This window comes from Crotalus tigris, unplaced genomic scaffold (assembly GCF_016545835.1).
Source record: "Crotalus tigris isolate CLP2741 ecotype Arizona unplaced genomic scaffold, ASM1654583v1 scf7180000017601.7605149639:7615979, whole genome shotgun sequence".
Lineage (NCBI taxonomy): Eukaryota > Metazoa > Chordata > Lepidosauria > Squamata > Viperidae > Crotalus > Crotalus tigris.
In genome coordinates this window covers 2,270,492-2,342,580 of record NW_024096505.1, presented here as the reverse complement: position 1 = coordinate 2,342,580, position 72,089 = coordinate 2,270,492, and the positions used below count along the sequence as shown (strand labels likewise).

Below are 72,089 nucleotides of genomic sequence, written 5' to 3'. Positions count from 1 at the left end.
AGGGAATGTAATGTTTTGCAGTAATAAGTAGAATAACAATAAACTGATACAGTACAAATTATTACAATGAGGCTTAATAAATATTGTATAATTTTTTAACTAGAACAATGGAAATTATTGGGTGACTAACATTATCTTGCATGGTTTTCATGTACTATAACTTTCATATTCTCTTTCTTACTTGCTATTTCTTCTGAAACAGTATCTTGGTGATACCATTGTTTTGCCAGAGTATAACTTGACCTGTCTTTGGATGTGTAGATAACTTTTCAATAGCTCTGCTACCAAATATCATTTGTCCTAATGCAGTCATCCAGGAATGCAGGTAACATTAACCCCTATAGACTGCTGCAGAAAGACTTCAGAAATTTTTGACTAAGTTCTGCTGATTCATGACCTGATGTAGATCAGAAGCCAAAAAATGATATACTGTAGGCAAAATATGATGAAACACTTCAAAAAAGAAACCCAACAATGAGACAGGGGAATATGAATATACTTAATGTAAAGAAATAGACATAGAAAAGCTTCAAGGGTTATCTGATGGGTCTAGGTCGGACAACTTGCCACGACCAGCTCATGAAAATGGGAAATCCCCTGCTCCCACTTCCCACCCCCACCCCCACCCCCATGCACTCTGCGCTCTACCCACCTGCTCACTCGCCTGCCTGGCTCTCCCTCCGGCTGGCTGCGGTGAGTTGACCATGTGGAGTTGTCCTGTGGCAACTTGGTGGCAGCAAGTTGTAGTGGTCTGCTAGTGGTGGTGAGTTGGCCTCAGTGAGCTGGCCATGGCGAGTTGTCCCATTCAGTTATCTGATAGTTTCCTCTGCTCTATCACTCTGAACTTCAGCTGTTAATGAATTGGTGATAGTGGTGATGAGCAACCATAGGATACAATTTGTAATGAGTACTTGCCAATTACCTGCCATTTCCCACAATACTCCCAATCTAGTATTCCTTGGAGGATTATGGGAAAATAATATGCAGCTAAACTTGTTAGTGGAAAGGTAAGAGCCAAAATGCTCACATTGATACCTGGACCCTGTGCAGGTATTTGCTTTCTAGAAGCTGCTCAAAGTTGTTGAACATTGTTGATCCTGGTCTCCTATAAAACTTGTCTCTCTAGTGTTCATCATATACATTGTTGTCCTTTAAGAAGGAAGTGAAGAAGAACAGAAAAGAATTGGAGTTTTGCATTCATTTAGAATAAAAAGCTTTCTTTTAAAGTTTCACCAACTGACAGATACGAAAGAGCTCAACAATTTTCCCTTGAAACATCCATTGCTGTTAGTGAGATTTTTTTTAGGCTATCCAGTCTGCTATACAACCAAGTGCAAGTGATGTGCTTTCCTTTGGAATAACATAAAGGTCTCCAGTAACATCTGCATATTTGTTCCAGGTCCTATTGGGAAATATTGCCCTTTGAAAAAGCTGCCAATTAGTGGAAATGCAGTTATTAAAAAGGTGTATGTATAAGAGGCTCAGTGTCTCAACACTCCACCCAACCTAGCATCTGATAGCTTCTTAAGAATGCATCGTGGCATGGTGAATATTAATTTAATATAACATAGAGCATTACAAAACCACAATTACATCACTGCTGGCTCATTCAGACTTCATTATATCAAACACATGAGCTTACTTGTTCAAAGGTCTGCACGGGAGCAAAGATAAAAACCGACTGCCATCTCCGTATCTATTCTGAGCTGGAGCAATATAATAAAAGTGTTGGATGAGTCACTGGGACTGAAAACCTGCAAAAGCTGTGATCTAATTAACTATAAATCACGTTTGGCTAAAACTGTTGTGTACTTCGTTCATGTGCGAATGATGAAGACACATGGCGATGCTGAACAAACACTTTATTCTCCTTCTACAACAACCAAGCAAAAGCAAAAGGCACGCAGGCCTTTTTATATGGTCAGAAACCCGGACAATGTCAACCAATAGGAACAGAGCATTTTCGTGCCTTGCGCATGCGCACAAGGCTGGCGCCACTCTGTCTGGTCCCAGGCAGCTTTTGGAATGCCCAGGACCAATGCAACGTCCCGAGCCTGCTTTTTCAGGCTCAGGACACAACACCCCTCCCCCCTAGATGGAACATATTTCGCGTACACTCATGTACGTCATGCATTGGGAAGAGTGGCATACAGTTGCATTATTCAAATGCAAGGAGTGTGGACTACTTGATTCTGCCCTCAGGCAAACCCTCTTTAATATTGATTAATACAATAAATTTATCCGAAATAAAAAAAATACAAAATAATCTACCCACAAGTTGTTCCCGTTATTCAGGGACCTCATGAACAGGACCCTCATGATCTGACAGCAACTTCACAAAGTCTCTCAGATGTTTGGGTGGGCACTTGGCCCACTGCGACCTTCTAAGGCCCGGAGAGATTGCCTGGCCCACCTGCTCGCCTACCAGGCTAAGCAGGCCAGGGCATTGCTGCCCTAAATCCCCAGGTGACCCTGGTAAGGGTGCCTGGCCTACCTGCTCGCCTACCAGGCTAGGCAGGCCAGGACTTTGCTGCCCCAAATACCCAGTTGACCCACCCAGCTGCTGGCTGGCTGGACCCTCTAAGTCCAAGCCAGCATACCTTGGAGGGGTGGAAGTCCCCGAGTGCACAATGGACCCCTCTTGGGAATACTGTCCCTCGAGCCCAAGGCCAGCAGATGGAGAGGGCTGGGTAGCGGAAGTGCCCCAGTACTCTGTGGCCCCCAAGCACGTGCCTGAGGTGCCAGAATCAGGAGTCACTTTCATGGCAACCCCCTTTGCTGGAGACCTCCTTTTGGGAGCAATTGTGGAATTTGGCAAGCGCCCCTGATGGAATTCCTTTTCTCTTGCTGCTTGTGATTTGTGTTGATATCCCTGGTCAGTCTTCCTGTCTGGAGCACTATCTGACATATGTGAATACTGTGGATACCCCTAGTGTGACACCCTGTCTGGAGTAATTATGGATCTGTGGGATGATCCCCTATCCAGTGAATTCCTGTTAGGAGCACTTGTGGAACCTGGGGATGAATCCCAAACAGCCTCAGTAGCAGCTAGTGAGGGCCTGTTAGTCCTGAGAAACTCTGACCCAGAATGCATATTATGGTCCTCCTCCCCCCCCCAGAGCAGAGCCAGGAGTGGAAGGGTGCGAGTCCAGTCTCCAATGCAGTTAGTCTATGTATCTGCGAAGAACGCGGCCGTCACCCAGGCAACTTCGTATGACAACGGCCCCGAGACCTTGCAGCCCACAGCTGTGACCCAGAGATGCCCAGGCCCATAGTTTCTTGCCCAAGCAGGATCACCCAGCTGGAGTCTCCTAGATGCCCACGGTTGTGACACCTGTGAAGCCACCCGGTCAGGGTGCAGCCTGTCAGGGTGCAGCCTGTCCAGTTTAGTGATGAGGTGGTGACCCCAGCAGAGTTCAGCAGGGCTCTTCCCTGTGGCTGTACATGGTGTGGTGCAGTGTGCAAGAAGGAAATCCACCTGTGATGCCAGTTACTGTAAGTCAGTTTCTTGAGGGCATCTTTGGTGGTGCGCACCATTCTCTCTGCCAGTCCGTTGGAGGATGGATGGAATGGAGCCGATGGTGCATGCCGGATCAGGTTGACCTGAAGGAAAGCCTGGAACTCAGAAGACATAAATTGAGGGCCATTATCTGAAACCAGCACATCTGAAAGATTGTGTGATGCAAAAATTCCTCTCAATACCTGGATGGTCCTGGCAGTAGTAGTGGAGGATATAGGAACAACCTCTAGCCACTTGGAATGGCTATCAACAACAACCAGGAAGAATTGCCCCTGAAAGGGTCCAGCATAATCTATATGCACCCTAGACCATGAGGTTTGAGTTTCCTCCCACCTATCTACTGGGGCCTGAGGCATTTCAGGCCGCGACTGTTGGCACACTTGGCACCTATGCACCTGGGCCTCGATGGCTTTATCAAGCCCAGGCCACCAAAGTTGGCTGCATGCAAGCGCTTTCATCCTGACTATACCAGGATGTCCCTCATGCAGAAAGATAAAGATTCTAGACCTCAATGAGGCTGGAATCACTACCCTGCTACCCCATAACAGGCAACCCTTGAAAGTGGAAAACTCATGCTTCTTGTGCCAGAAGCTATGGAACTCAGTATCTGGGCACTTGTCAGGCCATCCTGACAACACCCATGTCAGCACATGTGTAAGCGTGTGATCAGTGGCAGTTTCTTCAGCCACATCCCTAGCATTGAGGGGAGACTCAGGCAACTCCTGAATGGAAAGAATATTAATGGCTGGAGCAGGATCTGGCTCTACTTGGTTCAGGGATAATCTGCTCAGGCCATCTGCACAACCCATTTCTTTTCCTGGTTTGTGAACTAATGTATAGTCATATGCCGACAGGAAAATGGACCATCTCAGCATACGAGGAGAAATGATATGTGGGATCTGTTTGTTGTTGTTGTTGTTAATTGCAAAGTCATGTCCGACCCATCGCGACCCCATGGACAATGTTCCTCCAGGTCTTCCTGTCCTCTACCATCTTCTGGAGTCCATTTAAGTTCACACCTACTGCTTCAGTGACTCCATCCAGCCATCTCATTCTCTGTCGTCCCCTTCTTCTATTGCCCGCAATCTTTCCCAGCATTAGGCCCTTTTCCAGTGAGTCCTTCCTTCTCATTAGGTGGCCAAAGTATTTGAGTTTCAACTTCAGGATCTGGCCTTCTAAAGAGCAGTCGGGGTTGATCTCTTCTAGGACTGAGTGGTTTGAACGCCTTGCAGTCCAAGGGACTCGCAGGAGTCTTCTCCAGCACCATAGTTTAAAGGCCTCAATTCTTTGGTGCTCAGCCTTTCTTATGATCCAACTTTCACAGCCATCTGTTTGTTAGTGGTAAACAAACCCAGCAGAGGCTTATGGTCAGTATAGACCATGAAATGGCAACCATATAAGAAATCATGAAATTTCTTAATGCCAGCACTATGGCCAACGTTTCTCTGTCAATTTGAGCATAATTTCGCTCTGCAGAGGACAGAGTCCTTGAATAATAGGCCACAGGGACTTGTGTCCCATCAGCCTTCAGATGGCTCAGTACAGCTCCCGCCCCATAAGGAGATGCATCGCATGCAATGCACACAGGCAGTTGCTCATTGAAATGCGCTAAAACAGCATTAGAAGTGAGCAAGGCCTTAACCTCATTGAAACTCTTGTCATGGACTTTAGTCCACTGCCAAGGAGCCTGCTTGTCTAAGAGCCTATGTAACGGCTCTGCCACTGCAGCTTTATGTAGGAGAAATGCATGGTAAAAATTTAATAGCCCCAAGAAGGCTTGCAGCTCTCTCTTAGACTTAGGGCTTGGGGCCTGCTGGATAGCTTGCAATTTAGTTTCAGCAGGTGAATGCCTTGAGCATCTATCCTGAATCCTAAGAAGTCAGTAGAAGTGACCCCTATCCTACATTTATCCTTCTTTAGTTTAAGGCCTGCTTTTCAAAAACGAAGCAACACAGCCCTTAATCTCTCTTCTAAATTTTGAGATGACTGCCCAGCAATGAGGACATCATCAAAGTAGGGACAGACCCCAGGAATACCTTGAAGTGTGCTCTCCATGACACTTTGGAATATGCCAGGGGCTACATTTACCCCAAATTGCAATCTCTTGACCTTGAAGGCCCCCCTGTGAGTTACAATAGTCTGGGCCTCTGCAGCTGCCTCATCAACAGGTAACTGTTGATAGGCCTGTGCCAGGTCAAGCTTCGCAAAAATGCACCCCCCCCTTGAGGGAGGCCAGAATGTGACTTACCATAGGCACTGGATAAGTGTGCTATTGCAGCACCTTATTCAGTGTGCACTTGTAGTCTGCACAAATACATATATCCCTATTAGCATTTAGAGGCGTTACTATGGGGGTTTCCCATGGACTTGAATCCACAGGTTCTAGAATGCCCTGCTGGAGCCATTTGTCCAGATCAGCATCAATCTTACCTTTGAGGGCAAAAGGTACCCTCCTAGGCTTAACCCTGATGGGCGTGATGGTTGGGTCTAACCGTAGCGAAATGGGAGGGCCCTTGTAGGATCCTAGCTCTGAACTAAACACATCTGCAAACTCCTTGCAAACCTCTGCAAGGCCCAGCGTTTGCAAGCTGTGCAGCCCAGTTACCTGGATTCCCAGAGCCTCAAACCAATCGAGTCCAATAAGACTTGTACGTTCACCTCCAACAACCACCACATCAAGGGAACCTTCAAATCCTTAAACTGTACCCTAAGGGTGGCCTCCCCCTTAACACAGATCGTAGAATTTTGAAAATCAGTGAGTATTAGATTCGATGGCCTGAGTTTAACTCGAAGGCCACTACTGCTGCAAATCCTTTTAAAGGTATTAATTGAAATAATGAAAAGAGTGGACCCAGTGTCCAACTCCATCAGTAAGGGAACCCCTTGCAACCTTACGTTAATGGAAAGTTTCTTCTTAAGGGGCTTGTGTGTCCCTGTTCTTAGAATGCTCCTGCATGATGCACAGAAACCCACCTTGTTTTGGCTGGGGACCCTGGTACCTTTTCTGAAGCAATTATTCCCGAGGTTGAACCTTCTGGTGACCCAAACAGATGGATGCAATGTGGCCCTGCCTGTCACACGCCCTGCAAATGGCGGAGCAAAACCTGCAGGCAGCTCTCTTGTGGCGTCCTCTGCACCCGAAGCATTGAAGCGATGCTGGGGCCTTGACCGGACGTCTCTTCTGCCTCCTCTCAGCTGGCTAGTGAAGTCTGTCAACCTCCTCTTCAGGATCCACTTCTGATCCTTCTCGAGCAACCTCTTGATGGATGGTAGCTATGTCTGGAGGATTCCTGGTGAGGTGCAAGGCCTTCACAGCCCCACCTGCTGCTTCCTCAGCTGCCACCTCTCGCAACACATCTTGGAAGGAGACATCTTCTTTTGCAAAAAATCTTTTGTTGTAAGTCTCTGCTCCTTAAGCCACAGACAAAACGATCTCGCAGCCTCTCTTCCAGATCCTTGAACTCACAAGGTCTGGCTGCTTGCCTTAAGGCCACAATAAAGTCCACAGCAGATTCACCTGGCCTCTGGTCTCTCTGCTCGAATGCGTGCCTCCAAGCAATGATGGATAACTTTGGCTGGAAATGTTCCTTCAACATTTTCTTCAAGTCAGCATAGGTTACTGACTCCAGAGGTGCAGGGGCCACCAGATTTTTTGCGATGTCAAAAGCTTCTTGTCCACAGGCACACAAAAGAGTTGCTGCCTTCAGGCTGTCTTCTCTAATCTGATTTATTCAGAAGTAATTCTCCACCCGTGCTATGTAAGAATTCCATCTCTCTGGGTGGGAGACAGTCAATTGGCCAATCTTCGACATCGTAAGCTTTACGACCTTCACCACTCACTGCCTCTACAAGCTGCTGTTGGGGAAAGGGTCCTTTAGCCGAGCTCAACCTCCAGCGATGCTGTACTGGCAGGCTGAGACAGTGATTCAGACGCCGTCTTCCCCTCTTCAGGACTTCCTGGGTAAGTCCTCAACTCTTTTGTTCCAGCTTGCAAAGGATCCCATCTTCGTCGCCAGTGTTGTGTACTTCGTTCACGTGCAAATGATGAAGACACATGCGATGCTGAACAAACACTTTATTCTCCTTCTACAGCAACCAAGCAAAAGCAAAAGACACGCAGGCCTTTTTATATGGCCAGAAATCCAGACAATGTCAACCAATAGGAACAGAGCATTTTCGCACCTTGCGCATGCGCACAAGGCTGGCACCACTTTTTCTGGTCCTAGGCAGCTTTTGGAATGCCCGGGACCAATGCAACATCCTGAGCCTGCTTTTGCTCAGGACACAACAAAAACATAGTTCATTAGAGCTACAAGGCAAGTAATGCTTATAGATATTTTTGAAATCTTTAAAAAGCAGAATCTGACCTGATGCACATTGAACATTTTTTATTACTGCCATTTGCACCCAATCCTGCCTTCTCTATCCATGGCAGCATGTTTCCAAATGTATAGAGGGACATTAGATGTTCTACTTCAATCATTTTGTATTCTAATTCTAATTCGCCTAAACCATCTGAATTCAATGCAATTTTATTTTTTTTAGTAAAATTTTAAGCTTTTTGTAACGGGGTCTAATAGTTAAACAGCAGCCACCTATAGTTAATTTAAACAAAAGTATGTTTTGTTCTGATTTACAAATACATGAATATAGTGCATTTGGGTCATACAAACACAATGCCTTTCACTCAATTTATATTGCAGCTAATCTGGATTGTTCAATTAAGCATTTTACAGGATGAAGTTGTAAACAAATTCTTTTCACTCTACTCACATTTGTTTGTATATTGCAAGAAAATTTCAAATATCAAATTAACAAAAAGTTGACACTATCACAGTACTAAAATAAAAAGAAAAGGAAAACATAAGTAGAACAAAATTCTAGTAAGGCAATAAAAACATGTATTAGATACCTGCTACTTTAATTACTGTAGTGTTTTGCTATAAATCCCCATGAAATTAGTTCATTAAAATGACAAAATGTTTTTATTTGCTTTATTAAAGATCCTACTTTTCTGAAATACAGGAGAATTCACTGCCAGAATTTCCTGGGAAGAATAAATGATTATTAAACTGGTTTAACTTTGCAACTAAGATTTTCTGTTAGTTTGCAAGTTTTATATTAATTAAGACACAAACTGTAGTAAGGTCCTTAATTCTTATGACATAGTCCAATAAATGTATGATATGTAACTTGTTTAGAAGGATGAGCTGTACCTGGTCTCAGAGTGGTATACTGTTCTCCAAAGCATGGGCAAGTTGAAGACACAAATGAAACCACATTTAGGAACAATTAAAATTAATTTAAGTCAATTATAATAAGTAAAACATTATTTGGAATAATATTGATAATATTGATATCAAAGGTTTTCAGTCATCAAAAGAGATTATTCTATAATGGCCTGAGAGAACATCCTGGAGAAACGAGCAGCAGCAGAGTAGGGAACAGTGAGGTCAGACATAGCTTAACCTGCAGAAGGAATGGTGGCACAGCCAATATCTCAGAAGGGATGCTCCCTACTTTCTTGAACGGTAAAGATTTCCACATGGAGTTGTAGATTGTCATGCATGATTTGATTTGATCCTGCAATTTGAGACTCTAGTTCATACAGATTCATTCTGAGATGGCTGAGATTTGAGTTTTGACCTCAGAAAAATTCTCCATAAGCTACCGTACAATATGGAGTTGTCAACAATCCTATAAAGCAGGGGTCCCCAACCCCCCCCCCAGGCTGCAGCCCGCTACTGAGCCATGGTCTATTTGCAACCGGACCGTGTGAGTAGCAGGCAGGTGCTCACACACAAGTGTGCAACTCGACTTGCACGAGTAGTGAACCAGTGATGTACACACGGGTGTGCAGCTCAAATTGTGCAAGTCGAGCTGCGCTTGGCGCTGGCCCACCATACAGCCCAGTTTCCCTCCCCCCTCTCTGCCTGGCTGCCTAGCCACAAAGGTTAGGGGGCCACTGCTGTTAAGTTTTTATTATGTATGTGTCTATTCTTTTTTTCCTTCTACATATTTTCTTTTCCCCCTTCCATTTTTCTTCTCTCTGCACTTTTTTCTTTTTCTTTTTTGAAATTATTTTAGTTTGCATTATTTTTTTTATTTTTGTATTCTTAAACTTCAGTAAAAATTATTAATTGGCTGGAAAGCTTGAGCACTCCTGGAGGAATGCCAGGTTGGGCAGGGCACGCTGGCAAAACTTGGTTTGTTTCTGGACAAGCTTCGTTCTGTCAGTGTTGTGGCTTATTGGCAGAATTTTACATTAGTTGTCTAATTAGCAGAGGAAGCAGAAACAGGTTCTGAGATACAATACCACAAAGATAGGCAAGCCACCAAGAAAATGGCATGCATTGCCTTGCCACCGTTTATTTTTAAAAACATGTTTGGGCCAGACAGCACTTGTATGTGCTGCAGCCAAACTTTCATTGTTGAGAGACTTAAACATGCACAATCATGCAGAATTAAAAGGTAAGATTTGATCCTAATGTTTGTATAGTATTGGCTGTAACATTGCAATTGCATCGGGGAGAGCAAAGTTTGCATCCGGCCACACTTAAGAAGTTGAACATTGAGAAAATGAATGAAGCCCAAAGCAAAGCCAGCCCCAAAGAGCTCTGATATAAAGACAACTTAATGAGATCATAAAAGTAATTAGCAAGCTGTTCATGTCATCTCCATATATGGAAATACAATTGCAAACATGTAAATTATCTTCAGCAAGCTGAGATTTTATAATATTTATCATATCTACAAAGAGCTTTAGAAGTACATAATTCAATTCATGGCATCAAAGTGCGCTTCTGTTTTGATACATGAATCTATTTTGATGGAGTACATTGATCAATGTTTCACTAATTGAAACAATCCTTTGAAAATTCACACATTGATCTTGGCACAAATCTACCTTATACGTACTCTTCACTTTAAAATATATAAATTTTGTTGATTGAAGATTTGCTTAGAATACAAGATTTTAAAAACCTGTTGCCATACAGTATTTCAAAAAAGATACTTTTGTATTTGATAGCCTCAGAAAATGTGAGCTATGGGTGCATGACTAACTGAGATTTATACTTACTTGCTGTATATTTATGCCTTTATCTTAATGTCCAATAAAGTTAGCTTGGGCTTTTTAACATAATGATGTGAAGACTATAATTAAAGATCAGACTGTACAAACTTTCCCAACCTCGTAGTTTCCAAATGGAGTTGTAAATTGCAGACCCAGCAGATCTGGATGTTGCCAAATGGAGGAAACCCTGATTTTTATCATCAAGCCACCAAAATATTTTTTTGAGCTAGAGAAGAAAGATTAAACAATGTATTTAATAAAGCTCTGGGCGTTATAATAATATTTTGCTACAAAATTAGACCTAGAAGCATGGGGAAATATGTTGGAGACTGGAAAAGAAGGTCCTTGCTCCCTTTGCTAGTTCCCACCAGTCTTTTCTGTTGGCAGGTGGATGTTTATGTCATCTTTAGTGAAGCGTGCAAACCAGGGTCTGCATTTCCTGCGGCAGTTGAGGAGAGTACATCTTTTTCTTCTGTCCTGGCATGATTGAGAGCATTTTAACACACCACATCACTTTGGTGGTAGCAATGCCTCAGATAGAAGGTCCATACAGAGAATGGTAAGAACAGCTGAGAAGATTATAGGAAGCTCGCTTCCCATTATTCAGGATACTGCTTATAAGCACTATGTGCTTAGAGCTCGAAGCATTGTTAGAGATCCCACACATCCACTTCATGGTCTGTTTCTGTTGCTCCCCTCTGGGAGGAGGTTTTGCAATATTTCTAGCAGGACTGCTAGATTCTGTAACAGCTTTGTTCCTTGTGCCATCCACCTTATAAATTTGCAGAATTCTTTTTTTCTCACCCGTATATATCTGAACTAGACTGTGCTGTTTCTCTGTGTCATATATTTCTGTATATGTGGGTATATACATAATTTTCTGTCATGTTTATGTGATGTATATTTGAGGTGATTACCCTCTGAGAGCTGAATGCAACAAAGTTTCATTTTAACTTATACTGATTAGTGTACATTTAAAGTGACTATAAAGTTGTTCTATTCTATTCTATTCTTCATCCATAGAGTTCTATGCTCTTTGTATTGTTTTTACATTCATATTAAGTATACTAGAGCATACTTGCTTAAAGCAGCCATTGTTAAGCTTTAGTTTTAATAACACAGAGAAGCAAATATTATTCCATTATTTTATATGTATGCGTGTATTTTTCTGTGTTATGTGTGTGTGTGTGCATAATGTACTGTATCTCCAGGAATAGAATTGTGCACCCATACTCCACTTCCAAGTCCTGAGAAGTTTCAGGGTGTTTCTGAAAGAAGAACACTGCAAATATGAAGATTAAATGCACAAAACATAAGAAAGATAATTAGTTATGTAAAGATTTTACATATATCTACACCGAAACATGAGTTGAGGATTCACAGGTTTAGCATGTCCACAGACTGCTTTTCTATGTTCAGTTTCCAGGGAACTGGAAGATTATTTGAACAGGAAAATCAACTATCTACCTTTTTGGGGGAGCTAGCAGACTTGCGTAGCCTGCTTTCCTGTTAAACAATAAGGATACAAGGATGAATCCATTTTGCTGTTGTTTTGAACCACTAAAGAATTATCACAGCTATCAGTTGCTCTTTGGGTGGCATTTCAGAGCACCTGTTTTAACAGTTTGACTTAAAGAAATCTAAGATTCAGTCATTATTAAGGTGACCAACCGTCCTCCTTTAGGGAGGACGGTCCTCCTTTTGTAAGTTCTGTCCTCTCTCGAAAAGTGTCCTACATGTCCTCCTTTTCGATATTTGAAGACTAATCTGTAAATCTCCGTATTTGATCGATGCCGATCCGATCCGTTGTGTGTGATGTGACATATTTGTATTTGACATGACAATTCGTCAAGGCTCGGTATAGTGCGGTGAGATGCAATTATGAGACTCATGTGCTTTGCACAGGAGAATTGTTTTGAGAGAGTGCGTCGCACGCAAGAGTGTGCCGCATGCAAGTGGCTTTGTTTACTTCTTACCGAAACACGACACGGCACACACGCATGCATTAGACTCACTTTTTTTTCTTCAATTTATTTGTGTCCTCCTTATTGTAAAAAAGTTGGTCACCTTAGTCATTATAGAGTTTGAAGGGTTCATGAAGGATTTTCTAGAATGGATCACTTTTTAAACCATTTTTTTCAGCAGTCATATGATATCACCAGGGGAGTTTCCCTGGAATTTTATGTTCCTGGGGGTGGGGATGGTATTGTAAAGCAATTTTGGAGGTTTGGGGGTTTAAGGTATGTTAAGTGCATTGAGGTTACAAGGTATTTAAACATTTAGTTTACTCAGGGAGCTTGGAAGAAATTACTCATGAAAACTACTGTTGTTAACCAGTAATCTGTCATCAAAATTTGCAGATGTAAAATTGAAGATCCCCAGGACTGCAAAACAGGGGTTATCAGGTTTGTTTGTTTGCTTCTATCCCATCTGTATTATTTTTTATAAATAACTCAAAGTGACAAACATACCTAACACTCCTTCTTCCTCCTATTTTCTCCCCACAGCAACAAGAGCCCTGTGAGGTGGGTTGGGCTGAGAGAGAGTGACTGGCCCAAAGTCACTCAGCTGGCTTTCATTTCACAGTCTCCTGGATTCAAGCCTGGTTCCTTCACGACTACACCCCCTATCTCTATTTAATTTCAGTAATAATATTAAATCAAAAGCTTCAGTCCAGTTAAAAGTACAACAGTATGCACACTTTCTTAGTAATATTTGTTAAGCACAATTGGATTTACTCATGAGTAAAATAAGGTTGCATGACCAACAGACAACTTCGTAACAAGCTGGGTTTAATTTATGTATGCTCCATTATTATCAGTTATTATAATCCATTATTATAAGAGTTGAATCTTAGTTCTTTCTATATTAATCCCAATTAATTCAGTACAACTTATTTCTGAGTAAAGAGGCTGAGGCCAGCATGCAATTGCTAATACAATAATCAACATGGCAGCTGTGACTGCCCAATTGAAGCTTGCCCCTTATTACAATGCACTTTCCTCTAGACAGCATAGCACTTAATGGAGGAAAAATGTTAATTGCTTAGAATGTGCCTGAAATGGTTATTTTGTTTTGTGCTACACCACTTAACAAAGGGGGGGGGAATCAAAATCCATTGGTCTGTAAAAGACAATTCTCGTTCTCACCAGGATGGGAATTTCCATAAGTAGTTTTTGTCACTTATTCTTCAATCTGCAGATGGACAAGCAAAATTACCTTGTAAAATGAGTCTCTTGGCCAGGCATACCACAGTGGGGTCCTTGGGTGACCCTATGTTTTTGTACAATTCAATATGTTGATCATACTAAGTATATTTAACCCAAAACCATGTTTCTTGCATCCAGTCACTATATGCAAGACGTGATTATCAGTCTAAGACGTGCAGGTTATGTTCATTATTTGCGCTTGACTATTAATAACCGCTTGCAATCACCCTAGAATTAGCCATTTCTCCTTCCCGGTGATGGGATTTAGCTTGGCTTCCAAGTGAATCTTTAATCCTAAATGGGACAACCAACATAATTTATATGTGACATTTTCTGAAGAATTCCCTCACCCTACATATCCAAGTCACATTTCATATATTATGCTTCAGAAATTATCATGCATTGAGTTGTTTTTTCATAGTTATCCATTTCAAAATAAGAATATCAATAAATAAGAACCACAATGACTTGGTATTCATTTTGTTCTTGTGGTTATGTTGTTAAAATATGCAGACTGCTGCTTTAGTTTATGAATGACTATCAACAAAAACATTTGGGTTAAAAATTCAAATGATCCTTTATACACAACAATATATGAAATCTTCCTGTTCAAAGCCATGTTTCTCAACTCTATGGAACGTTATTTTGCTCTATGAACAGGTTGAATGATTTAATACCAGCTTTTAGTGAATGTAATCAGTGTTGAGAGAGAGAGAGAGAGAGAGAGAGAGAGAGAGAGAGAGAGAGAGAGAGAGAGAGAGAGAGAGAGAGAGAGAGAGAGAGAGAGAGAGAAGTAAAGTAAAAAGAGTAAAATCTTTCCATACAAATATATGTAGATAGTTTGGGGGGGGAGGTTGTACACTGGATATTTACTATGAACTGTGCAGAGCTGCTGGTAGTGGGATGGCATATAAATTTAATATATTTATTATATACACAACAAAGTGAAATCACAGCTGCCAGTAATTTAGCTGGGGCTGACCTTCATATGCATGATGTTCTTCTTATAAAGTTATTATTATCACAGCTTCTATTCTGGCCTCAAGGAAACTAATATCTGAGCTTCAACTGTCACCAAAAATTGGTCCCCCTTCTGATCCATGGCATAAGTAAATATATACTGAACAGCTTACTCGCTTCAAAAGCAAGCACTCCTCTACCTCCCTTTTCCAGTGAAGACACAATTACAACCATGTGCACTCAACCAACAGGCACATTGTATCATTACAGTATAATCATACACTGTATTTATTGTATTTACTGTATTTATACTTTATTTTATTTTCTCTCACTTTTTCATAACCAGGTAACCAGATTTTAAAACCAAATTGGTTTCTTATTAGAGAAAGAAGGAAGAAGCCAGGTAGAATGCATATTCATGAGGGATTAGTAGTTCCTTCAGAATGACTTAATCTATTCCTGATTTTTATTACTAGGGTCGATATGACCAAATCAAAAAAAGAGATACAGCCACAAATCACAATCATACATAGAGAATATAAGTACCATCGTGTATCAAAGAACCAGCATTACTTCAGAGCAAAGCTAATTCCCAGTTTGTTTTGTCTTTCCTCTTGGAGCTTTTCTGACAGGAAAGGTTTGCAGGGATGAGAAGTACTTCGTGTCTTAGATCTATAATTCCCCTGGGGATCATGTCTGTTTGTTGCATGGTTTTTCTCATACTACAAGGGCAAAGAAACTAGTGGGATCAAAATCAAGGAACCTAAGAATGGCCTTCAGCTGGGTTTTATAAAACCTTTTTGCTTTAGGCCTCTGCCACTGTGTGCAAAAAAACCCAACGGTTCAATCAATAAATCAATTTCAAGTTCTCGCAGGGAAAAAAAGAACTTGCAAAGTTGAAATTGATTGATTGAACTTTTTAGTCCCACCCAGTCTGCCGTTACCACCGCAGCCACACCCACCCAATGGGCCACGCCCACCCAATGGGCCGCACGCAGCCAATGGGCCATGCCCACCCAGCACCCGACGATACATAAGTGGGTTTTGGGTTGCAGTTTGGGCACTCGGTCTCTAAAAGTTTCGCCATCACTGTCCTAGTCTTTACAAACTACCATATTTTCCGGTGTATAAGACGACTTTCTAAAGCACAGAAATCGGCGCCGAAGTCAGGGGTCATCTTATATGCCGAGTCGTTTTATATGCTGGAAATTACGGTAGTTTCCGGCAGATAAGACAACTTTCTAGGCATGGAAATCGGCGCTGAAGTCGGGGGTCATCTTATATGCCGGGTCACCTTATGTGCCGGAAAATACAGTATATGCATATAAGTCTCCTTGTTTTTAAAGAGAGTAATTTCATCTCAAACCCTCACTTACCCAAAGGGAGGAGCTGCACATGACTAGAAGTATTAGGGTGTATACTGCATGGATATATGTCCTCTCAACAATTATCTGCAATTTGTAATTATTTTTCTAGTTACCTACTATACTTTTAGCCTTGCTTTCAAGGAGCTCACGGTAACATACACATTTGTCCTCTTTTTCATTTTATTACCCACTATCTCAGTCTTCTCCAAATCAGACATATAGATTTTAACTACTAGAATTCCAAAATAGTGGGATTCTGGATTGGGAATTCTGGGATTTGAACTCTGTACTTCTGAAGAGCATGTAGTTTGGGGAGAGTTGTATTAAATGTATGAGTAGGTGTTTATACTACTATTGTGAGAGGAATCCAGATCTTATCCAAATTCATATATTTTTAGCAAAACTACATGCTTATTAGACATGGAACTGGATTCACATCAATCAGTTCAAAATTACATTATATATAAATGTTCAAAAATTGGGGGAAAAGGTATTTGAGATTCTTCTATCAAAAATGTGTCTTTAGAAAGCAAATATCAGGGTTACCTCATTATTACACAGATTGCTTGTGGCAACACTTGCATTGTGGTTAATAATGTTCTCTATTGTGGGAAAGAAAAAAACATAAATTTCTCTTTAAGGTGTATACAAAAAAGCAGGGTGTTATGGAGAGGCAGAAATACATCAGCTTTGTTGAACAGAATGCAGGATATGTCTTGACACGCTTTACAAAACAAGCTGAATAACTTGGCATCCTATCTATTTATACCCCAAAGAGAGCAGGATGCTCAGGGATAGATAATTAGAAAGCTGAATTTTATGCACAAAAATTGAGATATGATTTGAACTTCCCTATGCCATTTCTGTTGTGGTTTGTCTTCTGCCTGCATTATGTGGGATAGTTGCATTCAAGGGTTAATGCCCAGGAACTATTAGAGGAAACCATTGCTCCTTGGCATATAATCAGGCACAAGCAACGGCTTGCTAGACTGGGAGTGGAGACAACTTGTCAATGCCTCTCCCTGGATCTAGGCTTGCCTCAAACATCCAACACGTGGCATCAACAAAAAGCTGCACCCGACACTGCCTGTGGCTGGCCTTCGGGACTTGCTGGTGATCTTTTCCCGTGGATGGAGCTAATCTGAACTAGGCAAGCTATGCAGGCATTGGGGGTGAATAAGTATTACAAGACTGGTATGCTCAGCTATTATTACAAGAGCACAGCACATGTGTTCTGAGCATCTTTGATGATGTGCTTTGCCTGCACTTCTGACCCCTCTCCCTATAGCATGCTATTTTTATAGTCTATCACTTCTCCACTTTTCTTCAAAGGCCACATCAGAGACAGTCATAGAAGTAAACAGTCTGCAACAAGCCTCTTGGAAAAACAGAGACTTGCTCAGACTCTGTACAAATGTTGAACCCAAAATACAGTGAGGCAAACTGGGTCACTTTTAATTCATTCAGCCCAAGACAAAAGTATTTAATTCTCTCTCCTCAGTTCAAAATCCTGCACAATCTCCAATAAGTTGGGAACGATGTGCTGGACAGGAAAGCCACATTAATGTGGCTCCATATCAAGTTCTATATTTGACACATGTTAGTGTACTAAATGGGAAAAAGAGGAAGAGGGAGGGAAGGACTGCATTGGTTTCAGGAATTAACAAATCTGTGCACAAAACAAAATCACCCTGGCAATTATTGGCAACTCTAATCACATCATCTTGAAATTATTGAAGGGAGAACTTAGGAAATAAAGCATTGGATCTCCTCAACCCTCCTAATTTCCCATCTTGAGAAGTTACAGGAGAACATTTTGCAGTATTTTATTTACACGGGAGACTTAAGGACGATATTTTATATGGATGAAATGAATTATTCCTTTTCACACCTTCTACTGACAGTTTTAATCTACCTATGAGCATCTTTATTTTTTGCATCTCTGTTCCCACTTGTGTTTGCACAAAAGTATCTCCACCCATCTGATTTACCAAAAATATTCCTTGCTAGGATCCATGTTCACTACAAATGCCATTATGCTAGGATCCATGTTCACTACAAATGCCATTACGTTCATTCTCAAAACAATAAAGTTATGGGCAGGGCAATACAAACTTAACAGAATAACAGAGTTGGAAGGGACCTTTGAGACCTTCCAGTCCAACCCCCTGCTCAAGTAGGAGACCCCATACCATTTCTGGCTGTCCAATCTCTTCTTAATAACCTCCAGAGATGGAGCAACCACAGCTTTTGAAGGCAAGCCGTTCCACTGGTTAATTGTTTTCAGTGTCAGGAAATTTCTTCTTAATTCTAGGTTGCTTCTCTCCTTGATTATTTTTCATCCATTGCTTCAGATGCTTTGGAGAATAGGTTGATACCCTCTTCTTTGTGGCAACCCCTCAAATATTAGAAAACTGCTATCATGTTACCCCAGTGCTTCTATTCATTAAACTAGAATACTCAATTCCTGCAACCATTCATCATAAGTTTTAGCCTCCAATCTGCTGATCAACTTTGTTGCTCTTCTCTGCACTTTTTCTAGAGTCTCAACATCTTTTTTTATATTATGGCAACCAAAACTGGATGTAAGTATGGTCTTACCAAGGCATTATAAAGTGCTACTAACATTTCATGTGATCTTGATTCTGTCCCTCTGATAATGCAGCCTAGGATTGTGTTGGCTTTTTGGGCAGCTGCAGCACACTGCTGGCTCATATTTAAGTAGTTTTCCACTTGGACTCCTAGATTCCCTCTCACAGTTACTGTATTGAGCCAGGTACCACCTAGCCACCTGCAGTTATCCTGTGGTAGAATGGGTGGCCAATACATTGGATAAATAAATAAATAATAAAGAAATACATTCTATACCTGTGCATTTGGGTTTTTTTGTTGTTTGTTTTACAAAATCAGAATTTAAAGAAGTATACTCTCTAAATCTCAGTAGCTATTTCTATATAATTATGTTAGCATACCTGTAATTTTTTTTCTTTGTTTGCTTGTTTGTTAAATTTCTATGCTGCCCAATTCCCCTAGAAAATGACTCTAGGTGGCTTACAAATTATTGAAACAGGTGAAAATAATTAAAAGATTAAAACAAACCAACATTAAAATATTAAATTTTATCCTATTTTGTTTATTTTTTATTTTTTTCCTTTAACTTTTTTTCTCAGTTTTCATTAGTTTTTTAAAAACTCCGTGAACTTTAATAAAGCTATTATAGAAACAAGGATATTTAAACAATCCCTGTTTTCATGTGGTAATTAAACATTTTTTTTACAAAAGTAATACTATTCTGATATTTAAAAACAATAAAAAATGTTATTAATGTTTTCAAATATTAGACAATGAGATCGTACAGTTTCAAGTTTCCTGAATAATTAATAAAATAATTTTTATAAAATTAATAAAAAGATGGTGAACTATGCCTGGGCAGGGCGAAGCCAGAGGAAACTCTTGTGGAGGTCCGTAGTGATCCTGACATGCAAATCGGTCATCTGACCTGGGTGTAGAGGTGAAAGACTAATCGAACCATCTAGTAGCTGGTTCCCTCCAAAGTTTCCCTCAGGATAGCTGGCGCTCGTGGGCACAAGGCTGCCACAGTTTTATCCAGTCAAGCGAAGGATTAGAAGTAGTTTTGGTCACCACGATGTAAAAAAGACATTGAGACTCTAGAAAGAATACAGAGAAGAGCAACAAAGATGATCAGGAGACTGGAGGCTAAAATATACAAGGAACGGTTGCTGATATTGGGAATGTCTAGTCTAATGAAGAGAAGGACAAGGGGGGACATGATAGCAGTGTTCCAATATCTCAGGGGTTGCCATAAAGAAGAGGGAGTCAAGGTATTCTCCAAACCACCTGAACACAGGACAAGAAGCAATGGATGGAAACTAATCAAAGAAACAAGCAACCTAGAACTAAGGAGAACTTTTCTGGCAGTTAGAACAATTAACCAGTGGAACGATCTGCCTCCAGAAGCTGTGAATGCTCCACCACTGGAAGTTTTTAAGAAGAGACTGGACAGCCGTTTGTCTGAAATGGTATAGGGTTTCCTACCTGAGCAGGGGGTTGGACTAGATGACCTCCAAGGTCCCTTCCAACTTTATTATTATTATTATTATAAAATATTTTATAAAAAATGAAATTAGGAGAAATAATCAGTATTCTAAATGTATGCTTATTCATTCAAGAGTTAATTCCTGTCTGTTCAGTGAAGCTTATTTCCAAACAAATTTAAGTATGTATTCTCACTAGGCCAAAGATTCCTACAGTAGTTAAATTATTATAATAGAATTCAAAGACGCCCATATATGCCTGGGGGTTTAAATTAGGTAATTTGATTAAGTAATATACAATAAACGTATTAAAATTATTCTAAAAGCATAATGATGTAAATTCACATATTGTTGATCAATTCTGAACATAATTATTAAAGGAATAATTGGGTTCTTTTCAGAGAATGGAAAAGGAGAACTGGCAAGGAAGTTCTGTAGAGCTGAAGAAGCTTCTTGGATGAGAAATGAAACGTCTTCAAAGAAAAACAAGAATGTCCAGTTGCCCCGTAAAAAAGCACCTTTGGGACAACCATGACCTGGATGACTGAGAATCTCCATAGACATTCTGTAGAGCAAGTGTTTTGTTTTATATGAAGCTCAGAAAAAAGGGATTCCTAGACATTACAGAAGATCTGTCTTAAAGCTTATATTTGTCTGCACTAAATGGTATTGAGGGTAAAGAGGCAATCATTGCAAATAGCTGTAATAGCTGTATATGACCAAAAACTGAAGAGCCATATAAAGAGAAACTGACATCAGAATCCCATGCAATGTTGGATTATCCTAATCCCTGCTATCTCAGAACTAAACCATTATGTATGTGTACCTAAGAACCTGTTCTGCCTTTGCTTATCCACAACATATTCTTCTCTGATAGTTTTCCTGTGTCTATGCTAGATTGCAAGATCCTAGTGATCAGTATAAGATATAGATGTTCTTTGCAAATAACTTTTGCATACATAGATAGTGCTAGATTTTATGTATTTATGTTATTTGTTGGTGTGTTATATGTATTGATCAGAGGAACCCAGCTCTACCTTGAGAGTACTAAAATATAATTTTAAAAACTATGTAATATAATAATAACAGCATTGTAATGACAACAAAAGCAGAGAATATCAATATGTCAGCAGAAATATACATAAATACTGAAATTTTCCAGAAAGCTGCATTTTGTACAATGTGGAAGAAATAAGGTGACCAACCGCCCTCCTTTAGGGAGGACAGTCCTCCTTTTGTAAGTTCTGTCCTCCCTCAAAAAGTGTCCTCCTTCATGTCCTCCTTTTCGATATTTGAAGACTAATCTGCAGGGCTTTTTTTTTCCCTCATAGAATGCTCAGAATGGCGTTCCGGCACCTTTTTTTGATGTTTTTTTTTTTCAACTTTTGCATGAGCTGTGCTACTCCCATTATTGGCTTTCAAAAGCCAATATGAATTGCTGCTGAGCGCGCCAAAACACCCGGCTGGCAAACTTTGCACATGCAAGTTGTCTGTATTATTGTTGCAATGAATAAAATGTTTCTTTTATTTACGATATTTTTTTCTTCAATTTATTTGTGTCCTCCTTTTCATTGTAAAAAAGTTGGTCACCTTAGAAGAAAGCAAACAGTCCCATTATGAGATTGGAAGTTGAGTGCAACACTGAAAAGCTGAACTGTGTTTTTATTCCAAATCCAGTTTACAAATCCAATCCACCTCATCTTTTAGGCAACTCAAGACTTTAGGCTAATCTATGAATGTAGCAGAAAAATCAGGAGGTGGCCTTATTGTGTTCATGTCTTTCCTTCAAAACAGAATGATAATCTTTCTCTCTCTTTGCTTTCCTTATTTGTTGAATACTGGAGATCTAACCAAAGCTCCTACATTAGCAACAGCAAAACATTTTCTAGAATTTGGGAAAGTAGCAGGAGTTTTCACAGACAACAATCCAAATAATCCTATGTCTAAATGGTGGCAATTATTGCTTGTGGGACTGGAAATATCAACCGTGTTTCAGTGAATGACCAAGATTTACTGGCAGCACAATATATCTTTTCTCAAATATTGGAAATTTAAATAATGTTTGTAAGGTCATAAGGTGGTAAAATTAAATATATTACTTAATCTAAGAAATAAAGAGTGTATGAGGATGGTCAATCGGGCTTCATAGTGCAAATAAGCAGGGAATGCAGCAAGACACATAAAAGTCTAAAAACAGAGGGATTTATTTTCCAAGTGAAGCGGGATAGGTTTGTGCTACTACCATAGTAGGAGAAGCATCTCATTCTGATTGTGCTTCTGATGGACTAACAACTGAAATTCATTGTGCACTGCATCCATCTTTCCTGCCAAATTAGATTTTCTCTGGAAGACAAAAGATGGAAGAAGCATAAAAACATAGAACAATGACAAATGTTACTTAGACCTCTTGCAGGATGTAGAATTGCAGCTAAAAGATTTCACAATATAGGCTTGTACGAAAGCAGCCACATTGCATAACGGCAATGCTTAGGGTTACCAAAGCATTGCTCACACCCTAGGTTGCCATTGTGGTGTCCTGCCCCGCACACACCTAACTTATTGTATTATGGATGACAGCATTCAAAGTACACTGAATTCTGAACATGTACAGTAGGTATCTGGTTTGCATGTTGCAGAGGTTTTGTATATATTCATATTGACCAACTTGAAAGATTGCTCTGATAATTGTGGCACTGCAAACAGCTGTTTTTGTTTTACTCTTATTGTAATAGGTGAGATGTACTTTACACCAGTTTCTCTTTGATGTCCCTACTCCTTTCCTGAAAACTTATCTTGCTAAAGTGTCAGATGCCAAAAGACAGTTCACAGAATACAAATCTAGCCCTAAGGTTTTCTGACAAGAGACATGTGATGGTGCAATGGAACACAAGAAGAAAAGCATCTGTGATGTTCCAAGTGGACAAGCTAGAAATGGTTTCCTGGCAATATTTGGAGGGCCACAAGTTCCCTATTCCTCTGAGAATAACTTGAAATGCTGCAAAAATGGAAGAAAACCTAAACTGCTGACTCTGCATTTTGGGAAAAGGAGGACTATGGTTTGGCAGTCAGAATCAAGTCAGTAAGGCCGCATGAAACAGCAGCATCAGTTTATCACCCAGTCAAGGACAAAGAGCTTATAAGAGAAGAAACACTGACTGAGATTATTTCTTTTATGGAAGAATGACTTGACAGTGAACATATTCAAACTCCACGAGGTTCCTCGATGATAGAACCTTACCTGAAAGGCCTCTTTGAAAGTATATTGTATCAAAATTGATAACAGCCATATTCTGCCATGAAACTAGCTTAAAATACGTAATGTGTGAGTGAATGTGTAGGAGTATGCATGCATTTTTAAGAAATACACCTTCGTTCTGAGATTGAAGGATAATGTGGTACAATAGAAGAAACCTTCTTGTGCCGACAACACCCAGGTGTTCTGAACTTCAGTGCTCTTAATTCTGAACCATCTGCTCTAGTTAGGATGACTGGGAATTATGGTAGCTGAATTCCATATATTGGAAGAACAACAGATCAGGAATTAGGCTGGTAAAGTGTATAGGCCTGGCTAGGTGGGTCATTACAGATGTCCATCTAATCCTGTTTTTGCTATTTTCTTTCTTATTTTCCTAGATGCCCAGTATCGTAGGCCATTCATTCTAAAGCTCAACTCAGTGCAGGAATCCAGATTCAACAAACTCTACAGATGGCTACACACTAACAGGAAGCCCATCTCCCAAGATACTTTTTTACTCTTAGGAAGGGATAGGTTTTTTTCAAATATTCTATGGGTTTCTGGCTTTTTATAACTTAAATCCATTTTTTCCTCCCCAGGGGGATGATAAAGAACAAATCTTGACCTTTTATATAGTATCTTTTTTAGGTATTTCAATAAAGCCGCCCTCCACCTGTCTTATCAAAGCTCTAAATTCCCTATCATTTTGATGAAAATTACACTTAGCTTTACCTGTCTTAAAATCAAGAACTCCAGCCTTACATGACCACTTTGCCCTGTGGTCTTTCTGCTTTCTTTTATAGTTCTTCCATCTCTCCTAGCTGATGGGGGGAGGAGAGAAAGATGTTAGGTTGAAATGACACATACATGAGACATTGTTTGTCCTTTCTTTAAAAAAATGGTAAGCCACAATTCATTTGAAGGATTAAGCTGCATTAGAAAAATAATGTGACCAACTTTTTTACAATGAGAAGGAGGACACAAATAAATCGAAGAAAAAAAAGTGAGTCTAATGCGTGCGTGTGTGCCATGTCGTGTTTCGGTAAGAAGTAAACAAAGCCACTTGCGTGCAGCGCACTCTTGCGCACGACGCACTCTCTCAAAACAATTCTCCTGTGCGGAGCACATGCGTCTCATAATCGCATCTCACCGCACTGTACCGAGCCTTGACGAATTGTCATGTCAAATACAAATATGTCACATCACACGCAATGGATCGGATCAGCATCGATCGAATACGGAGATTTACAGATTAGTCTTCAAATATCGAAAAGGAGGACATGTAGGAGGACACTTTTCGAGAGAGGACAGAACTTACAAAAGGAGGACCATCCTCCCTAAAGGAGGACGGTTGGTCACCTTTAAAATAAGAGCACAAGGAAACTGGACAATGGCTCTGCCAGATACGTACAAAACAGTGCCTCTTCATTCAGAACTGGAAAAAAGTCAGTGTGCTTGAGAACAATGCTCAGGCATTTGCATTACAAGGTGTGGTTTCTTCACTAGAACCATCTGGATAAAACACCAAATGAACTGCCTGTAGTTGAAGAAGCCTCTTGTCGTATGCTATAATTTAGGCTATGATTACAGTGCAGTACAGCCCATTACAAATATGCAGGCTCAATTTGTAGCACTTGGGTTGCCTCTCTGCCTAATTTAAAAATGAGTGCCAAGGAGCCCAAGAATGCCAAACTTCTTTTCAGAGGCAGCAAACTGGAGACAGAAAAGAAGAAAGGAAGGAAGACTATACGTTTGCTCTTTAGGCAATGCTCACTCTGCGCTTGCTGCTCAGCACTGTTTCTAGTGAAGCTACAGGTGTCCTGGTAGTGCAAAGGCAGAAGAGATCCTATCCTTATCAACAAAGCACCGGATTGGGGAAGGCTAAATTCATGACAGTGGTTATGTAAGGCATTGTGCAATGCAAAAATGACTGTCTGCATGGGATGGATACAAGCAGAGCATAGGTCAGAAACTAGTCATAAGGAGTATATTGGGAAATAGGGTAGATGGTAAACACAGGCTGGCTAGTTTAAAACAATCTTTATAAAAGTATAAATCTTTAAAAGGGGGAGGAAACAAGTAGAAAAACATTTCCAAGCATGACCAAAAGGAGAAATAAAATTATGAAAGGGTGACAAGGGAGCTGGAGAGCAAGGCACAGCAATATAATTTTTTTTTTTAATAGCACACCAGCCAGTCTGCTGTAATGGCAAAAATAATTGGTATGACTCCTAAAAAGCCAATTTCAGCTCACACTTTTGAATAAGGTGGCCAGCTGATCTTGGAAAATAACAGGGTTTATTCCTATGTTTTTCACTAAATCTGGATTAGCAAAAATATTCCAGTGAAAAAAATTCACTTCTCTGGAGATAACAAATCTCATTCTGTCAGTGCAGAGTGTAGTTAAAAGCATCACACAGAGGTTTGGTTGAGCAGCTGTAGCCATCATTTCTTCAGTTTAACTGACCTCAAAGAAGACGAAAAGCAACAGAACAAAATAGAATAAAATAAGCCACTTTGAAACTTCTTAAAAGATGAGCAGAATGCAAGGAAAACAACATACTATCAGGAAGTGTTCTCTGGAAATTTCAAAGAAGAATGACATATTTGATGCAATGGATGAAATGTTTGTTTAAATGTCAGCTGGTGATTAAGAAAGAAAAGTGGTCATTTGTTACTGCTATTGTTCTAAAAGCTTTGCTGATGCATTGCAAAATCATCAAGACAGAGGTCAGAGGTGTCATCAGGACAAACCCTTAGCACTGAAGTCCCAAGCCCACACAGCTGCAAAAGCAATGATGTTTATCTCCAGAGACTGCTTATGTAGTCCATTGCACCACTGCAATCCATTTGCAATCAGAGATCCTATCCATGAAAAATATGATAGGGTAGAAGACCGGCAATCTTCTAGACTGGAGCAATCTAGGTAGACAATCACAACATGGAACTTCATGTTAGAAGATAGCACTTAGTTATGGACTTTAGAGATGTTGGGGGTAAAAAAAAAAATAACAAGACGGAGTATATTATAAGATTATAGAAAGAAAAAAGGGAAGAAGCAAGCACACAATGCAGCTGCATACCATTTTCTTGTTATTTCTTCAATTAGTTTTCTGTTTCTGTGGTCTTCTCCACTCCTAATGCTTCCAAAATGATTATGAGGATTAGAGGAAAAGTATCTCATTTTTAAAGCTCTGGGATGACAACCAGCCACTTCTGAATGCCTTACAAATCTGGAAAATGGTAATTCTTCAAAGGAGATAATAGCGTGCGAAGTAATGAAAATGACTGCGAAGAAGAACATGGAAAATGACTGTTTTCTTACCATACTTTCTTTCCAGTTGGGAGTGTAGCTTGTCATATACTGATAATCACTTTTTTAGTTTAAAAATCTATTCCCCAAAACATTCAGAAAGAAATATCGCCTAAGATAAAAGTGGAAGTTTGGAATAAAAGGAACAGCAAACCTTCATACAGACGTCTCATACTGTAATTTTATTTAATAGGATGACTAGTGTATTTTAAAAGCATCCTTAATTACTCTTTTTATGTAATGTCATCTATTTCCATTGCCAGACATTTTGGAAGCAATAGTATCTTTCATTACTGGGCCAACAAAGATCTCAGATTCAAGAATTGTCAACTAATCTTTCTAGCAAGCACTCAGCAAATCAAGAACCGGAAGTTCTACACAAGGGAACATACCTTCTTTTGATTTTGAAAATCAAAATTCAATAGAAAGCTTTTTTTCTGTAAAAAATACTTTTATTAAATAAAATGCTTTTATTTTAGTATAATACCAAATGTGATAGGTGGCATAAATTGGTTCTATATGAATGAAGAAACATTAAAGAAAATGGATGCCCTTATTATATTGAAGTTTTAAGGAAGTATTTTAATTTTATGTGCAAATTAATTGGACTCAGAAACTAAATATCAAGCAATGTCTTCAAGTTCATACAACTTGACTATGAGATTCTGTCTTTGGGGATTTTTACTGTTTAGCGATGTCAAACATATTAACAGTTGCTATTTAATGATAATGTTTCTTTCCTGGCTCGACCATTTTAGCAAGGGCCAGAAAATGACATTTTTTACCCTTCCCAAGTTCTTAAGAATAAAACATAGAGGTAAATGAAAGATATCTACAAATAGTAATATTTATGCATGCCTTTTTAGCATTAGGTCCCTTTATATTCATTGAGATTTATATACAGATAAACACAAACATAAAGAGCTATGTAGCCATGCTGTGTTCTACTAATCTTAATCCAATTAAATTTCAGTTGGTACAGAATGCCATTGCCTTAATTGCATTTCCAAGTGGCAGGATTGTGTGAGCTTTTTATTGCATAGTATTAGATGTAAGTCAATGTAGTAGCAATTATAGCAAAACAATGAAGAAAACCTACCTGAAATAATCTCATTTATTGCCCAATGAATGTATTTAGTGATGTTTAGTTATACAGGTAGAATGAAGCCTTCTGAGTCTCCCTAATGACAGATGCTTTAGATCCAAATAAACCAAGCATGCTTTATTAAGAAAGTTGTGTACAGTGACAAAATGCTTCCTATGTAACTGTTCTGTCTTATGGAGAAGGAAGCGAAAAGGGAAATACTTTTATTTTTTCATGGGAAAGAGACTAAAGGAGTACTAAAAGTATCAGTTTTCAAACCAGTGCAAAGAGTAGAGAAGAAAGAAACCCAATGGAAATCCCTTGCTTGTTAATTCTAGACCTCATGGTGACAGGATAAAATGTACACAGGGAGTGTATTTTTGGAACTGAATCTACAACAATGATGACTAGTTATAAATGATATGGTGGACCTGTAACCTAACTTCAGGATATGGAAAGGACGAAAAGTAGGGAGAAAAAGGAAGCTGAAAGAGAGAACATAAGTGTTGCATCCGTCGCGAAATGGCAAGACACGAGAAGCAGTTGTAGTTCTCAGGAATTCTTTATTCTGTAGTTCAGCTTACAGTTAGAATACGCCGACAATACCCACAACTCCTGGCCTCTTATATAGGCCATCCCCGGGTCAATCTGCAACTTTTGGCGCGCCAGCACTTGCGCATGCGCACAAGTACTGGCGACAGCCTGTCTGGTCCCGGGCAACTTGCACCTGCCCGGAACTGTTTGCAATGCCCTGAGCCTGCTTGCACAGGCTCAGGACATAACACCCCTTCCCCCTGGGCTAAAACTATTCCTCATACCATAATAACACATAACTCATTTCTTTAGTGTAATGCCATGCTCCCCAATACCAGGTGTTCCCCATTTTCCATCAGCCTCAGTGCTTTACTTTTTTACTAGCTCTGTTTTGCCAAGAGGGTTACAAAATCCTCCAAGTACTTAGGAGATTTCCTTACTCTCTGTGACCTCCTAAGCTCTGGGTGCTTGTCAAGTACCCTTTGACTGAGGGGTGACGCGTGCCTGTTCCCCCTATTTTGCCTTGGGGGTTCCCAAGGGCTGTGCTCCACTGCCTGGCCTGCTTGCTTGCCCACCGGGCTCGTCAGGCCAGGACTTTTTTCTCTGTGTGACCTGGTTGTCCCGCCTAGCTGTAGGCTCTCTGGCCCTTCTAAGTGACTGTCACTGTTGGGCATTTCAGTAGAACCTCCTAGGTCCGTCCAAGACCTTTCAGGAGGCTGTCTGTCCCCTGGATCCTGTTCTGTGTCCGGGCTTGTGTGGGTTTCAGTACTGTCCCAAAACTCAGTTGTCCCCTGAGTGAAGTCAGAGGTGTTGTAGTAGGGATTTGGTTCCTCGACCACCTCCCTGTGTGTTTGCCCCCTTCTGGGGACAGGGGTATTGTTGGGCCAACTAGAAGGAGTGTGTGCCAGCTCTCTTGCAGGGTATGGATTGTTGGGATGCTCCCGGGTATTCTCCCTGACTGGAGTACTGAGTGATGCGGGTGAGTAGTGATTATGCCCCCGGGGTGACTCCCTGGCTGGAGTTGGCGTTGATGCCTGGTATCTAGTTGGGCTCCTTGAATTCCTGTTTGGAGCACTCGCGGAATCTTGAGATGGGCTGTGTGTAGCTTCCCCATTGATAATGGGCATCATTCCATGCCCCTCCCTTTGCCCAAAGGGTTCCCCCTCCCCCCTGGAAAAGACCCAGGAGTCTCAGCGGGAAGGTCCCGTCTAGGGCGAAGTTGGTCGATGTGCCGACGCAGGACACGACCATTGTCCAGGGACACCTCGTAGGATAGAGGACCTGTGACCCTGAATATAGAGGCGGGGACCCATGTATGACCAGGCCCATAATTACGAGTCCAATCCGGGGCACCCACAAGTAGTTGCCTAGGTGCCCTGGGGTGTGAAACAGAAGGAGGCAGTCTGTCCGGATGCAACCGGTCAAGCTTGGTAGTCAGTTTGCGCCCCCAATGAAGTTCAGCTGGGCTTCTCCCTGTAGAAGTGGATGGTGTGGTGCAATAAGAAAGGAGGAAGTCAGCCAACCTGTGATGGCAGTCTCCGTAGGTGAGTTTCTTCAAGGCGTCCTTGGTGATGCGAACCATGCATTTAGCCATACCGTTGGTGGATGGGTGGAAAGGTGCAGAGGTGGCATGACGAATCATGTTAGCCTGCAAGAAAGCTTGAAATTCGGAGGAAGTGAATTGAGGGCCGTTGTCAGACACAATGACGTCAGGGAGCCCGTGTGCAGCAAAAATCCCCCTCAGTATCTGAATAGTCTTTGCAGTGGTGGTTGATGAGACAGGTACAACCTTAAGCCATTTTGAATGGCTGTCAACAAGGACCAAGAAGAATTGATCCTGAAAGGGCCCAGCGTAATCAATGTGCACCCTAGACCATGGAGATTGTGTTTCCTCCCACCTATGCACAGGAGCTTGGGGCATTTCAGGGCGTGAGCGTTGACAAAGGTGGCATGCATGCACCTTAGCTTCAATGTCTTTGTCTAGGCCAGGCCACCACAAGTGGCTGCACGCAAGAGCCTTCATTCGTACAATGCCAGGATGACCCTCGTGGAGGGAACCTAAGACCCTAGTCCTCATTGAGGTGGGAATGACAACTCTGCTTCCCCAAAGCAGACAACCCTGAGAGGTGGACAGCTCGTTCCTTTTAGGCCAGAAGCTCTGAAACTCAGGACTAGGACAGTGCTCAGGCCATCCAGACAAAACCCAAGAAAGGACACGTGAAAGTTGTGGTCTGTGCCCGATTCAGCAACTACATCCCTGGCATTCAGAGGGGACTCAGGCAAGGCTTGGATAGAAAGAAGATTGATAGCTGGAGTGGGGTCAGCTTCTATTACCGGCAGGAGTAATCTACTGAGGCCATCAGCATGGCCCATTTCCTTCCCAGGCTTGTGAAGTAGGGGGGTTTGCTTACGTGTGGTAAACAGTCCCAGCAAAGGCTTATGGTTAGTGAAGACTGTGAAATGCCTACCATATAAAAAATCATGGAATGTTTTAATCCCAGCAACAACAGCTAGGGCCTCCCTGTCTATTTGAGCATAATTACGCTCAGCAGAAGATAATGTTCTGGAGTAATATGCAACAGGAACCTGATTTCCATCAGACCTGAGGTGGCTCAGTACAGCTCCTACCCCATAAGGGGAAGCATCACAAGCGATGCACACAGGAAGGGATTCATTGAAATGTGCAAGTACACTGTTAGAAGTGAGTAAGGCCTTGACCTCATTGAAACTTGCCTCATGTGTTTGTGACCACTGCCACACTGCCTGTTTATCTAATAGCTGTGAAGAGGCTCAGCTACACTAGCCTTAGGAAGAAAAGAATTGTAAAAATTCAGAAGGCCCAGAAAAGCCTGAAGTTCGGCCTTAGACTTTGGCCTAGGGGCATGCATAATGGCTTTTAGTTTGTTGATATGTTGATATGCTTGAGCTAGGTCAAGCTTTGCAAAAACACGCCCCCCCTTGAGGGAGGCCAGAATATGACTGACCACAGGAACAGGATAGGCATGTTGCTGCAATGCCTTATTCAGAGTGCATTTGTAATCAGCACAGATGCGAATGTCCCCATTTGCCTCGAGAGGCGTGACAATGGGGGTCTCCCAGGGACTGGAGTCAACAGGTTCTAGAATTCCTTGTTGGATCAGTTTATCCAGCTCAGTGTCAATTTTACTCTTTAAAGCAAAAGGGACCCTTCTTGCTTTAATTCTTATGGGAGTGACAGTGGGGTCTAGCTTTAGTGACACAGGGGGTCCTTTGAATGTGCCCAGCTGGGGGCTGAAAACATCTGCAAATTCTTTGCAGACTTCCTGTAGGTCGAGTGTTTGTAGACTGTTGAGCCCTGTGACGTGTATCCCCAAGGCCTCAAACCACTCGAGTCCTATGAGACTCGTTCGTTCACCTCCTACTACTATTAGGTCTAGTGGACCCTCAAAATCCTTATATTGCACGTTAAGGGTGGCCTCCCCCTTAACACACACTCTGGAGTTTTGAAAGTCTGTTAGCACAATGTCAGAAGGCCTCAACTTGGCCTGGATTCCACTGCCGGAACAAATCTTCCTAAATGTATGCATAGAAATGATTGAAAATGCAGACCCCGTGTCCAGTTCCATAGTTAATGGAACCCCTTGTAGCTTTACCTTGAGTGATAGCTTTTTCTTAATAGGCTTGTGTGTGCCTGTCCTATAGATGCTTCTTCGCGAAGCGCAAAATCCCACCCTGGTACCCCTGGTACCTTTCAGGCGCAATTCTTCCTGAGGTTGTACTTTCTGACGGCCCAGGCACACAGCTGCAATGTGTCCTTGTTTTCCGCATGCCCTGCAGATAGTGGAGCGGAACTTGCAGTAGGTTCTCTTGTGGCGACCTCCACAACCGATGCACTTGGGGAGAGCTGAAGAGCTTCCTCTTGGTTTTCCTTCCTTTGTGGGGTGGAGACGGTCCACTTCCTCGTCCGGATCCTCCTCGGAGTTCCTTTGGACTTCTTCCTGGTGCACGGATGCAGCATCTGAACTGTTCCTGATCGGCCGCATGTTCTTGATGGCGCCGCCCACTGCTTCTTCTTCGGTGACCTCTCTCAAGGCATCTTGGAAAGACAAGTCCTCCTTAACAAAAAGTCTCTGTTGTAGCTCTCGATGCCTCAGCCCGCATACGAATCTGTCCCTCAGTCGTTCTTCGAGGTCCTTGAACTCGCAATGTTTGGTGGCTTTCCTCAATGCGGCGATGTACTCCTTGGCCGATTCTCCGGGTCGTTGGTCCCTCTGCTCGAAGGTGTGGCGCCACGCGATGATGGACATCTTCAGTTGGAAGTGCTCTTTCAGTAGCTTCTTTAGATCTGCGTAGCTGACAGACTCTAGAGGAACAGGTGCTGCAAGGTTCTCAGCGATTTCGAATGCGTCTTGACCACAAACGCACAGCAGGGTGGCTGCCTTCAGGCTATCTTCCCTCACTTGGTTCACCTTGAGGTAGTTCTCGACCCTGGCTATGTAGGACTCCCACCCTTTTGGATGTGAGACGTCGAATTCCGAAAGTCTTCCAATCTTTGCCATTTTTGTATCAGGAAGGGTCTATCAGCCAGCCTACCCCCGAATGCACACTGGATTGGCGGGTAGCTGCCGAGTCAACGCCGTTCCTGCCGCTACGGACTCACTCGGGTAAGCTTACACCTTTCTTGTTGATGTAAGGCATCCCATCCTCATCGCCAGTGTTGCGTCCGTCGCGAAATGGCAAGACACGAGAAGCAGTTGTAGTTCTCAGGAACTCTTTATTCTGTGGTTCAGCTTACAGTTAGAATACGCCGACAACACCCACAACTCCTGGCCTCTTATATAGGCCATCCCCGGGTCAATCTGCAACTTTTGATGCGCCAGCACTTGCGCATGCGCACAAGTACTGGCGACAGCCTGTCTGGTCCCGGGCAACTTGCACCTGCCCGGAACCGTTTGCAATGCCCCGAGCCTGCTTGCACAGGCTCAGGACATAACAATAAGAGATGTAAAAAAAATGTCTATGCATCTTAGATCACAGCCAGCCACATTAAAGTGCTGTGTTCCAGTCCAGGAGCTATCAGAAAAGTATGTTGCCATAAACTGCAGAGCTCTCATTGGTCATCCCTACTTAGGCTCAAGAATAGCGATCTAATAATGGTGATTGTTCTAAGGTAGGTCAAATTAAAGTGGCTTGTGGAGTCCCCTATCTTAGTTTCTCTCCTCACATGTTACTCTGAACTATGGTGCTTAAAAAAAGAGAAAGAAATCCTTGCATTGTTTTACCTGCATTATTAATTACTTACTATTATTTTTAATGGTAACATTAAATGGATTTTGTTAGGAATCAGGTCTCATAAGAAATAAATTACACATTGATGAATACAATGTTTTGAGCCCATCTATTTCTATATTGTGTTAGGAAGTTTCTTTAAATCATAAATCATTTTAATTATGTCTCTTATTTCTCCTCATTAAATTAATTCTAGTTCTTAGCAATGCTCCCAATTTGCCCTATTCTATTAAGTATCTCTTAAGTACTTTGGGGCTATAGAGGGGCTCCAGGATGGAGTCCCTGAACATAATTTGGAACTCCCGACATTCTTTCAGGTTCATCTGCCCATTATTCTGAGTCCAAATTCTATATGCTTCTCTCCTGCAGAGAGGAAAAAAGTAAGATTAAATAATTATTTATAAACTTAAACCTCTTTATTTTATTAAAGTCAGAGACTCTAGATATCAATGAACTACCATTCACGAAACTTTTCACCACTGGCTTGCTGTTTAGAACGAATAGCAGTGAACAAAACTCTGAAGGGCCTCTGGTTTTCCTTCACTGTATGCATCATAATTTCATATAGAATTTAACCCAAATTCAGCCTTTCTGAAAGTAAATTCTGCTACCAAAATAGATTATGGAAACATGTGTATTTAACAATTTTTCATTATTCATTCTGTTTTTATTCATAATGAGGGAAAAAAACATAAAAGACCTTAGTTGCCTTAACCCGAGTCTAGTTTTTACTTATAATTAATCACACAGAGACTGTTACTTATTTAAAACACACACACACACACACACACATATACACACACACACAATAGGAACAGATTTTCCAGGTTGTCTCTCCTGTGGTTAGAAAATGGCAGCACACAGTTTCTTTGCCTTCTCCAATTCTGCCCAGCAACAACATACCTGTTATTTGAAGCTCACTTTACTGAATCAGATTATCACAAATATTTGAATTAGTGCCATAGAATAGCAGGCAGGGATCTGTTTGCATTTACCATAAGTTATTTAAATAGTTATCTATGTCATTGTTCTTGTTATCGTATACAGTTCTGTATAGTTACATTAAGGTCTAAGACCATTTGATATTTTAATGGAGAACATTTATATCCCCAAGGTGGTTGGGGATCTGGTTGCAACTGATTTTATCTGATGAAGATTGGGAAATATAGACTGCTACCTTTAAACATGTCAATAGCAAAAATTGCAGCTCCAATCTCAAAGATTGAAATAGGTTTCACAGGTTACTTTTATTCTTTGGATCATTTTCACATTAATCTAAAAACTAAACAATGGGCTATGTACTCCATGATCCATCTAGTAGCAGTCTAATCACAAACAATAAGATCATTTAAGGCAGCATGCAAATTTTCTCTTTTACTCACAAGTGTATACTAACTATTGTAAAATTCTGATGAAAGAGCCAGCTAAGTTTTTGTTGGCTCTTGCCATTTCCTCAGAATCAGATGCAAATTTGATGTAATAAGATGACTACCTTTTTAAATTTACATTGCTCAGTTGTAACAGTTACAGTTTTAAAATTGTCCAGTTTGAATACTCCAACATACATTCTGATTGTGGAGAACTGTGGAAGTAGAAGCTATTAATAGGACCATAGCTTTTTATTTTCCTCCTGCATCCTATCTTTCTGAAAATAAAATACAATTACTTCTCTGTGTGAATAATATGAGATAATACTACATCCAGCTGCCTCCTGTTTTCAATGTGACTGGCTTTGTGACTGGCTTTGTGTTTTCCCAGAATATTTTGGATAAACCTTTAAATTAAATTATTCTCATAATTACTTCCATTTATGGACATAACAGTATAAAAGAAAATACTTCCAAAGTAATTAAAGTGATTGGGATTTGTGTCAAGTTAGGATTATGAAACATAGTTTATTGAAAAAAAACTATAGGTAGTCCTCAACTTACAAACATTTGTTTAGTGACTGTTCAAAATTACAACAGTACTGAAAAAAGTGACTTATGACTGTTTTTCACACTTAAAACCATTGCAGCATCTCCAGGGTCACGTGATCAAAATTCAGATCCATGCCCTGGAGTCATGTGATCACATTTTGTGACCTTTTGACAACCAAAGTCAACAGGGAAGCCAGATTCACTTTACAACTGCGTCACAAACTTAGCAGCTGCAGAGATTCACTTAACAACTGTGACAAGAAAAATTGTAAAATGGGGCAAAACTTACTTAGCAATTGTCCTGCTTAACAACAGAAATTTTGGGATCAATTGTTGTCGTAAGTTGAGGACTAGCTATATAATGATTTAGTTCACATGCAATGTAAAGCTTTAATGGATGGATGGATTCACGTATCATGCTGAGCTAAAAAGAAATTATGTGTCTTATTTTATAGCCTTGAGGAATGCTACCATATGGGAAAGTGCTGCATCTGCTCCAGGAGGCGCCCTGCCTACTTATGGTGCCTGGCAACAATTCGTTGCAGGCAAGCCAAATTTTGGGATGAAGTCATAAGGTAGTCCTTGACTTACAATAGTTCATTTAGTAACCATTCAAAGTTGCAAACAGGACTGGAAAAAGTGACTGTTTCTCACACTTACAACAGTTGCAGCATCCCTGTAGTCACGTGATCAAAATTCAGACACTTGGCAACTGATTCATATTTATGACAGCTGCAATGTCCCAGGGTCATGTGGTCTTTTGCGATCTTCTAACAAGCAAAGTCAATGGGGAAGGCAGATTCACTTAACAACTGTGTTACTAACTTAACAACTGCAGTAATTCATTTAACAATTGTGGCAAGAAAAGTCATAAAATGGGGCAAACCCATTTAACAAATGTTTCACTTAGCAGCCAAAATTTTGGGTTCAATTGTGGACATAGGTCGAGGGCTAAAACATTATTTATTTGGTCTTCTTATTAAAAAAAAAGATGTTCCTTATAATTAGTCAAATAGTAAGTAATGCTTTGGTGGGAGAATTGTTTTACTTTGAGTTATCAGTCTTTCCCATGGACCCTTTTTTACAAAACCTGTAAAAACCAAGCAGCTAGGGTTTACTCCAGTCATGCTTCTTCTAGAGAACTGACTTCTAACTTACTTGTCTAGCAGCAGACATAAAAGGAATTCATCTGCAGTTGGGGGCCTTCTAAAAATCTGATGATGGGATGGGTTTGAATCAAACATGGCAAACTCTATTAATGGTTCCCTGGAGAAAGAATATTGTAGACATGAGAAGTCCAACTGAAAAAAAACACTCTGTCATCTTATGCTAATACAAGGGTAACTAATTATTCTAATCCTAACCCTAAATTGATTTCCAATAATTTTTTCCTTTCTGTTCCTTGATCTTGACTTTGAAGAGGGGTATTGAAGTTTGTCTTTTGCTGCTCCCAGTAAGTTACTTGAAGTGCTTTGCATGTTTTTGCGGAGGAAGGAAAAAAACAGAATACATTCCGAAGTGCTTTGAGCCTTTTTGCCTTTCCAGCAAAAAAAAAAAAAAAAAAAATGGATTTCTTTTCTAGCAGCATTTTTGAATATTGAGAAGCTATAAAGTACACTAAATTTATACATATATGTGGTGGTCCATGCTAGTGGCACCTGCCACAACTAGTGAAGCTTCCCAATTTCTTGGCCTAAAACAAGAATATCAGACAAGCAAACAGTGTCAACAGTCAAGCTTTTCTCACTCATACCACGTTAATTCCGCCATCTTTTCTTAGCATTGTAAACCCCTCCCCTCGCCCTTCAAATTAATATAACAAATGTATTAGGCTGTGTTCAGGTAATATTTCCTTCATGTGGTTAGCTTTTTTTTTCTTGCTCTTTTTGTGGCTTGCGGAACTGCAACAGGCCTTCTCCCCACTACATCTTCAGCCTGCTAAACATAGTGTGGGCGCTTCTTACTCTTTCTGTGTATATAAATATAAAAACTAGAAATCCACATTTTTTAAAAGAAAGCCATGGAATTAATCTGGCTAAGCCTTCTTACTTAATATCAGTATTTTTTATTTTAAAACGAAAAATCCATTAATAATATAACCTCAGTAAGAGAATTTATTAAATCAGCTTAAGCAGATTAATTAAAACAAAGCAGAACAATTGTGGACTGTCTGCAACTTTCCTGAACTATCCAAGAAGTAATTATCTACTTCACTTTCAAATCCTCAAAATACAAGGACACCCACTCCCCCCATAATGTTGCTGTCTAGCTAAGAAGGCAATATAGTTCCAAGATGGTTAGTTCAGATATCACCTAGAACAGGGCTTTTCAACCTTTTCATCCATTGTACCACTTTTAGGCTATGGCAATATCCGAGTACCACCAGTCGCCTAGCAAGGTGTCAACAACTTGATGACCAAAAAAAGGGAAAAAGTGATAAAGTACAGGTAGTCCTCGACTTACAACAGTTCGCTTAGTGACTGTTCAAAGTTACAATGGCACTGAAAAAATGCCCCCCAAGGCACAGTTGAGCAAGACACCTGCCTGCCCACCTGGCAGCACTTTTTCTCCTGTCCGAAGTTTTCATTGTTGTGAGCATTTCTGTTGAGGATTGGCAGCAGGGGTGGGATGGGAGGTGTTTGGTTTTTATTCCTCCCATCTGCTGGGTGATTGCAAAAGGTTTTGGTCACCTCACATGACCCTGGGACACTATGACCATCATAAATATGAATCAGTTGCCAAGCATCTGAATGTAAATCACAAGACCCTGGAGATGCTGCAACATTCCAGCTGATCAGCGCTTCTTCTGGGCTCAGCAGAAGTGCCAGGATCAGCGCCAAGCTCCAGCTGGAGCCTGGCGCTGATCCTGGCGCTTCCACTGAGCCCTGACAGCCCTGCAGCTCCAGCCATCTCTCGCTCAGGCTTGTGCGGTGCTGCCACTGGTTCAGCTCTTTCCCCCTCCCCCGCTACCACTTTTCTAGGATGGTCACATACCACCTGCCAGGTGCCAATGTACCACAGGTGGTACCCATATCACTGGTTGAAAAGCCCTGACCTAGAAAGCTATTATCTTGTTTCAGAAGGTAGAAATTATTTGATAATGTTCTTTACAGTTTTGCTTGATTTTCAGAGACTGAGAGTAGAAAACAGACTGTTAAAATAGCGAATTGAAACACTAGAAAAAGTTAGTGTCCAAGAAACTGAAGCTTGAATTATGCCAGTTCCAAACTTTTTGTTAATAACAAACTAGCTGCATGAAGATTAATAATGTGGTATTATTCCAGTTCTTTGTATTGGCTTTCGTCATAAGATTTGATTGTTTAAAGTTTATATATACTTGTCATTTTGTATGAAAACGTAAGTGTGGGTATCATGGAATTTCAGTGAGACAAGGGAATTAAAGTATATTTATAGAAAAGAAGCCAAGTCATTTTCTACTGTGCATTAAGAAAAGAATTCTTTGCATTTGTGTAATAGGTCTTCCATCATTTTAGATACCTTGTTTTTTAAAGCCTTCCCCTCTGAACACAGATACAGGGTAAAAGAACTGGAGATGAATGACTCAAAATTTGAAAGAGGTGATGCAAAGAAGTAATATTCAATTTCATTTTTTGAAATTCTGGATTTCTCTATGAAAATACACCCTTGAACTCAAAACTGAGGTGTTCAGGAAAGGAGTAAGAGAAGATTGAGCATTGTTGCAATTATGGAGCCACAAATTTATGGAAGAGAAAAATGATGGAACATCCAGCTTTATAGTTTTTTTGTCTTACTGAAGAAGAGCTGGGTCAATAATAGCAATTCTTATAATAAATAAATAAATAATAAAAGATTTCTTCTAGCTTCATTTCCAACACATTGTATTAAAACACTCAAGCTTTTGTGAACTACTGTTCACTTCATCAAATTCATTAAGAATGAATACAAATATGATAATGACTCGAAAGAAGGACAAAGTAATATCAGAACATCTCAATCTCCCTAATGATTTATGGCAGATCTCAAACTGACAATTTTGGGAAAAAATTAACAGCACGACTGGTGGAGAGTGAGCCTGAAATCTTTGATGCAAGCACATTCAGCAGCCTGATGAACCCCCATCCTCCACCTGAATTTCAATCCTGTATTAGTCAAGCCAGTCTGCCTATCTGGTAAAGTGAGCTGCAGATCCCAGAAAGCTTATGCCTTTTAAAAAAATCTCAGAAGGAAATATTAGTCAGATTCTTTACTGGAAAGAGAAATGAGACAGGGAGGGGAAAGGGAAAGGCAAAACGTGGGCTGAGGAGGTGGTTTAGGGAATCCATGAAATAGATGGGTTAACTGGAGACAATTTTAGTCTTTGAATAAATAATTCATCAATATATAGGCAGGTCTTCTTTAAGGGAAAAACGGTTCTCGTGTAGCCTTTCACATTTCTGCCCTGTTGTGTTTCTCCTAAGAGGTTTGCTGGTAAGGAAAAATGATGGTCTGTGAGTTCAGTCTTACTTTCCCCCTCTCTTAATCATAAAATGAACTTAGGCGGGCCAATGAAGACTCAATATTTAAAGCTTGAAGGGATAACTACATTGACAAATATGAAATAAAACAGGTGCCCATGTCTCTGCAGCAATGCTTCTCAACCTCGGCAATTTTAAGACGTGTGGATCTTAACTAACAGAATCATGCTAGCTGAGGAATTCTGGAAGTTGAAATCAACACATGTTAAAAGTTGCTGAGGTCGAGAAACACTGGTCTAGAAATAGGGACACTCCCATGACACTGCATCTCTGGCTTTAAAGTATTCCTCTTTAATTTACAAACAGTTCCTTGATACACTGTCAGCCTTTGCAACACACTCTTCCACTGACAGTTTTATTAAAAAGCTATGCTAATGGAGAGCTATTATCTTTGTTCCTACAGGTCTCAAATTGCCTGAATAAGCTTACCGTTTGAACATGCTCTGGATTTTCTGTGGCAATGAAAAAGAATGTTGATTTATCATTAACAACCCTGTAGGCAGATCTCACATTTTTTCATTCATAACCCTTCTGTTGCACAATCTGGACTCTGCAAGACAGGTTTACTAGAAAAACCAGACTCATGCAAGGTTGTTTTAAAAACCAAGATACCCTGTTGGAGATGTTGGGGAAGACTATAATATGCAAAGGCCACCCATTCAAAAAGCAAGATAGCAGCCAGTCTTGACAAGTGAGAAAGGGAAACAATTATTAGAGTTCTTTATGTGTTCTTCAAGGCTCTCACCCAGGGAAGAATGAATGGGAAAGATGCTTTCTTTAACATGGCCTATTGCTTTTGCAACAGCTCATTCAAGTTAACCCAAGTTCCTTTTTCGACATTTGAAGAAACCACTAAATGATAAGCACTTCCATCGAACTGTATAAAGGAACTTTTCTATCATCCCACTAAGGATATTTCACACTTTTTATGTTACCTGGTTTATATTTTTAAGGGCAAATTTTTTTTCACTGTCTTTCCTAAACATTATATTTAGGAATTGCAACTGATTCTTTGAGCTACTTATGAGCAACCAACAAAATTATGGGATATATATTTTGCTGCTTTATGAACATATATCTAAATTATGTGCATTCTCTCTCAGTTTAGTTCAATTCCCAGAATTCCTGAGCCAGCCACGCTGAGGAAGAGGTTTCCAAGCTGAGCTATGCTGGCTCAGGAATTCTGGGAGTTGAAGTCCACGAGTCATAAAAGAGCCAAGGTTGCCTACCCCTGGTTTAGTACTATCCTTAATCTATTATTTACACTCTGTTCCATTGATCTTGTAACTAAAAGATTATATTGATCAATTTGGGGGTCCAGTTTGTTCCACCTGATATCGTCCTCTCCCATAATCATGACTTTATTGACATTAGCAATGTATCGTAACAACTCAGCACCAGTTGAAGCAGAACGTCTTGCATAACTTGTTTAAGCAATTGATGACACCATCAACCAGATGAATGAGACAGAGTGCCCAGAAATTTCATTTGTCTTGGAAATTACGTATGTGATGAGAAATTACAGAATAAGCTTTTATTATGTACATATTGTTCTAGTCTTGGTATAAATGCCCAGTTTGGTTTAAAGATGAGTGGCTATAAAAATGTTTTAAATAAAATAAATCATCCCAATTGAACCATTGTCTATACTGGTTAGGGCATAATGAGAACCGTAATCAAACGTATCTGGAGGCACCAATTTTGGAAAATGGTCATTATAGAATGCAATGGGCAGTCATGTCTCATTCTGTAAGATGGAAATATTCCCTGGCAAAATATTTCTGGCAGGGATGTGTCTATGATGTAAGCAAACAAATATAAATTCATAAAACACAATTGTTCTTTAAATATAAAGCACAACTATTTTCTCAAAAGCCATTTTTCAACTTATTTTATTGGTAAAACAGATCACATGTGAACTTCTGAAAATAATGAACATTACAAAAGGTGTATTAAAACATACCCAGACCTAAAAAACCTCCATTTTCTTCTGTAGAAAAAAGAGCATGCAATGTCCTGAATTATATACACAGTATATTTTTATATTAGTCTATTATACATGATAAATCTGTTTTGGAGACATTGCTATACCTGTGGTTCTGTAATTTACAACACTTAAAAAGAAACATATAGATACAACCTATTCTTACATTTAATGAAATAAAATTTTCATGTGCTTATGCACACTTGTACAAATGTTATTGTACTTGTGCTTTCTTCCATTTAATCACATGTTGAAGGTTGAAATATTATGCATATACATTGTATATATACAGAAGCTGGTACTGCATATTAGAAATGATTTTCTAATTAACACAGGGATGCTCATAGTTGTTATCGTAAGCATTAGCTAACAGTAATGATCATGGAAAAACTGACCATCAGAGAACTAGAAATGTGTAGTTTTGAAATAGGCACTTCTTACTTTTTTTGAATAATAAAACTGGGATTTTAATTTCTATGTGGCTTTAGGACAATTATCCCTGCAGTACTTTTTCAGGAATGCAGACACTTGTATGGATTGTAAATAGTCAAGGAAAAATCAATTTAAAAAAAAAAACATTCCAGAGTGACATTTAAAGATACCTCACCCATTGAATGTAAAGAATGATTGAAATATTAGAAACTGACTTTACACTGAAAAGAATAAGGGATAACCCTCTCTCTTTTTTTAAATCTCTTCATATCATCATTCCAGTGAGCCAACACCCATGATGTTGAAGTATGGGGAAAGAACATCATGTCTTCACTAAGGGGTTACTCAGCGCTCCTTTACACGGAAGTATGAAATCGAACCCAGAACTTATGACTCTTACTCCCTTGTCTGCTCAGTTTATTAGACTGAATTGCCACATCAAGAAGTAGCTTCTGCAAAGATGGAAGTTAGACCTATATGTGAAGTTTAAGCAGATACTCATGCTATGGTCATCATTAGCCTGTCCCATATGTATTAGAAAGCAAACACCTATCTCTGGCTGAGCAGCGTGATAATAGTGTTGCTCCCATTTTGTTTAGCCAACTGCAGTGGGGTCTGAAATGCAAAGTTCTGCATATTGATACAGGCACCATGGTTTAACAGAACTTCAGCTGTTTGTGTGTGTCCACCTTTTGCAGCAAGATGCAGAGCCACCAACCCTTCCTCATCTGAATCATTTATATTTTCTAGGTTGACAAGGACCTCTACCACCTCATCATGTCCATTTTCAGCAGCAAGATGCAGTGCTGTCCTGTTTAAAGGACCCCTTGCCAGGATATTGGCACCTTCTTCGATCAACAGCTTGGTTGTGGATAAATGGCCATTACGGGCTGCTAGGTGAAGGGCAGTATAGCCTTCTGCTGTTGTTGCTTCTATATCTGCTCCACGGTTAAGAAGCAGCCTGGAAGTGCTAGTGTGGCCAGTTTCAGCAGCTATATGAAGGGCAGTGTGAAAAAACACATTTCTTATATTGATATCTGACTGGAGTTCTACTAGTATTCGAGCAACTCTGTAATGTCCTCTCTGGGCTGCCAAATGAAGAGGGGTCCTTCCATCTACAGTCTGTGCATTCACATGGACTCCAGGCTGCTTGGCCAGAAGCTTCACAATGGGTAAGTGGCCTTGCCATGCAGCGTAATGTAAAGGCACCCAATGATCTTTTCCTCTGACATCAACATAAACCCCTTTCCTCAGAAAGATGCGCACTATAGTCTCTTGACCATGCTGGCAAGCAACGTGGATTGGTGCTCTTCCTTCAAAATCCACTTCATTCAGCAAGGCATTCTTTTCAAGCAACATTCTTGTGATCAGTTCATCCCCGTTTTGGCTGGCAAAATGAAGAGCTGTCCACTGGTCCTCATCTTTGGCATTCACATTAATTTTCCTTGTAAGAAGCAGCTCAACAATGCTTTTGTTCTTCTTCTCTACCGCAATATGGAGGGGTGTAGAGTTTTTCCTATTGGTCAGATTGGGATTGGCATTGTTCAGTAGTAGCCACTTAACACATTCTTCTTGGCCTGATTCAATAGCCAAATGGAGAAGGCCACCGTTCCCATCCAAAATGAGGTCTACATCTTGAGGCTGAAGAATTTTCATCAGTTTACCAGTGTCTCCAGATGTGATTGCCTCAGTCAGTTTTCTTTTCTGGATATCTGTGGTACCAATGTCTGGAGAAGCAAAAACAAATTGTTGTGTTTCAGTCTGGTTTTCACAGAAACACAAAAGGGCCAGGAGTTCCATTAGATAAAATAGGACAGTTTCCCTGCTGATACTTGGGAAATTCTGAACTCTTCCACACACTTTTTTGACCTCTGGGAAAATTTTCCATGCTTTTATCTCACTATTCATACTTTGGTATCTGACTATTAGCATTTATTATTCATTCATTGATCTTTTGGCTTGTTGACTTACATATACTCAAATTAGTTTGCATGTGGAAGAAGGCACATGCTCACCCACAGAACTAAAGTTAGTTTAGCTTTTTGACACATCTTAAATATTTAAGTATAAGTAATATTCTAATATTCAATATTTTTCATTCAAGTTGTATTCAATTCTCAGGAACTACTGGGACAAGTCACAACAGTTTTCTTGACAAGGTTTTTCAGAAGAGGTTTGCCCTTGCTTTCTTCCTAGGGCTTAGAGAAAGTGACTAACCTAAAGTCACCAGCTGGCTTTGTGCCTAAAGTGGAACTAGAATTCACCATCTCTAGCCTGATGCCTTAGCCACTACACCAAAATGGCTCTCAATATTCAATATAGGTAGACATTTAATCAGAGCTATGTGTTCTTCAGTGTTTAGTGCTTCAACTGTCCTTTTATAGCCTTAGCTGTAAATTCCATATATTACATTGATCTTGAACATTGCTGTCAAAAACTAAAGTAGGAACCACAATTTGGTATTCCCATATATACAAGTTCAAATATCTCATATATATAAATTAAGTAATTCAGGTAGCAAATTTTAGTAAATACCTCTATTTTCTTAAAAGTATGGAAAGCTAATTCAGAGATGTTTGACTTAAATCAGTATAGCTTCTCCCTGCATAAAAACAGTTTCCCTATAATCCTTCAGCAATTGCAAATGGAATGACATCCAGACAGCCTATTTAGCTAATTAATTGCCAGAATCATAGTCCATAACATGCCTGGAAATGCATTTAGGAATTCATACGCAACATGTCATGCAATTTGTACAGCTAACTCTCATGCAAAAAAGAAAAGACCAGAGGGTGCTTTGCGCTGCTTCGATCACATCAGTTACCATCTCTTTCTGAATTATTTTGCCCCTACCCCAAACATATACATTTGACTACACCTTGCCCAGCAAAACTTACCACTTCCAGAATTCTCCCTCTCAAACGACAGTGACAGGGAACCTCGTGAAGAAAAGGCGGAGTCTACAGAGGACACTCCGGACAGTCTCTTGTCACTGGTGGCAAGCCTAGATTCAGAGGCACTGCGACTGAGTTCCTCGGGCTGTTCTGTGTGTGAAATTCCTGAGTCCAGCTGGGACAATAATTCAGAGAGGCTGTAATCCTTAACTGACGCAGGATCAGGTTCTTGTTTCAGCTGGGAAATACTGGACATCTCCTGGAAAATAGGGGATGAGGAAAAGAAACATTTCAAATTAAAATATGAGCTGAGTGAAAGATCAGAGAACATATTAAAATTCACCCAATTTTCCATATATTGCTGTAATAAATACCTTAGGATAGGTCTGTGAAACCTTTGCATCCTCCTCAACTGACATGTCCTTATTCTCATATTCTGGTTTTTCACAGAGCTCTTCTGTTTCAGAAGTAATTTCTAAAAAAAAAAAAAAAAAAGATACAATTTATTTTCTTCACACTTGCTATAGACCTTCCTTTTCACTAAAGGGATATTTTACAGATAATTCAGATAATGCTTAGTTGTTTTGCCTTGCCTAGTAGCTTGGCTAACTCCTCCAATAAACTAAACACAACACAAAAAAGTAGCCATTTTCACCAGCTCAATACACATCTTTCCACCATTTTTTAAAAAAATTCCTCTTAACACACAACCATGAAGAACTTCTGCACTATCAATAAAATACAAGGTGATCCTGATTGAGTCAACTGAAGCAAAATGCTGAATGCCAGTTCCACATTTTAAAAATATATGTACAGCCATATTTTAATCTGTTCCACAAACTGGGGAACAGTGAAGATTGGTAACTGCAGAAGGGTCAAAGTTGATTTCAACTTTAAACATTTTTTAAAAGAGCTGTCAATGCTTCTCTGGCTCTTATTCCCACTCCCCCCCCCCAAAAAAAATGATATTTGCAAGATAACTGCAATGGTAGCTTTCTGTCGTCCCAAGACTAACAACAGGATGAGACTGTTGCCCTGAGCAGCAGATGCTGCATGTTATGGAGGAGGCAATTCAGCAGTTCCCTACCTCTCCTTTTAATTGGAAAAAAGGTAGACTCAAATGGGGGGTGAGAATCTCACCTGAGGTTTGGTTGCCTATGCAATGGAATCTGAATGCTTTTTAAACATCCAGAACGAATTTGCACCACTGAAGCCAGAATAAAAAATGAGGCTTCTGATATGTTTGCTTTGTGTTGAATATATTGTAGCAAAGCTAATTCAGATTAGAAAGTTCCACCCTAAGCAGCAATTTGGGGAGTTAACTAGATTGGTACACATCTGATGCCTAAATCAACTGTTCATGTTTAGACAAGTTCTCCTGTAATCCTTTTCCTGTAATAGGATGTTCCCTGACTATTGCCAGCACAATAATGCATTGTGTATATTTTGTATTCATCATTTTTAACCAGATTTTGGTGGGGCTCCACTGGGGATTAATGCAGGCTTTTACCCTGAAATGACTCATTATTTTACCAAGGAATTTGATTAGAAGCAAAGTTCACCTTTAAACGTTGGCCTCTTGCTAGGGTCATCTTGCCAGCACTTTTGCATCAGTTTGATCAAGTTATTATAGGCACGAGGTCTGGATTTGGAAACAGGTGGCAGTTCTGGGCGATGACCATTAACCACTTTTACCATAATGTGCAGAATGTTATTTTCTTCTACAGATGGAAAGCAGAAAATACATATCAGGTAGATGCTTCCTTCTTAGATTCCCTTTCTAGTGCCAGACAGACATTTTTCCACCAATAAGATTCTTTTTCTTAACATCTAATCCTTCAATATCTAGTAACATGCTATACATGTAACACTATCTATAAATGGACTGTTGAACAGAATGAAACAAAAAGATGAACGGTATACATCGCTATATTAAAGGCATCAGTGTTGGAGGCGGAGCATGGAAAATACACCCAATGCATTTCCTTTCAATAGCTGTAAATCATAATCCTCAAAGTAGTAACGTCTAGAGCTAATACTGGTGACAGAAGTCACTCATTTGACTTTTTTACATGCTATCCCACATTATAAGCAACTCCATATAATTCAACTACTCTTTCTTTAGAGACTTCATCTCATATACCTCCATGACTAACATGAATGGTAAATGCAATGTTCTTTTCTGGAATTTCTCACATCTGATAGCTCCCCAGATAGCTTTTAAGAGAGAAATGCTAGTAGGAAAGCCATCCTCATATGATATAGACAATATTTTAGTAGTTGGGATGGATGAATGCAATCAGTTATTATGGCTGGATATTTTGAAGGGTAACCATATCACAATAAACGCATTTTGTCCAGGGAGGAATTCTGTTTGACACAGTCATTTACAGTATGATTCACAAGAAGAGATATTGCTTGCTTACCTGAAAAAGGCTTCTTCTGTGTCAGAACTCCCCAGATAACAATGGAAAAGCTGCAAAAGACATAATTAATACCTTTATAAAACCATTAATGCATATAGTATGTTGTGTTTACAGCTACGTCTCACAATGCTAATTACATCTGATTATCAGATCCGAAATGGCAAAACTTGTCAAAATTTCAAGAACATAAAAATTCTCTTGCAATAGTCTATATGGTAGTCTTTCAAGTTCAAAGAAGACATGCTGATGTGCAGTTCACTTGTGGAAACAGACAATCCCAGTCTGCAAGTGCAGAGTCTATTACAATGGAGATACTGGAAATTCACTGCTGCAGTAACTGTGGGTCTTATTCTGTGATTCCAGTCACAGATTTTTACCAGTTTTCGGTAGCACTTGTCTTCAAAGCTGGTGAAGGCTTCATAGCACAGGGCTTGCCACAGATTCAATTATCCTCCAGTCTATCCAGCAGAGTTATATTTAAGGCAGCTGGGCTGGGGCTAGCAACTACCAATGAGAAATAGATACAAGGAAAGAAAAGAAGAAAAGCAGAATAGACACTTACCTATATATATCATGCTTTGTATCAAAGTATCTATTCTTCTCTTTAATTCGTTCTGGTGGCAGATATGCAATAGTGCCACAAAGTCCATCCATACTGAGATCATGAGAATGAGAAAGCCCATTGCACTTGGCCAATCCAAAGTCTGAAATCTGATAAAAATGAGAGGTTTATTTTTTTCCCAAATATTTCATCTTCCTATCTTGCAGTCCTAGACTACTGTGTAAAACTGGAAAGCAAAAATGTGAACCCAGCCTGTCCCCATACAGTCCATAACTGGCGAAAAGCAACTAAGCAACCAATTAAAGTAGATGACTAATAGCAGAAATATCCTATTCAAATAATTATCAAGCCAATGCTTTCAAAAGAATAAAATTCTGGTTACTTCCTAGTGTGTTCACTTCTTTAATTCTTCTGATAATCATAGGAAATGTTTTAATTCTCACCTTATTACAAGGCAATCTCCTATGAATATATCCCAATATACAAGTATACAGCCCTAACACTAACACAACATGTGCAGAAAGCTGAACTTGTAGAGATGCACATGTATTCATGTCTAAAAACACACTATGCCCAGTTGTTTATCATCAATGCGTTTTTGCCTTCCACCTAAGACAAAAAGGCAAAGATACTAATCTCCCATTAAAAATGAAAATATCCCTCCCTCAAGTGAGGAACACTAAAACTTCTGGACTGCTGCTATTCTTAAGTAAAGGAACCCCAAACAGAAATTTCAAGTGAGCTATAATTTCTCAAACAGGGACAAAGGTTGTGTGTGCATTTTATTATGTAAGGTTACATGAATTAATGAGCTCATCAACGCAAGCATGCACATTTGCAATTTCAAAGTACAATGAAAGGCACCTATCATTGCCTTCTGCATTTCATTTTCCACACTTCCAGTTTGTTCCATGTGTATATTGTACATATCTGTTATTCTGTGTAGCTTTTCAAGTAGCTGACAAATTAAATTTTAATCCAAAGAGACTCAGACCATTATACAATTTGTCCTTGTGATGCTAAAAATGCTCTCCCCCCCCCTTTATCACAACAAGCACATCTTGTCAAGTACAAGTCCAGCCAATTTTTTTTTAAAACCTTCAGTTTTTTTGAAAGGAAAAATGAAATGCTGAGATTATTTGGTCTTGAATGCTTTACTCTAGTTTGATTCCCAAGTGCACTCTTCCTCTAAAATTAATGCTGCTTTTCCCTCCAAGCAACAAGCATTTCAAAATACATGACAGATTTTAACAGGCTGAGTGAATGGTTTGATGAAGAAAAATCAACTCAGAAGGATAAGTTTTGCCTAAATGGCAACGAATATGTTGGTCCAGAGAATAAACAAAAAGTTTTATTGTAAGGAAAAAAGAAGTTCCCACTCCTCTATAGCCAGCCCAGTGTCAGGGAATTATTTGGTAAAATATGAGCAATACTTCTCCAAATTTGTACTTGATTTATTCCCAATACAGAGGATTTTTAAAGAGTGAAAAAGAAACAATTTAGCAGTTTCAAAATAATTGCTGTGAATTGTCCATGCTTCTGTAGCCATTGTGCAGAAGTATTGCCCTTTACATTCTCTATATTCTAAGAATTTGTTTACTAAAGCATTCTAAGAATATAATGCCAGCAAATCAATTAATGATATCTTGTACAATACTATACAGAAGCTTTCCACTTCCTGAGTATATAAAGAAATAAACCCCTTCTTATAAGAATCAACTATAAAGATAAATATTTAGGATAAAATAATATGCAATAGAAGCCATATCAGGAAAACATGTCCATTCAGAAATCCTGTCAAATTAAATTCAACTGATTTCATATATAGTACAGGTCGTCTTCGACTTAACAGCAGTTCATTTTGTGATCATTCAAAGTTATAATGGCACTGATAAAAGTGACATAATCATTTTTCACACTTATGACCTTTATAGCATCCCCATGATCACATGATCTAAATTTATGAGGCTTGGCCACTGACTCACATTTATGATGGATGCAGTGTACCAGGGTCATATGATCACCTTTTGTGCCCTTCTGACAAGCAAACTCAATGGGGAAGCCAGATTCACTTAGCAACCGTTTTACTAACTTAACAACTGCAGTGATTCACTTAACAACTGTGGCAAGAAAGGTCATAAAATGGAGCAAAATTCACTTCACAATTGTTTCACTTAACAATATAATTTTGGGCTTAATTGTGGCTGTAGGTCAAGTACTACCTGTATATGTATGGACTGCAATCTGAAGGCGATAAAGAGTGAGAGAATTAAAAAACAGAATGTTTTGACAATTGCTGATTAAAGACTATTTATTTTGACTTGTAATTCATCATCCCAAAGTTCAGATAGACAATATTATGTATACACTATTGCAAATCACCTACACATGGATTTTTAAAAGTTAGCCAGATGGTGAAGTGCCAATATTAGCTAATGATTAGGTGCTGTTTACAGAGTAAATGGGTTGGGGAACTAAATCACATTTAATTATAAATTAACAACAAGGAAGTAGCAAAAGTGGTGGGAGCAGAAAGGAGGTAAAGAAGAAAGAAAGATATAATCTAACTTCACTGTTTTTGTAAAAAGTTTAGATTATTTAAAAAACTATGAGGAAAAAATAGAAAAAAAATCAGGGATATTTAAATTACATTGTGCTTCTGGTTGGTGAAAGAAAAAAAATGATTTAAAATTATTTTCTTTTTTTCCTGCTTTTGCTAGTCATGAAATTTCATTCCTATCAGAACAGAATGCATACCAACCAGTTATAATGATTCATATATTTTGTGAGGCCTGTTGACAAAGTCATTAAGAATCACTGAGCATTTCTGAGTCCACAGTATGAATCTCTATTTTAAAGCACAAGCTTGTAACGTAGGATCTTAAATCACATCCCAAGCTATAGTTGGGTATCCTTATATATCTAGATTCACTGACAAATGAAGCACATGGAGTATTTAGTGTTTTGTAAAACGTTCCCTCACATTAACAAAAAGAGCAATGTTCTAAGACAGAGGTGGGAAACGATGGCCCTTTTATGACTTGTGTACTTCAACTCCCAGAATTCCTGAGTTGAAGTCCACAAGTCATAAAAGGGCCATAGTTCCCCATCTCTGTTCTAAGAGTTCTGCAGTTTTAAAACTGGGTGCCTTAAAGATTTTTTTTTAACAGCATATGTAATGTTTGCTCATATATTCCCTGTTAAAATCAAGGGGAATCTCTCTCACACACATACACAGGCAATTTTTAATTAGGCTACAATTGGATAGGGTCAAAAGCAGTGATTCAATATTTTGCATTCAACACGAAATATGAGATTTCCAAATTTTACTCAATAGCACAATTCTTTCAAAATGATAGCCTGCTTGAGAACAAAAGATTAATGGAAGAAATATGATGATGCAACTTAGATAATCTACTAGGTATATTATTCATATACAATGGAAGAAAACCATTGTAAAAAAATCACATAAAACTATATCAGAACGAGAGCATCTCTGTCACCACTAAACCTTCTGAAAATAACTTTTAAGATTCTTTCTTAATTTATTTAGCTAAGTTATCATAAAAAAGCCTGAGTCAGCTTTCTACAAGCTCATGATGGACAATATATCCCCTCCAGATGTTACTGAACTACAAATCCCAGTTTCTCTCATCATCTCTGTCACTCAGATAGAGATGATGGGAAATGGACTTCAACCATGCATTAACTGATCCTTCCCAAGTCAGCCCTTTCTCTCAATGTGTTGGGGATACATATCCAATCATAGGAAGTAGTCCAGTAACAGCAGCACTACACCTCTTATGACATACATATAGCAAATATGACTGTGAACAATTATGGAAACTGTGCCTATCCACGTATTGGATTGCTGCAAGAAAAAGAAATCTGAATATCTATTTAGAACCCAAATTCCAGAGCCTGCCTTAAAAAATCATTTCAAAGTAATTTACGTAATGTACTTTAGCAATTCAACTTTTGTGCCTAGAATTGACCGTTCATAACAATGGTAGGAGATAAACTGACTGAAAAAAGATACTGGTTGTAATGGATGCAGCAGACTTACAAACTTAATTAAAGAGGAAGTTGTTAACAATTCTAGACATCATCAGCTAGATTGCTGTTGGGAAATACCAGCTACATCTTAGTGTTCCTTTATATAGGATTACAATGCAGGAAGTATTGTTTGGCAAATAATAAACTTTGATTAAAAATTAAGCCCTGTTGCTATGACTTCTGTTTATTTAGTTGTCAGATGTAACTATGCAAATGAGAGATAGGGCATAGACTTGGATCCATCTGCTTCCTTTTCTCTTTCAACTTTATTACATTCTTGTAAATGCATACTTCTGATTTTTTACTTGCATTTGTATTCCATTTTGAAATTAGAGTTTTCAGAAGCCCAGGCAGAGCCAGACAAAATGCACATGTGATGAATATAATTTAATAATATAATTTATGAATATAATATAATAATATAATTTATGAATATTCAAAAAAAATGCTAAGGTCTGGAGGGTCTGGATGGGGAACAATAGGCATCGATGGAAGTCTTGAGTTGCTGTGGGTGTGGGACTCTTTTCTATGTAGGGCTTTAGCTTTTTTGGTCCTGGATGGGGTTGCACTGACCCACCTGGACCTAGACCACAATCTGAGGATCCTCCTGGACTCACAACTCCATGTTGTGGGTCAACTGCATCCTTTCTTGGACCAGGAAACCTTTCTCTTAATCACTCATGCCCTGGTCATCGTCTACATGGATTACTGCAAGATGTTCTACATGGGGCTACTCTTGAAAAGTTTCCAGAAGCCACAGTTGGTGCAGATTTGGTGACATGCGCAGTTATGGGCACCACTAGGACTGTACATGTAATACCTCTGCTGGGTGAACTACTTCGAGTGCTGGTTTGCTTCCAAGTCCAATTTAAGGTGTTGGTTATGACATTTAAAGCCCTTCATGGCATGGGGCCAGATTACTTGAGGAACCATCTCAATGTCCTATGAAACATCTGGCCCTTGAAGGTAAGGTTGGCCCCCACTTTTTTGGCCTTCCAGAAGAACACTAAGAGCTGCCTTAGTATCAAACTAGCATGGGGATTCAATCAGTAGTACACAATCCTGGGAATGGTTGGTGATTTGACAATGCTCTCTCAGTTTTTTTAAAATTTGTACATTTTGTAAGGATTTTTATTATCTTTTACTTGTCAGCTGCTCAGAGTCACATACAGTGAGATTTATACTGTATAAATTTGATCAATAAATACAATAAATACATTTTTAAAAAAGGAGTGGTAAGTGAATATACATTTCCTTTGGGATAAATGCTTTCATGAGCAAGGTAAATGACATTCTCTTTTTTCATTCTGATTTTTTTCAATTAATTTGTAAGATAACTGTAGGTGTTCTTAGCCTATTCATCACTTTCTTTAAGTTTGCTACTAAGCTTACAACAAGTCTTGCATGACAGTTGCAAATTTATGTTAAGTGAATCTTTTCTTTCGTCCTGAACCAATTGGTAAAAAATCCCATTCTGAAAGACTGTGACCTACCTTAACATGATAGTGAGCATCAAGCAGGATGTTGGCTGGCTTAAGATCCAGATGAAGTAAAGGTGGGGACATGCAATGAAGGAAGTTCATGCCCACAGCTGTTTCATGGATGATTCGAAAACGTAGTTCCCAGGGTAGTGGTTCAGAGGCCAAGAGCTTCTCCAAAGATCCTGTTTCCATGTATTCCATGACCAACCCTACAGGCTCTTTACAAATGCCATAAACTGGAAGAATGTAACGAAACTTTGCCATTTCCATTTTCTTTGCTTCCTCCAATAGTTCCGTACGCTCCCTAGACAGAAAATGTGAAATACATGATTTAGCTTACCAGTGGGGTACCAGTAGCTTTGATATTCTGAATAAAACTTTTTTTTTATTTAATAAAATTTCATTTGCAAAAACTCAGGCGTATTCATTCATGATATTATTTAAAGAGCAGAATATCAAGTTTGCTTGGTAATCCAAATCTAGCTGCATAAATCCATAAATCCATTCATCAATAATACATTCTGCTGAAACATTTGGTCTGTATCTGTGTTTACATTTGGAAGAACTTCTTCCAACATGAAAAAGAGCAGAAGAAATGTAAGCAAAACAAAGCCTTTCTCAAAGAAGTTCAATATCAATGATTAATTATAGATAATTAAATCAAAATTTGGAAACTACACTTGGGCTGTAAAACAAGTGATCACTTAAAATTAGGTGTACCAAATCTGAGATTCAAAATCAAGGCCACCATTAAATCTGGACACTACATTACTGCAGTGTCCAGATCTGCTAGCTCTATTCAGATATGGCTGAACTGTCTCTTAATTTTCCACACTCTGGATTTCAAGGACTTTTATGTTTTTATCTGACTTTTATTTCAAGGAGCACACAAAGGCAGAAATGGATATCCCATTTTATTCTTACTGCAACCCTATGGAATAATTTATCATGATAAAAGAACAATATTCAATAAGGTTAGTAAGTAATTTATTGTAGAGATTGGCTAGGAAAATCTCAGCTTCAACCAATTAGAAGCAAAATGCTTGTAATGGTTTCTATGTGTCATAATTTGTAAATTATTTCAGAACCTCATGAGGGCAAAGAAAAAAGTAACAGTGAATATAAATCAATCTGTATTATAATTAATTGTGGAGAGTGAAGTAGAATTCATGTTGTTCACAATCCTTTCTTATCTCATTATCTGTATTTTACAGGAATAATCAGCAATTTGCAAAATAAGTAACAGGAATGAAGGGCTTTATATGAAAACAATCCAATCATGGTTTCCTAACATGTAACTCTGGAGCACTGGGTAACACAATTAGCAATCATCTACTTACTGTAAGTTACTGTATTTACTTTTCTGAAAGTTAAGAACACAAAATAGGCTTGTATGAATGACTGATACAAAAAGATAACATTTCTTTTGAGCAAGTTCAGCTCCTGATGACTTCATAGATACATCCATGTAGTATTCTTGGAAAGAATACAGAAATGGTTTCCCATTGCATTTTTTCAGCAGATTTTTTTGATTTCCCAATCTAGCCTACAGGACTCACAGTATAGTTCCTGGTACACAAAACAAAATCAAGCAGAGAATTTGTAACTTTCTTTTTCTGGCACTAATACTAAAAAAATAGTCTTCTCTAATAAAGGGAAGCCAACTCAAAGAGATGAACTTATGAAAAATGTAAAAGCAAATTAATTTCACTTCACCTAGGCAGTATTATTCTCTTTATCAACACAAAGATTCAAGGCAATTTCCTTTGATAAACTACTTCATACTGTCTGGAAGCTTTTGGTGAGAGACTGCTTTGCTTCAATCTTTCAAGGTTTGTACTACCCTGGTATACAACAGCAGAAAAGCATCCTCACTTCAGTTAGCTGAAAGCCTTTAGTTATAGGCACTTGAGCAAGCCAAATAATAAATAAGAAAACAAGGAATAGAATCTTAAAAATAAATATGCAGACTATTGTATGCAGGGGTCACAATAACCAGTTCTAATAATTCTGGTGGAATTACAGTGTGCCATGTAACATAGGGCCATTCAAGAAACAATACTACATCATTCTTGTTATATACAGAATTTGTAGACAAAAACAAAAAAAAATCAATTGGATGAAAAGAATTTCATGGGAAATAAATGAAATCAGCATTAGTCATTCAAATTATGGTACACAGTAATTAACTAACAAGTTCATGGTTCAAAGTAAAATATCTAGTGCTGCTGGTTTTTAGTGTTGATTAGTTATATATATTTCTCGCACTCCAGTTCTTTAACTGAAGTGTAAGAACAGATGGTGGGTTTTTTTTTTTAGTTTTTACAGTGACTGCTTTTTTGCCCCAAGGCAAGTATCCTTTGAGAGAGATACCTTCAAAGAGAAATATTACAGTGCTTTGACATGATGTGAAAGAAGGGTGTGTCTCTAAATAAACAGAGGGACAGTCCTTCTCCCTGAGCACATATATATATCACACATATATCAGGCTCCAGCTGCTTTAGAATTCAGGATGTTGAAGATTTCTTGAATATTGAAATGAAGCTTAACTAAGGTGGTCAGACCAACCACTGCCCTAAACTAACACATAAATGAAACAAGCCACCAAGCTAAAGACCATGTTGTAAAATAAGTTCTCATAAGACACAAACAAAGTTCAAAGTGTTAAGGAAGCTGTGGATAAGATTACTTCAATCTTAACCTCAAAGTTCCCCAATCTGTTTTGTGCTCAGTCTTCCTTCTGGACATGTACCTTTCAATGGGTGCCATTATTACCATTTCTTGCTTGTTCCCTTGGGACAGGCAAAAACAATAAGGGGCGTCTTCAAAGAGAGGCAGGAATCCCCCACCCCACAGAGCTGTGGGGTTTGGTCAATGTGTAACACTAACCCTGATAAAGACATTAAGTTATTCTGTACAATTATATTCAACTTTTAAAAAACTGCATTGCTAATTTTCTTTTAATGGAAAATTTGAAATTTCTGATGACAATACTGTCCTGTCTATTGATGAATCCCTCCCCTGACCTGTATGCACTTGACAGCTTTCTTCCAACATAGGATTCTCAGGACTCGACGCTTTTTCCCATGTAAACCACTGAGGAAGATCATCCATCAGTTCAAGGTAAGGTATAACCAGAATGCTGATACAGGTAGTCCTCGGGTTATGACCACAATTGAGCCCAAAATGTATGTTGCTAAGTGAAACATTTGTTAAGGGAGTTTTGCCCCTTTTTACAACCTTTCTTGCCACAATTGTTAAGTGAATCACTGAAATTGTTAAGTTAGTAACCCTGTTATTAAGTGAATCTGGCTTTCCCATTAACTTTGCTTGTCAGAAAATTGCAAAAGTTGAACACATAACTCAGGACCCTGCAATCGTCATAAATATGAACCAGTTGGCAAGTGTCTGAATTTTGATCACGTGACCATGTGGATGCTGCACCAGTCTTAAATGTGAAAAACTTTTTTCAATGCTATTCTAACTCTGAACAGTCACAATGAACTGTTGTAAGTCAAGGACTATCTGTACTCAGTTACATATTGCCACCCTGGGCTGGGCTGAAGATGCTATAGAAGTCCTGAAGTGATATCTGGAGGCTGTGAAGACTGGCTGAAGTGAAGTGCAACAAGCCCAGAGTAAATCTTACCAGTCTGGAGATATTTCCATTCATAAGCAACAGGGCAATGCAATGATGCAATGACATCATTCCTGTTAGTTGCTCACAGTGGGCTCTTGCTGCCCCTGAAGGAATTAGTCAGCATCCTCTCATATTATTGGCTCCTACTACGGTACAACATCATGTAGAAACTATGGTCAAAGGAGGTATCATGTACCTTTGGCTGGTGCACTAGTTACAACTCTACTGGGAGCAATGTTTGACCAATATTTGAGTGGCTGTCACAGAGAAGGTCAACCTTTTCTCCAAACCACCTAAGGGCAGGACAAGGAGCAATGAGTGGAAGATTATTAAAGAGAGATCTAACCTAGAATTAAGGAGAAATGCCCTGACAGTGAGAAAAATCCAATGGAGCAGCTTGTCTCCAGAAGTTGTGGGTACTCAATCACTGGAGGTTTTCAAGAAGAGACTTGACAGCTATTTGTCCAAAATGGTATAGAGCTCCTGCTTGAGCAGAGAATTGGACTAGAAGATCTCTAAGGTCTTCTTTCCAACCCTATTATTCTATGTTCTATGTTCTTAATTCACACTTCATCACCATTCAGTTGAGCAATTGTACAGCTCATGCAAACGATGACAGCCAGCTTAGTGGCAGAAGTACTCTGCCAGCATAATTTATTTTTATTTTATTTATTAAATTTGTTTGCTGCCCATCTCGCTGTGAGGTGACTCTGAGTGGTTAACAACACTAAAGGCAATAAACCATGTCTGTGTGTGTATGTGTGTTTAATCTTTGAACACGCTATTAAAAAAATATTAAATGACACTCTGAATTAAATATCTATTTAATTAACCCTGAATTTAGATATCTATTTAAACAATTTCCATTGAAAGAGGCCAATTTATCCATGAACATTTCATTTTTATAACACAAAAGCCTATTTAAAGTGGAAACATTATTACCATTCTTTAATATTTGTCTATTTGGCAGGAATGGACAGTGGCCAAATTTCAAACAAAATGCTTTCTACTCTGTGCTTTAATTTCTCTTCTATGCTCTAATAATGAACACAAATTCCTCTGTACAATTATTTTAAGACACTACTTAATCCAGGTTATCATTTGTTCAATTAGTGAAACATCATAAAAAGTAAAAAAAACCACTATAAAAATAGCAAATTTTATATATAAATATTATAAATGTGGATATGATGGCTTCTTGTGGGGGAGAAAAAGACTGTTTTCTGATTTAGAAACTTTTATTTTAAACTGATTTTCCATTATGAGGCTATTAAAATAAATGATCTATGACAGATAATACAAAATCCTCCATCACTGTCAGTTATTAATTTAGTCAAGCCCAGAAGTAATACCATACTGTATCCCAGCAGATTCCAGGAAGTAATTAAGGACTCATGTTGACTAGTCTAAGCATTTATGATGGAGCAATTGTACATTGACGCCTCTCAGATCACTAATAATCTAATGTTATTATCAAACAATTCAGATCTCACTCAAACAGTGGGCAATGCATGAAAGAGCCCCATGCTATCCTTTTCTTGCCTTTCAGCTACAAAATAAAGGGCTGATCTCTAATTTAAACTTTAGTACATTATAATAATCACCAGCACAAAATTCCTCTCAGCTTGTTATCAGATTTCACAGAGACAGATTTCTAATATAATGTTGTAGTTCAGTGATATGGCCATAGGCTTTCTATAATAGTCCTTAACATGCTGAATGTCTCTCATGAACACCAAAATGTAGGTTAGCAAGCCATCAGTTCAATTTCTTTTCAAAGAGATTATTGTTTTGCAATCTTTTATTTCAAGAACATTCACTGTCTACTTGCTGGAATGTCATGTTGCAAGGTGATAATTGGTAAGCAGGTAGGTCTGATTCACAAATAGCACTGAACTACAGTATGATCAAGTTTGGTTTAGTATGAAATGCAAATCCACCCTAAAAAAAGGGAAATACATTTTTTTACAAATCACGATTCAGAAACATGGGTTGCTATTCATTAAACACAGCTTTGCCTGAATCCTGCATCTATTTTATTTAATCCTGGTTTATTTTTATCTTTTGCCCCATTTGTTTTTTGGGTACTGGCGGAAAAAAATGGTAAAAACCAGGACTGATTGAATAAACTATAATTACTTTCCTCATTTGAAAAACTCTAGTTTGTTATTGGTTTATTCAATAAACCATGGCAAAAACAAATCATGGCTTTTGGAGGAGACTTTATACATATTTTATACACAGACAAGCTCTGAGATTATTCAGCCAAACATTTCTCTACTTTTCATGTAGCCAAAAGGAGTTTTAAAACTTATGCTTCAAATTTAAATATAGCTTACTGTGATATTGAACTTGAATAATCATTTATCTGAATTGGGTAAAATAAGCCACTTTTAAAGCATATTTTATTAAGCTGATTTACTCCTATTAATCACAATCATTTTTAGGATTCTGGTGCCATTTTTCAAAATGTTAAAAGTGCTTTTTAAATTAAAAAGATAAATATTAAAAATGTAGAAAAATTAGATTCAGATTTCATATGAGAATGCATGATGCTGTGAGCGTCGGCTAAACTATGAAAACCACACACTGTAATCACAGATGCATTATCAACCTAGATAATAGCATTTCATTTATTTAAGATTGGAAGCAAGCATGAGTTTTGTTCTTCAAAATATGCATAACATCACATAAAATTGCTAAGTGGAAAATTGCCATAGCTTCACAGAATTTCACTGTGCAAAATCAAACTTTGGTATGAAGAGAGGACAAGGGCTATTTCGGATTTCATGATTGCTTGATTACTATGATCACCACAGGTACCAAGCATCTGCAAGAGCCAGTTTCTTCAGAGTTTGACATTGGAGAGAGATAATGTTTGGATTAAATGCATTGGAGGTATTTTTGAATAGGTCCCATTGCTCTAGAATTCTAATATCTGGCTTCTCTTGGTAAATTGACATGCCATATTTAAATGCCACTACTTACTTGTTTTTAGCTGCAGAAGTTCAAACACCTAAAAAGATATATTTTAAGAAATATGGACATTACCAGAACTGAGATTCAGAAGCTAGCTATGCATTACCTTGTCAGAAAAACGTTAATCTTCAAAATAGTTATTTGAAAGTTAGCTTTTAATAAAGACAAATCAAACTGCCTAAAAGAATCTGCTGTTTATCCATGTTATCCTAGAGCAGTGGTTCTCAACCTGTGGGTCAGGACCCCATTTGGGGTCGAACGACCATTTCACGGGGGGTCACCAAACAAGGCTGTCTGCCATTTTTCCCCCTTTTCTTTGGCCATACCCCTGGCACCCGGTGATGTATAAGTAGCTGGGGGTCACCACAACATGGGGAACTATATTATGGGGTCGCGGCATTAGAAAGGTTGAGAACCACTGTCCTAGAGAGAGAAAATTACCTTTTTTAGATCATGGTTCACCCCTATTTAGCATCTGTTCAATTAGGAATTGTCTAATTATTCCTTACATTCTTCCTCTACTATTAAAAACAAACACCCCCCCTAATAAATAATGGCCCCATAGTTATTTTCATTTCATAGATTACTCAGATGAAAGCCAAAGTATTGTAAAATATTTTCCAAATATTTGGAGTTAGGATTACTCAGGCTCACATACAATACTGCATTCATGATCTGATTAAAACTATAATGTGTTTTATTTTCTGATATATGTAGTGAGTGAAAGGAGATTAGGGCAGTAATCCACAGCTGAAATAGTGCTTTCTTGCTATCTTCTGACTGCAACTGTGCTTGAAACAAGATGCAAAGAGGGGTTCATAGTTTACTTGTGATTCCCTGGTTTATCTGAAGTTTATTTTTATGTCCCGTCCAACTCTCTAACCAATGCCAAGAGATGCCAGGCAAAACCAACCAAAAAACAGGAGAGAAAAACTAGGGATTGGACAATTAGCCATGAATTTATATTGCCTGACTTCACAAGGGATTCCAGCGTGTTCAACAAGCCAGAGCACAACATACTGTGTGTTGTAAAATTTCTTTCTGAGAAAGAAGAGGTTTAAATTCTTTGAAGAAAAATATCTGAATGTGAATAAACTTTCTCTGATAATTGAAGTAAACAGTTAGCATGAGTCTGAAGGTGATAGTTAAACAAAGTTACAAATGTATATGTCAGTTTCTCCAACTCATGATAAATGCCTTGGAGATATAATTATTTTTTGTTAAACAGTCTCATTTATGTTTTAAACCACATTACTACAGTAGGAAAAAACTGGCACTTTTATTTACACCACACAAAATCTAAGTATTCACTAAATCATGAGACTGCTTAAAGACTTTTGCATTTAAGGAAAACCTGCAAAAGGTTTGTTCTTGTGGTTTGTACTCTTTTCTTGATTATGACTCAAAGCAAAGAGATCAAAAGGAAGAAAAATAAGACCATATATAGCACCTTCTAAGCTACCTGGTAAAATTGCTCTGGAGAAATGAACATATTTTTTTTAAATAAAAACACACAATGAACAAAAAACTGGGATGCAGTCTGGTGTAATGTACTTCTCTAAAATCATACCAATCTATTTTATTTAAATATGCAAGTCACTCATATTTACTAAATAATACTATATTGGGAGAAACACAAATAGCAAGATTAGCCTATGGAGTATAGTCATAGTCATCACAAAGACTCTGTAAAAGCTTTATTTTCTGTTACCTGAAAACAGTCACTCTCTATTCCTCTCCCTGGATCTAATTCTTTGTATTGCACTGTGAGCTGCATTAATTTTTTCACATTTCACTGCATATTGAACATATGAAAAATACATGCACTTTGAATTTCTTTATTAAGTATAATATTTATCTTAGCTATTATAAAGGGTTTGGACATCACCACGTGAAGGGTGCTAGAGCAGTCTATTTACTGGCATTTTAAGAAATACCAACACCTGGATAAAGCAGAATAATATTGTGGTTAATATTTGGGCAAGGAACAAGGGTTATTGTGAGTGCAAGACAAGGCAAAATGGGCAGAGTTCTATGGCACACAAGGTTGAGACTGAGCTTTCCCATTTTTCTATGTTGGGATAAGCACATTTTTATTACCTTTATTGCAGTAAATGCAAAAAAAAGATTCAATTAAGACAGAGAACACATGCTCAAAGTTCACAGGATACAAAATGTCATTGTATATGAAACATTATGTTAATTATCCTCACTAGCTTGGATAACAGTCAAGTTAAAGTCAACCAATAGTTTTCATTGTTGATTTAATTACATTCATTACACTCATTTTACGACCACAATTGAGCCCAAAATTTCTGTTGCTAAGTGAGACATTTGTTAAGTGAATTTTGCCCGATTTTGTGACCTTTCCTGCCCTAGTTAAGTGAATCACTGCAGTTGTTAAGCTACTAATTCAGTTGTTAAGTGAATCTGATTTCCCCATTGACTTTCCTCATAAGAAAGTCGCAAAAGGTGATCACATGACCCTAGGATACTGCAACTGTCATAAATACAAATCAGTTGCCAGGCGTCTGAATTTTGATCACATGACCACAAGGCTGCTGCAATGATAGTAAGCGTGAAAAAGTCACTTTTTTCAGTGCCACTGTGATTTTGAACGGCCGCTAAATGAACTGTTGTAAATTGTGGGCTACCTATATAATAGTTATAACAGCACAGCAGATATCCAAACCTTTCTGTTAAAAGATTACTATCGTGAAGGTTTCACTGATTGTTAGCTCAGCTACAATTTAGTTTATCCCCATTAAAAAGTAAATTCTTCTCTGAATAGGAGTCAACTACTGTTAACCCCATGGCCATACTCATGTTGTTTTTGTGAGAACAAAATGGAATTGATTGGCTATTGCTTCTTCTGAAGTGCTTTTGCAGCTTCATAACCTAATCTACAGTTTCCTGGATTTTCTGGCTTTCTCCAAGGACGTACTGGGTGGATGCAACTGAAGCCCCTACCCTATCCCTTTTTACTGCACTGGACTCATATTTTAAAAGAAGATTAGGTTTTGGATTGTGCCACTGCACACCCCATTTTAACCTATCCTTGAGGAATGCCCTGTAGTCTTCCATCCAGCACTAATCTGAACTGACTCTACTTCTCAAGTGCAACGATTGTCACCAGATGCTGCAACCTGTAGTGGTTTTATAAGGTTTAAAACACTCCTCTGCTCAGAAGCAAGAGACACGGTGCTTTAAGAAACAGAAAATCAGTAATATCTTATTCCAAGCAGTATACAGTACGAAAGTGTAAAGATAAGGAAAGATCATGGAAAGATGAAATGAAGGTCCATGAATAAAATGCAAAATACTTTTGCTTTATTTGAGGGGGGATACAAACTGAATCACAAAGATTCAATGGGAAGGGACATATGTGAATAAATGGTACCACAAAACTGATCTGAATAAAAGTTTCTAGTATATACAGTACTAAAGATAAAGGTGAAGGTTTCCCTGTCCAGTGCCCAATACTAAAGGAGATTGTATGAATTCAACAAGACGTTCTTGAGCAACTTAGGGGAATAAAACAGGAGTCAGGAATTGGGAATTAAACACCACCTTCTCTTTCCTTGTTGAAAATGTTAATGTTTTTCCTTAGATTTTATTTTCTCACTGCCCACCATAATTCCGCTGGGTAATAAAAAGTCTGGAAGTATACAACTGGGAGGGAGAATAGTCACAATAATTACCTCCTAAGGTGCTTTGCTGTATTACTCACTTCTGGAAAATGTGTGCTTATCCAACAAGTAGCCCAAAGTGCAGCCTTGTTCCCTGGGTTGATGCCTAAAAATTCCAATTCACATACTACACAATGTAAGCCAAGTATTTTGGAATTAAGCAGACAACTTTGAGAGAAATACAAATATTGTGACCCAAGACAATTCTTACAACTCAGCCTAAAATACTAAGCCGAAGAACAGATGCCAGAGACAAATACAGTAGTCTGAGTTACCAATATTAAGAACTCTTAAAAATACTAATTACAGTAATATGATTCTCCTACCCTACCTGGTATTTCTGTCGCCTCCAGATAAATTGCAAACTACTAATTACCTTCAGCAATTTCAATGAAAGATGGAAGAAATACACTTTGAATCATGTTGAGTTTTTCAGAGTCTAAAGAACATACAAAGATAAAATTTGGTTCATAGCAAGCATTTTCTTAAGAAGCCATTCATAAATTAATGATATGGCTGGTTAGGAATGATGGGACTTGATTTTGGAGGTCAGGAAATAGGGAAAGGTTGGTGTTTTACTCTCAATGTTTACTGATCACAAAAAAAATCTCTAACATGTGGATGTGAACTCTTAGTTGCAAAAGATTGTCAACACGTACAGTACAGGAACTCTTATAAGAGTTATATTTTACATATGTCTCTGCATTTTTTTAACAGTAAACTTAGCAGAAACAAATACAGGCTTTCCCAGAGATAGATATTTGAATTAAAATACCATCCATGAAAAATCAATTCACAATATGTGGAACTTCCAATACTGTATATATGTTTTTTTAAAAAAAGACTCTTTTGGATTGGAATATTAGCCATGCAAATTAATGCATTAATTAGTGCAGTAATGATTTGGGATTTTTTCTCCCTAACATTTCCCCACAAATACAGGGACTGCTTTTTTTAATGATTATTCTACCTCAATTCTAACAGTCTTATGTTTCTTAACATATAAGGTCTATGCAATAAATATTTCTCCAACATACCTACAGTGTTGAAGCCTTACTACAGGCCTTGAGTAACACAAGTTTTTTTTAAATTACAACAGATCAAAGATGAACTTGCTTATATATTATTTTTTATTTGAATTTCAAAACAAGGTCATTTCCTGCTTCTGGGCTGCATATTTTGACCTCTACAACTGCAGCAGGCACTGTTTGATTAGTAGCACAAACCAACACATAATTGATCATGTGTTGGGAATGGATCCCAGCCAGGAAGATATGCTATTTAACCAAGCAACTGGTGATTTGTAGCTATCTGGAATGGTTAGTGCTCATAATCAACACCATCAGGCCCACCCAGTATTTGATAAGCAATGGGCAATACTATTGGAATTGCCCTTATTTTTTTTCTGCATTAGGTATTGCACAGGTCATTAGTTGCAAGCAACAGGTTTAACAACAATATTTAGTCACCATTTATGAATGAGGTAGATATTCATCATGGCTAAGGCCCAGACACATAATGGTAGGGCTGCATAAAGCCACTCTATTTTGCATAGTTGCCTCAACTCCAATTACTGGAACAATCCATTCTGAAATGGGGATTGATGTGGAAAAGTGGGATGCCTCAGTGCCTCCAGTTGAATGTGTTAAGAAGGACTGCTTAACTTTCCCCATCTACTTCATTGGAAATATTTTCTGGCCCTGGGCAAAAGAACACTGAGGATTGACAGAGCAGCCAATCTGATGTGATATGGCAGCTCTGATGCAGTGCTCAGAAGCGAAATGCTGCTTGGCTTCCTAGAAGCACATTGATGAAGCACATTGCTGAAGCTCTGATCAAAGCAAAGCTTCCTTTTGAGTCTTCAGACATGGCATCATTATTAATTTTTAATATGCATGCACTTAGGGGCATGGGTATCAAACTTGCCATGTTATATGACGTGTCGTGACTTTTTTTGCATTGCCGGAGCTGGGGTGGGCGTGGCCTCCACAAGATGCAACCAGCCCACGAGCCAGCAGTTTGACACCCCTGATTTAGAGTATCTCAACACCTATATTTCTAGTTATAGTTATTCATTTGCAGATCGTGCCTCATTCTGGGAACAGGGAAAAGAATTTTCTAATCCTTCATTTACTGATTTATTCATTACTGAATCAGATGTTCCATTCCAATCCAAATGGAGCTTAATCTCTGCAACAAGATAATTTTAGAAAGAAAAAAACCCATTGTACCTCTTAGAAGTACAAATGCTATTACAGAAACAGTCACATTCCAAAAACTAGTTACCCCAAATTCCTTATTTTTACTTAGTGCTTAAATACCCAGATCTGTCTAGACAAAACTATACAAGAAAAACATATCCTAACTATCTTCATGGAGTAAGCTGATTTTCACGCCATCCTGCAATCTTTACCATCTGAATATATACAAGAAAAAGCAGAAGATATTTGTCTTGAAATAGAGCATAGTATAGATCAGTGGTGGCAAACCTATGGCAAACGTGCCAGAGGTGGCACTCGGAGCCCTCTCTGTGGGCACATGCACTGTCGCCACAGCCCCACCTCCCCCATGGCCCCCTCCTCACCAGCAGCCCCCCTGGAGGAGAGTCGCCCTGAGATGCGGCCTGCACGGAGCAGTGCAGCCAAGGACATAGCAGCTGGGTAGCAGGGATAAGACTCCGCCCTCGCGCCCCGTCGCAAACAGATGATGCTGCATGGCAGAGGGTGGAGCCACCATGGTGCTGCTGGGCCACCTGGGCAATCTGCAGTGGGCCGTGGAGGCGGTGGGTGGCCCGCCGGGTGGGTGGGGCAGGGGACGGAGCGGGAGCAGAGGCAGGGGTGGGAGGGGGACAGGGAGGTTTTTGGGCATTTGGTCTCTAAAAGGTTCACCATCACTGGTATAGATCTAGGTACTCTACCTGTTTCCACACATGCACATTGTTCATTTAAAGAAAATGTTCCCCCTTACTTCATGTAATATGTCAAGGGCTTTTGTTTTATATTTATTTAACAACATTTTTTACATCATTAAAAAGACTCTGGGTGGTGCACAAGATTAAAAACCTGATGAATAAGACGGATAATAAATTATCAACAATATTACACTCAATTGCATTACCTTTTTTCTCTACAACTGTTTTCAGGATATTTTTTTAGCCTTTGAACTTCTACCAAAACAGTAGCAACCAATTGTTTTCCTACAAACCAAATTTATAAAAATGGTGAAACATCATGTCACCTCAGAGTAATTTATGTGACCAATTGTTATAGTTATAATTCCCACCATTTTGCAAGTTATTGGATTGGATAAAAGCTGCTTAAAATATTATAGAATACTGTATAGAATATTATACCCAACATACTGCAAGAAACAATATGTAACCGTTTGAAGTTACAACGGTACTGAAAAAAAGTTGCTTATGGCCAGTTTTCACACTAATGACTATTGCAGCATCCCCATGATCACATGATCACATTTTGCAACCTTCTGACAAGCAAAGTCAACAGGGGAAATCAGATTCACTTAACAACCATGTTACTAACTTAACAACTGCAGGGATTCACTTAACTGTGGCACGAAAGGTCATAAAATGGGACAAAATTCACTTAATAACTGTCTCACTTAGCAAAAGAAATTTTAGGCTTAATTATAGTCATAAGCTGAGGACTATCAGTATGGGATAATGTGTCTGCTATCATCAGTCTTGTTATTTATTTAGTCTTGCAAAATAAATTTCCCAAAATGTGTGTGGGCATTTAAACTGTTTCAGGAAATGATTTCTATATATAAAATGAACAATTTTTGCATACTCTGTTGCATTAAATATACAGTTTAAGTTTAGAAGCATCTTAGAATCAAATTACAGTTTCACTTAGCATGTGTAGCCTGACACAATTTGGATTACGTGGCTCAGCTACAAGAACCAGCAAACAGCCTAAAATAGGCAGAAAGATGAATGAAGGGCCTCCCAAAATAGGCATTAATCAAATTCTACCAGGACAATTTAAAACTAGATTTGAGAACATACACAATTCTGAAATTTAGCTCCATGTGTTATCACCTGATATTTTCACATATATAAGCAAATAGCATTTATTTTAAATCACATATCTTGCAGACAAATTGATTGTACAAGAGCTTTTAACATTTCCTATGTGGGTAAATGGTATTAGGTACATTAAATCCCAAAAGTCTGCAAACTAAAATACCTAAGAAATATACATCTAAGATCAGTATACCTAAAGCAATTTATATGTATATTATTCACCACTTACAGGCTGCAGAGGACATGGAATATATCTGTAGAGTTTATTAAAGGTATGATAATAGATACATCAAATGCAAAATTGTATGTAAATTGTCACCACTTTGTTCAGTAGGCTTGGACTCAGAAAGCAGACATGAAGATATCAATCAAGTTAAACTTTTTATGGCTACAAAGATGCCCTAAGAGAATGAACTGGCCCAGGAGGGAGAATCTCAAATTATAAAGCAAAGGACATATAGATCCATAAAACAAAAGCCAAAATAGAACATAAAGCCTGAGTTGGATCAATCAAATGATTATCTAGCTAAGCATTCTGTTCTCATGTGGCCAACCAGATGCCAAGAGCCCATAGGCAGAAAATAAGCTCAGTGGCACTTCTGTTTATGTTCCCTAGCAATTGCTTCCTTTAACATGTGGGATCAAGCCAAAGGTTATAGAGACGTTTGCTGGTGATGCTTTAGGGCAGTGCTTCTGGCTAGGGAATTCTGGGAGTTGAAGTCCATACATCTTAAAATTGTCGAGAAACAGTTTTAGGAGATTCTTGCACTGAGTAGCTGTAGTTATTAATGGTTCTAATCTATTTTTTTTATATAGCTATCCTGCCTAGGAGCCTCTAATAGTTTTAAATATATATGTTTTTAAGACAAGTATATCCAAACTGATATCATTACTTTTGGGGGTAATGGATCTGTTACTACACAGCCAAATGATCTCCTCTTATGTGTCTTGAATCTTCCTGCAATACTTCACAGGGTGACTGATTTCCACTTAATGAGAAAGGCGGTTTTATACCATGCATAGTTGTTATACATTGTAATTACGTCAGATTCCCAAAATGACTAGGAACACAGGGAGATCTGACCATATTTACATTTATTAAGGTGATTTTTAATTATAGTTTGTGGTTAAAAATACACTGAATTGGGCTCAAAAAGAAAACTATGTTTTAAAAAAGGCCTATTCAGAAAACTACAATTACTATATAGTAGCTAGTTTTTATATATGTTAAATCATAATGGGTGGTTTCACCTATCATGCCAGGTCAACAAGATAAAACAAGTAAATCATGTGGCCTCTTAGGTGTTTAATATTAAGACCTGTTTTGACATTAACAGTAATGTCTAATATGTCTAAGGTCCTCTGGCTGAGCATACATTTTTGTAGCACCAGCTCTGTGATCCTTTTAACCAAAACACATGATCTAACACTCACTGCAATCTAGGGAACAAGTGACACCTTGTGAAGGATAAAAACACTCAATGCTTCTTTGTAAAAATATTTTTTATGAGTACTGGTTGGCAACCTCCAAAGGGCAGAGCACAAAATTTGCAGATAATGGAATATAATCCAAGACACTTTGATAGCCCAAGATGGCACTGACTGAGTTCACAGATCACACTATACCAGTGTAATGGTCATTGTAAAGTCACTAAGGTTGAGAAACTCTGCGCTATACCATGCAGTACATTGTTTAACTACAGTTAATAATAATTGACTAGGTTCACATACTGTGCTAAGGTATGAATCATAGCTTTCAAATCACAGTAGCTGGGTTCAGGTAAGTTAGGCCAAACACAAGCAAACCACGACAAGAACACAATTCAGGGTTTGTTACCCTATTCTCAGAAATTCAAGAACTGCTTTTAGTGAAGCCAGTGAACGCAACCCCACCATCTATCCAGCTTTATATCAGAAAACCACGCAGACATCTCCCTTTTCTTCTTTACACGCCGCCACCCTCTCTCTTTTGCGAAATAATTAGTCCTTTCCACGCAATTCTGAAGCGCTCACACACACCCCTCCACGCGGAAGGAAGAGCAGGGCAAGAGGAGCGGAGGCAGCGACTCGCCGATCGCTTCCAGCGTCCCAGGCAGTTCGGAACTCGCTCTGCTTGTACAGCCTCTTTTTATCGGGTTCTTTAAAAAAGAAGCCATTAGCGCAACTCTAGAGGCAAATTCGCCTCAGTGTATAAACGCGTCCTTTGCAATCCTATGTAAAACGGCACCGTGTAATGAAAATAATCGTTTTGCACTCTGGGAGCAACATCCAGAGGCAGAAAAACTGCACCGAGTAATGTGGGAGTTGCAAAAAAGGAACTGTGGGAAGCTACCTTGGGCGCTTTGATACAATCAAACGGTTAAAGAACATGAAGTGGAATTAGGGAACTTTTAAATCAAACTGAGATGCAGGTGTCTTCCTGCGCTTCTCGCGTTCAGTTCCTTTCCCTGCCTTTCTTCGCGGTTGCTTTGCAAGCCAACATTAATCTTTGTAGCGCACACGAGAACACGCGCCCACAAACCTTTTCACCAGTCTGCCTAGAGATGCTCAACGAAGCTTCCTAACAGCGCCAAGAAATCGCTATTTTAACTGATGAGGAACCCTCTAGTGAGTTTAAAGCTAATGTGTAACAAGCTCGCAGATTAGCAGAGAAAATCCTTGCGTTAAGACTAATTGCAAGGTTTCAAAACATATTTTCCGAATTATGCAAGTAAAGATTAAACAAGAAAAAAAAATACACAAGAGCTACAGGAATTCCCTACTAACTAGTCCCAAACTGTTGCAGTGATATTATTGTAAACGTCTCTGCTTCCGAAGCGGATTAATTTTTAGAAACATTACAGACCTGCCGGGTTATAAAACTCGACGACAGATCGACAAGCATTTTGCAATGGGCTAGCCGTTTGACACCTTTGGAATTGCACCAGAGTTCAGCGATCCGTTTTTTTTCTACGCGATGATTGTGTCGCTGTTCTGTTAAAACATTGCAGCGGTTACATTTCTAAGCCCTCCCGGCTCCCAAACTGAACACCAAATCGTATCAACCGTGTCCTAGCCGCCTACGGTCTCAGCTCGCTAGCAGTGTTTGTCAGTTTTATCGTCACCGGCAAGTTTGTCCTTTGGGAGCGGACCGGGGGCGGGGGGTCTCGGTTCACGCTCCCTGCAGCGGAGACTTGGGCGCGGGTGCGCCGACCAACTCGGCTCTTCTTCGGACGCAAAGCGGGCACTTACTTCTCATCCACATGCAGGCTGGGCGAACACTTGATGGCGAGGCATGTTTTCCAGTGGACGTGGCGGGCTTTGTAAACCTGCCCGAAGCCCCCGGAGCCGATCTTCTGCCAGCTCACGAACTCGCTGGAGTCGAAGGTTTTCAGCAGCCCCATGGCCCACGAGGAGCGACCCTCCGTTTCCATGGGGCCCTCGGAGCGCTCCCCAGCGTGGCAGCGTGGCTCTCTCCTCAGGCACCGAACCCACTGCCCGCCTCGCTTCTCGCCACTGTCTCTTTTCCCCAGGTGACTCAAGGTGTACTCACGCACCCAGTTCTGACATCACTTCCGGGGTTCGCTGCTCGCCGCTTCGTCGGCAGCGTGAGCTGAGGAGTCCCGGGAGCTAAACTGGCTGTTGTAACAAGACAGCTGTTGCACAATCGCCTGCTGGAATAAAAGACGGTTTTTCCACTGAAGCGCGGGGGATTACTTTATGCATGCTTTAGAGAAAATGGCTTTTTTATCTTCTTTTTATCAAAAGAAAAAAAGAAAGCGGGGGGTGGGGCTGAGTGAACGGACAAACTTTTTCAATTAAATATTCGTTTCCAGTGTAAAAACGACCAATTTTTTAAAAAAATTGCAGCGTTATTCAAAGAGATC

General features: G+C 39.2%; 1 protein-coding gene across 1 annotated transcript; it reads right to left on the bottom strand.

Moving 5' to 3' along the window:
* Nucleotides 1-41,909: 41,909 nt before the first annotated feature.
* RIPK4 (receptor interacting serine/threonine kinase 4) lies at nt 41,910-71,745 on the bottom strand. The gene is made up of 8 exons (XM_039369198.1): nt 71,455-71,745; nt 53,883-54,174; nt 48,334-48,482; nt 47,772-47,821; nt 46,908-47,066; nt 45,720-45,820; nt 45,349-45,604; nt 41,910-44,178 (listed from the first exon to the last, which is right to left on the bottom strand). Exons 1-8 carry the CDS (start codon nt 71,634-71,636, stop codon nt 43,001-43,003), a joined length of 2,367 nt encoding a protein of 788 aa, XP_039225132.1. The 5' UTR covers nt 71,637-71,745; the 3' UTR covers nt 41,910-43,000.
* Between the last annotated feature and the right edge of the window lie 344 nt (nt 71,746-72,089).

What these genes read in the sequence shown, in the direction of transcription:
- RIPK4 (XM_039369198.1), bottom strand. Translation starts at nt 71,636, where the DNA reads ATGGAAACGGAGGGTCGCTCCTCGTGGGCCATGGGGCTGCTGAAAACC. An exon ending in ACAAAGCATGATATATATAG is followed by an intron (nt 47,822 to 48,333) that starts GTAAGTGTCTAT and finishes TGTCTTTTGCAG; the next exon opens with CTTTTCCATTGTTATCTGGG. An exon ending in TTTCACAGACCTATCCTAAG is followed by an intron (nt 45,605 to 45,719) that starts GTATTTATTACA and finishes CCTATTTTCCAG; the next exon opens with GAGATGTCCAGTATTTCCCA.